Genomic DNA, 72,089 nt, shown 5'->3' on the forward strand with positions numbered 1-72,089 from the left:
AAATTTCAATCAGGAGAGATCAGTCATGTGCCCTACATTCTACATGGGAACATAATAGCCTGCATAGGAATCACCCTGCCTGGGTATAATGTATATTGGTGCAGATAACTCCTCTGCCACCAGGGGGCCAAAACCGTGTTTTCATGCCAAGAACCCCTACAGTCATACCACCATCTGATATGATTTTGTCCCATAACTCCATAACTGTCTACACTGTAGGTGGAGAGACAACAGTGGACAGAGTCGATCAGAATAGTCATCCTTACACATTCTCGCATTGGCCTAAATTCTAGTGAATTAAATAATAGTGACATTTAACTATTCATAATCTTTCTGGGAGCACCCCAGGAACCCCCCCCCCACCCGGCAGACACACCTGTACAGTACCGTGTGTCGGTGTGATTCTCCAGGGAACAGCTCTGGACAATGAGGACGCCAGTGTATTATGTTCTATGTTCCATGTAGGACTTAGGAAAACACACTTAAAGGGTATCTGCTTAATGGAAGCGTCATGTCCCCTTACGGAGCGCTCGTCGTAGGTCTCTCGGCTGAGTTAACCCACAGATGGTTTTCAAGCATTCCCGGTTTCAGCAGGTGACGTCCTGGACAGACTCGCCCGTTCTTCTCCGGACGCCCCGGACGAACGAGACTGAAACGAGCCGAGAAGGTTTTTCTTAAGGCCACGTTGTTTCCGTCGCCTGTTTAACAGGCTCTGTGTGTAAAAGACCACTCTTTCATTCTCTCTCTCTCTCCCCCTCTCCTCCCCATATCATCACCGTTCAACCACTTCACCCTCGTTAGGAGCCATAAGGCCGTTAGTCTGGAGGTGATGGTGCCGATGTTGATATGACGACCCAGGAGTTTTAGCTTTTTCTCACATTCATTCCTTCCTTCCTTCCTCCATTCATCCCTACCTTCCTCCCTTCCTGTTCTGGTCCACTTGAGTTTTTTGTTTTTCCTTTGGTCTTCATCTGGGGTTGGGGGGGGGGGGTTATGGTGGTTCAGACTCCCGTCCCGGTCGAGCAGCAGTCGGTCAAGTCAATTAGTCTCTTCCTACTTCCCGTTTCCTCTCCGGACAGGAAGAGGCGCGGCTGCGTGGGGGGGGGGGGGGGGGGGGGGGAGGCGGCGCTAACGGTGGAGCAGGTAGACCACCAGCTCGTAGGTGGCCATCATAATGGCGGTGTTGGGGATCTGGCGCACCAGGTGCGTGGTGAGGCCACGGTACAGCGCCCGGTAGCCCTCCTCCCGGGGAACCATCAGCAGGGTCTGGAAGAAGGAGCGGTAGCGAGTGCCTTCCTCTCGTAGCCGCGTACGGATCACCTCTGGAACCGCGGGGAGGGGGAGGGGAGAGAGAGAGAGAGAGACGACACCGTTTGGATAAATACTACAGACTGCGTTTTTTTATCCCGTATTTTAAGTAAATTTCAAGATATTTTAAGTCAAATTATTTGTATTTAACCCTCACCGTGTGGGTAGGCTATGGAGGTGGCGCAGGTCTTGGAGGTGGCTGCCGCCAGCATCATCCCCACGAAGTCCGAGGCGTCTTTGACCGCCTCCTCCTCGTCGTCCATGGCGGCGCGGGCCTTGGACTCCTGCAGGCGCCGCTTGATGGTCTCGTAAATCACAAAGTGGATGACGGTCTCCGAGATGCCGGCGTAGGAGGCCGACATGCCGCGGTAGAACCCTCGCAGGCCGTCCGCCTGGTAGATGTTCCTCCAGCAGTCCAGCGCACTCAGGCGACGCTCCCCGCGATTCCTGATGGGGGGGGGGGGGGGGGGGGGGTGGAGAGAGAGATGTCTTAACACAACATATACAAACTAGGACCTGGAAAAAATATAGAAAAACATCCAATCATTTAATTTGAATCAAATTCTTAAAATATTTTGATCAATCTTTAAATCTATGCTTTTTTCAATGGATGTGTGAAGATTTTCCCCTAAACATTATTTCTAGTTTGCCTCCTGTCCTGCAGACGTCTCTAGTCCCATCCTGCAGGCGTCTTTAGTGCCGTCCTGCACACATCTCTAGTTTGCCTCCCGTCCTGCAGTCGTCTCTAGTTTGCCTCCCGTCCTGCAGACATCTCTAGTTTGCCTCCCGTCCTGCAGTCGTCTCTAGTTTGCCTCCCGTCCTGCAGTCGTCTCTAGTTTGCCTCCCGTCCTGCAGACATCTCTAGTTTGCATCCAGTCCTGCAGACGTCTCTAGTTTGCATCCAGTCCTGCAGACGTCTCTACTGTAGTTTGCATCCAGTCCTGCAGACGTCTCTACTGTAGTTTGCATCCAGTCCTGCAGACGTCTCTAGTTTGCCTCCCGTCCTGCAGACGTCTCTAGTTTGCATCCCGTCCTGCAGACGTCTCTACTTTGTCTCCCGTCCTGCAGGCGTCTCTAGTCCCGTCCTGCACACGTCTAGTTTTCATCCCGTCCTGCACACGTCTAGTTTGCATCCCGTCCTGCAGGCGTCTCTAGTTTGCCTTCTGTCCTGCAGACGTCTCTAGTTTGTCTCCTGTCCTGCAGATGTCTCTAGTCCCTGTCCTGCACGTCTCTAGTTTGTCTCCCGTCCTGCAGACGTCTCTAGTTTGTCTCCCATCCTGCAGACATCTCTAGTTTGCCTCCTGTCCTGCAGACGTCTCTAGTTTGCCTCCCGTCCTGCAGACGTCTCTAGTTTGCCTCCCGTCCTGCAGACGTCTCTAGTTTGTCTCCAGTCCTGCAGACGTCTCTAGTTTGTCTCCTGTCCTGCAGACGTCTCTAGTTTGCCTCCCGTCCTGCAGACGTCTCTAGTTTGCCTCCCGTCCTGCAGACGTCTCTACTTTGTCTCCCGTCCTGCAGACGTTTCTAGTTTGCATCCCGTCCTGCAGACGTCTCTACTTTGTCTCCCGTCCTGCACACGTCTCTAGTTTGCCTCCCGTCCTGCACACGTCTCTAGTTTGCATCCCGTCCTGCAGGCCTCTCTAGTTTGTCTCCCGTCCTGCAGACGTCTCTACTTTGTCTCCCGTCCTGCACACGTCTCTAGTTTGCCTCCCGTCCTGCACATGTCTCTAGTTTGCATCCCGTCCTGCAGGCCTCTCTAGTTTGTCTCCCGTCCTGCAGGCGTCTCTAGTTTGCCTCCCGTCCTGCAGCAGTCTCTAGTTTACCTCCCGTCTGAACTACTATGGAAACTAATTTCACCATTTGACAACAATGGCGGGTGCTGGCCACCTGAAACCAGCATAATCAAGCTACTGAATCTAAATCAAATCAGGACCTTGTGAAAGGAATCGATTGGGGTAATCCGATTCTCAGCCCCAATACGTGGTATATCCAAAATCTCTTCAATTCATACAAACACAATGAAGGTCATCTCTTCAATTCATACAAACACAATGAAGGTCATCTCTTCAATTCATACAAACACAATGAAGGTCATCTCTTCAATTCATACAAACACAATGAAGGTCATCTCTTCAATTCATACAAACACAATGAAGGTCATCTCTTACCTGGCGTCCAGCTGGAGGCGGGTCTTAATCAGCCAGATGGGATTGGTGGCCGTGATGGCTGTGAACCCTGGGAAATGAAGTTCAGAGGTTCAGACATCGACACATGGACACAATGTTAAACACAGTTTAGTGAACTACTCTCTACGCTGGACTAACAGAGCAGGGCAGCACTTCACAAAGCAGGATCAACAGGTTAGCCATGGATTCAGATACATATGGGGCTTGGAATTACTGCCAATTTAGTCAATTTTGGCTGTGGCCGGTATTTAGGTCAATCTACCAGTCATCTACTCTTAGAACTACTTTTGAATAAAACTGCTAAAAATGTTTTATTCCTGAATCCACTCGCCATAGGAGCAAATTGTAGAAAAAGACTTTCATTCCCTGTGCGCTTTACATAAATCAATTACATTTCTAAACTGTTACGCATAATGTTCTTGATGAATTCATTTTGGACTTCCAACTTCCCCTGATCAGATGAAAGACTGATGTAGTGAAAACTAAAATCAACAGATTCCTTGGCTTCTTCTCCTCCTCTGTCTATGAATAATGAATCTAAACTGACCTCAGTCTGTGAACGTACTGTTGGCTTCTGGAAGCTTTTGTTCACGGCCATCTTTAGTTTGTGTTTATGAACTATTCATGAGGTGTTTATGAGGCAGGGGCATAAAGAATGTTCCCTTAGCGTGGGCGAGAGGAACACAGCGCTGAACACAAGATCAAACCATGAAGCTGAAGGTTCTTCCTTCTTTTGCTGCATTTAAAAGTATGATCTCTGACCACTGTGTGTCGACTTGTAACTGTCTTGGCTGATTTTGTATTGTTTATTCTTATTTATTGTGTCTATCTGTATGACCTAATGCACTCATTTAGTTATTAGCTAGTTACTTATTGCACTATAATTCATTAATTATAATTATTTATATTATTCTAGGAGACATAATAACTCCTAGCTTATTTACAAAAGAGCTAGACATTGGGTCTGATAATGTATGTACCATTTATATATATTTTGCTAGCTTTTTACTTTAAATAACTACCGGTAACTCTTTTGAACAGACTGATCTCTGAACAGACTGATCTCTGAATGAGAGCTTGCTCTTATTGTTTGAACAGGCTGATCTCTGAACAGGGGTATCTCTGAACAAGAGCTTACTCTTCCCGTTTGTACTCCTATATAAATAAAGGTTTTCATTGAATTGAATAAACCTTTGCGGAGAGCTTCGTGAAAACCAAATGGCTTCTGGGTGACATTACTTAATTAATTCAGGAAGGATAACGTGATGCTGCTGAGGTGGAATTCAATACAGGCTAGGCTAGCAGGCACGGCTAGCAGGTTAGGCTAGCAGGTTAGGCTAGCAGGTTAGGCTAGCAAGTTAGGCTAGCAGGTTAGGCTAGCAAGTTAGGCTAGCAGGTTAGGCTAGCAGGCACGGCTAGCCGGTTAGGCTAGCAAGTTTGCCTAGCAGGTTTGGCTGGCAGGTTAGGCTATGAGGTTAAGCTAGCAGGTTAGGCTAGCAGGTTAGGCTAAGGGAAGGCTAGCAGGTTAGGCTAACAAGTTAGGCTATGGGGAAGCTAGCAGGTTAGGCTAACAGGTTAGGCTAAGGCAAGGCTAGCGAGTTAGGCTAGCAGGCAAGGCTAGCAAGTTAGGCTATGGGGAGGCTATCAGGTTAGGCTAAGGCAAGGCTAGCAGGTTAGGCTAGCAGGCAAGGCTAACACGTTAGGCTAGCAGGCAAGGCTAGCAGGCTAGGCTACCAGGATAGGCTAGCAGGATAGACCAGCATGCAATGCTAGCAGGTTAGGCTAGCAGAATAGGCTAGCAGAATAGGCTAGCAGGATTGGCCAGCAGGCAAGGCTAGCAGTCAAGGCTAAAAGGTTAGCCTAACAGGGTAGGCTAGCAAGTTAGGGTAGCAGGCATGGCTAGCAGGTTAGGCTAGCAGGCAAGGCTAGCAGGTTAGGCTACCAGGTCAGGCTAGCAGAATAGGCTAGCAGGCGAGGCTAGCAGGCAATGCTAGCAGGTTAGGCTAGCAGGTCAGGCTAGCAGGTTCTCAGACAAGGCTAACAGGTTAGCCTAACAGGTTAGCCTAACAGGGTAGGATAAGAGGTTAAACTAGCAGGCAAGGCTATGCTGCCAAGATGTGTGCATCTGTATTTTACAGCAGTAGGGTTACTGGGTAGTTTTAGGTTCAGGCAGGAAATGTTGTCTTAAATCTTAAACTTAAATCTCCACGATGTAGTTTTCTTTTGCCATTACAAATTGACATGCATATTAATCTCTGCCAAAACAAACAATCTATAATTGAATCCCAGGGAACGCATTAACAATGCTAGTATTTGTGTATGTAAGACATTAGATTTAACAGTTGATATGACGTATAGATTTAGTGTGTACCTGTGTGAGCCAACAGTAGGAGGAAGGGTGTGATATGAGATGAAAGTGAAGGCATGTAAGTTGGCTGCTCTCTGTATCGTAGCAAACGACGAGAGGATAAACCCTCGCTTTTCACACTTCCTGCATGGTGCAGAAATAAAACACGGCCATTTGGAGGGAATAAAAGGGGCCTAAATCCAGCGCACGTCTTCCAACAAACTGTATCAGAAGTCCTACAGTATAAAAGGCAACTGGCTGAAGAGGAAGAGGATGACAAGTCTGTCGAAGAGAAGAGTGAAAAGAGGAGGAGGAAGGAGGAGGAAGAAGGAAGTAGTAGAAGGAAGGAAGTAGCGTCTATGGCGTGTACTCACGAGGGAGGGGCATAGCTCCTCCTCCTCCTCCCCTGCAGCTAGTAGCCTGCAGATATGGGGGGCTCAGGTGGCGGGGGGTCTCCCACCCACTCACGCAGGGGTTGTGAGTGCTTTAACAGTAAAGCCCCTAAAATAGACAGAGGCTTTTCTGTACCAACGGATCACACACACAAGCAGCAATCTCAACCAACCAACCCCTTCGCAAACCCTCCAGAACCGGGTCAAATACGATTCACAAATAGTGGTATTAAAGTCCAAATAGACAGTGGTATTAAAGAATTCTCAACAACATCGTTAGCTAACCGTCATTTAAGTAGTCAATTCATCCAACGACTGTTTTATCGATCCATCTGTGCATCTAAGCGATTGACTTTCATAGGGGGGAAAAAAGATAATTGAAAATGTCCATTTAAGTTTACTTGTTTTCTTTTTTTGTAACAACTTTTCAGCACTTTCTTTTAACAATCTTAGTGTTTCTGATTTAAATTATTCTTGTTCTTTTGTATGTTCATTAGACATTAGACTATTAATACATTTTTAAGTGATTATTCTTGCCACGCTGCGCCGGCCTGCCACCATGGGGCTGCTATATGTGTCAAATTGCGGTCACTCACTCAAACGTGGACGTTTTACGAGCAACGTTTTGTAGGACGCAGTAGGGATAAGCACGAGTAAGGTCTTCCCAGATCCAGAACTTTCATGAATTACTCGAGTAGAGCAGTTGTTTAGGGAAATACATTTTCATTTTTAGACCACATCTTAACGAGATATTGCACAGAGTCACACATATGTTACCGATTATATTATGTCGCTCTCCACGGACATAACAGTGCACAGCAATATACCTGATGCTTAATGCGTATTTAGCCAAAACAGTCAGTTACCATTTGTAATAATTACATTACCTCCACTCTGTCTGCGGCAGGTCTCTCTGCTCATGGAACGGCATGTCCGTATCAATAGTGAACGCTACGTAAAGTGGGTGACGTGTGTTGGCACAATTTGGAAATGCGCAAAAACGAATCGCTGTTTTTATCTTTTAAATAACGCTAAGCTAACCAACTTTTCGTGGTAAGGTTAAGTGGACTATCCATGCTCCACAGCTTCGAGCTTCCTGCAACAACTCACGCCTCGGATTTCAGAGCGAGATATCAAAGTGCCCATGTTACGCTTCCTCGCTGTCGCAAATCTGCGTGTGGCTAGCTGAATTTGAGATCGCACTCGCATTGCATTGTGGGGTAGACTATGAGGCCTGGACGACATGATATGAGAGTCGAGAAACAAGACATCTTTAATACCATCGTTGATCGTTAGCATTCATCTTGTTCTTGACCTGCATGTAGTGCCAGGCTGGTGGGGTTTCACTGTATCAGATGGTGTCAGTAAGTGTTATCAATCACAATCAAAGACTTTCAATTAATTTACTGCAATGTCTTAACTTTGAGCCTGTATTGTGGTTAAGTGTGGATATCCACCCACCTGGCAACAACAGCAGGTTAAAACAAATCACAGAATGTATTTGCAAATACTATTTGTCCCAGAGCTGCTCATTACTCACCCCCTCTGCCCAAATCCATTTCACTTGATCAATATTTGGGTAGGAAGGAGAAGAGAGATGCATTAAAGTCCCAACGCCCCCACCCACTCCTCCATCCCTCCCTCTCCTCCCACCTCAGGTATCTCTGTTCAACAGGTGAGATGATCAGGGGAAATCATTCCATCTCACCCACAGCACCCGCCCCCCCCCCCCATGTTCATCAACTGGAAAGCAGTCAATTGAATAGAAAATGAGAAAGAATTACTAGAAACTAACCCATTCAAAAACAAAACAACAATAATGAAGTCCACCCCTAGCCTGATAATTCGTGTATCGAAGTGCTCTATAATGTTGTTGTCGATTTTTGTTTGTTCATATTCACGGTTATCATACGTCATAACAGGGACTTGAACTAGAACGATACACAAACAGGGATGTAGGTAACACATCAGCATAGGGAACAAAGTAAGTCATTGTTTCTGGCTCATGATTAGTAGCTTATTAGTAGTTTTTAAGATCTCTATGAAGGCAAGTAATGAGACCTTTGAGGGAGAATACGGTCATGGATGGTTTTCAATGTAAGAATAACAGGCAAGGCTACAGAATACGTCTCATGTAGAGGAGACCTTTGGCAGACGATCCCTTGTTGAGGTCTGAAGACTCAAGAGGATCCCTTGTTGAGGTCTGAAGACTCAGAGGATCCCTTGTTGAGGTCTGAAGACTCAGAGGATCCCTTGTTGAGGTCTGAAGACTCATAGAGGATCCCTTGTTGAGGTCTGAAGACTCAGAGGATCCCTTGTTGAGGTCTGAAGACTCAGAGGATCCCTTGTTGAGGTCTGAAGACTCAGAGGATCCCTTGTTGAGGTCTGAAGACTCATAGAGGATCCCTTGTTGAGGTCTGAAGACTCAGAGGATCCCTTGTTGAGGTCTGAAGACTCAGAGGATCCCTTGTTGAGGTCTGAAGACTCAGAGGATCCCTTGTTGAGGTCTGAAGACTCATAGAGGATCCCTTGTTGAGGTCTGAAGACTCAGAGGATCCCTTGTTGAGGTCTGAAGACTCAGAGGATCCCTTGTTGAGGTCTGAAGACTCATATAGAGATGTTTGGCAGACAAGCCATTATTGAGGTCTGAAGACTCAGACGAGCCCTTGTTGAGGTCTGAAGACTCATATAGAGATGTTTGGCAGACAAGCCATTATTGAGGTCTGAAGACTCAGACGAGCCCTTGTTGAGATCTGAAGACTCAGAGGAGCCCTTGTTGAGATCTGAAGACTCAGAGGAGCCCTTGTTGAGATCTGAAGACATGAATGAATGTAAAAGTATGAAGGGTCAAACAGGAAATGAGAAAGTTACCCAATCCTTGTGAAAGTGAAGTAGCTTCAACACATCACAACACGTTTAGAACCATGAGAATCTGACAATGAATGTCCCATAATGTCATTATATACAGTAGGCCTGAATGTAATGAAAACCTGTGACCTACTAGAAGGCTTCAAAGTAAGTCATGTGTTTTGATTACATTCAGGCCTATTTATAATAAAACACTAGCACAGGTATCTTGTGTTTATTATTAATAAGCCTAAAGGTAAACTTTTACTGTTATTAACACAACTGTCTCCTGTAAGAACCTGCTGCAGCCCAAACAGACAGGCCTCTAAACAGACAGGCCTCTAAACAGACAGGTCCTCTAAACAGACATGCCATCCATTTAAACAGACGGGCCTCTAAACAGACATGCCATCCATTTAAACAGACAGGCCTCTAAACAGACAGGTCATCCATCTAAACAGACAGGCCATCCATCTAAACAGACAGGTCATCTAAACAGACAGGTCATCCATCTAAACAGACAGGTCATCTAAACAGACAGGTCATCCATCTAAACAGACAGGTCATCTAAACAGACAGGTCATCCATCTAAACAGACAGGTCATCTAAACAGACAGGTCATCCATCTAAACAGACAGGCCTCTAAACAGACTGGCCTCTAAACAGACAGGCCTCTAAACAGACAGGTCCTCTAAACAGACTGGCCTCTAAACAGACTGGCCTCTAAACAGACAGGCCTCTAAACAGACAGGCCTCTAAACAGACAGGTCCTCTAAACAGACTGGCCTCTAAACAGACTGGCCTCTAAACAGACTGGCCTCTAAACAGACTGGCCTCTAAACAGACAGGCCTCTAAACAGACAGGCCATCCATCTAAACAGACAGGCCTCTAAACAGACAGGCCATCCATCTAAACAGACTGGCCTCTAAACAGACAGGCCATCCATCTAAACAGACTGGCCTCTAAACAGACAGGTCATCCCTCTAAACAGACTGGCCTCTAAACAGACTGGCCTCTAAACAGACAGGTCATCCATCTAAACAGACAGGCCTCTAAACAGACAGGTCATCCATCTAAACAGACTGGCCTCTAAACAGACTGGCCTCTAAACAGACTGGCCTCTAAACAGACTGGCCTCTAAACAGACTGGCCTCTAAACAGACTGGCCTCTAAACAGACAGGTCCTCTAAACAGACAGGTCCTCTAAACAGATTGGCCTCTAAACAGACAGGTCATCCCTCTAAACAGACTGGCCTCTAAACAGACAGGTCATCCCTCTAAACAGACAGGCCTCTAAACAGACTGGCCTCTAAACAGACAGGTCCTCTAAACAGACAGGCCTCTAAACAGACAGGCCATCCATCTAAACAGACAGGCCCTCTAAACAGAGAGGCCCTCTAAACAGACAGGCCTCTAAACAGACAAGCCCTCTAAACAGACAGCCCTCTAAACTGCTCTCTAAACAGACAAGCCCTCTAAACAGACAGCCCTCTAAACTGCTCTCTCAACAGAGGCCCTCTAAAATGCTCTCTAAACAGACAGCCCTCTAAAATGCTCTCTAAACAGACAGCCCTCTAAACTGCTCTCTCAACAGAGGCCCTCTAAAATGCTCTCTAAACAAACAGCCCTCTAAAATGCTCTCTAAACAGACAGCCCTCTAAACAGAGAGGCCCTCTAAAATGCTCTCTAAACAGACAGCCCTCTAAAATGCTCTCTAAACAGACAGCCCTCTAAAATGCTCTCTAAACAGACAGCCCTCTAAACTGCTCTCTCAACAGAGGCCCTCTAAAATGCTCTCTAAACAGACAGCCCTCTAAAATGCTCTCTAAACAGACAGCCCTCTAAACAGAAAGCCCTCTAAAATGCTCTCTAAACAGACAGCCCTCTAAACTGCTCTCTAAACAGACAGCCCTCTAAAATGTTCTCTAAACAGACAGCCCTCTAAACTGCTCTCTAAACAAACAGCCCTCTAAACTTCTCTCTAAACACATACCATGTAGGTGTGACCCTTCATGTAAAGCTTCTATATACCTACTTATACACCTGCATTATAACCAATATAACTCTGTATGATAGCATGTACAATAATGCTCTATATACCGTATATATATATATATATATTTATTCTTACCATATATATATCCGTCTGTTAGAGGTGGGGGGGGAAATGGATACGTAGTGGTATCGCGATACTTTGAGTCGCGGCGATACTGTATCGATACAGGGACGCCAAATATCGTTTTTTTTTTGTAGTATTATTTTTTTGTATAAGGAAGTTGCATTGTTCATTTCAATACCTGTAATAGTACAGTAGTCCACACATGCACACATGTGCATTCAGTTAAGTTGGAATGTGACTAATACAAACAGTTCAGTTTGTCAGGTACATGCAACACAGATTACAGTGTTTACATCCGTCTGCTTGAGAAAATACCATGTTCTGCAATACAAATGATTGAAGTGAGATGAACAGACTGAACTTTATTTGATTGGATAAACATGTTGAAAAAAGGTAATAAATCGCAATATATCGCAATATTAATATCGAAATACTCAGCATATGGCAATATATTTAGTATCGCAATACTATCGTATCGTGATAGTATCGTATCGTGAGGCCTCTGGTGATTCCCACCCCTACTGTCTGTACATACCTGCATATAATCCTTTTTACATATCTGTAGATACTATATCTATACATATCCATTACCTACTCTTACTAGTTACACTGCTGGCCAGTATGACTAGCTAGTATTCTTAGCTATTTCACATAGTTTGATTATTGTATATTGGAGCTTGTCTTGTGTGTGTGTGTGTACTAGTCCAAGTCTCTAGTCCTTTGTCAAGAATAGCTACTGCAACGCTGTAGCTAATTGGGGATCCTAATAATCTAATCTAGTCTAAAGTTAGGCATGGCCTCAACAACCCCCAGCCTAAGGCCCCTTGATGAAGACACAATACCGTTCCCGCTAACATGATCTTTTACACGTCTATTGTGTCGCTACTAGGAGCTCTCAGCCGGGCCTTATAGACACATACAGGCTTCCTGGGCCGCTGGCCAAACCCGCGGGCTAGCCGTGCAGAGTGCCCCGCCCCCCACGCCGCTTCATAAAAGAGCCTCTGTGTGCCGACTCATTCATCCTGGGGACCGAGGGCTCCTCCACAGGAGTCCGACCTACATTCAGGAGGAGGCGGAGCGCGCTTTACATTCACAGCCTCACATTTCAGTCTATTCTTTCAAAATGCTTCTGGATTTAAAAAGGATCAATAGGCGGCCACAGATTTTTGGCAACATTTGAGATTATTATATCTTATCTTGTATCGACAGTAGGGATGCCCCGATCGATCGGCCACCGATCGTTATCGGCCGATAATCAGTATAAATATGCGATCGGGGAATTCCGATAATGAGTCATATTCGCCGATCGCGGAAACTGATCAAAGTGGATATCTCACTCGCTTGTCTCAGACGCACAGGACCTGCAAACTGCTCCTCCTCCCTAGCCCCGCCCGTACCCGTGTAGAGTTTGTAAACACAGAGGAGGCGGACCTCCTCTGCTGAGTCTAGATAGTGCATTCGACCTGAGCTAACGTTAGCTACCTAGCTATCGTTACTGTTTAAACAAAATTACCCAGTCAACTATTCACTTTTAGTAGGCATTGTCTAACGGTATTTAGCCGGCTAGCTACTGATAGCTCCGGATATCAACAAATGCCCCAGGAAGTCTAGTAGTCCATGTTGATATCTCCGTTAGCTTGCGTTAGCTTGCGTTAGCTGACGTTAGTTCACAGTTCAAAACTAAATGTCCGATTGAACTAAATAGTTGTCTTAACGTCATCTAGCCGGCTAGCAGTAGCTACAGATAGCTCCTGATATCAATGTCTTATAACATTGATTGAATGCGTATTCGAGCTGAGGGCTTGCTGAATGTGACAGTAGTAACGTTATACCAATAGGGCCCAGCTGCAGCGCCGGAGAATCCTTTTTGGAGCTGGAGGCTACTAGAGTACACAGACAGTGGCGCGGTTTGCAGATAGCGAGCATTTTGACTTGTTGCGTTGTGGCGATGTCTCGCAGATAATACAAGTACAAGTCTAATTATATAATATATATATTTTATATAAAAAAAAATGATAAAATAATTTTTAATTTCTTTTTAATCAAAAACGATCGGTATCGGATCGGTATCGGCCGATATGGCTCACGACGATCGGTGATCGGTATCGGTGGCAAAAAACGTGATCGGGGCATCCCTAATTGACAGTAATGATTCGATAGTGCTAAAAAAGAGCAAGACGTTTGACACAGACATATTTTTTTAAATCCATCGTTCCGGTAAGGGGCAGGAGCTAAAAACAACAACAACCAATCAAACGAACAACCAAGTCAAACGATTGGAACGAGCAAGCGGTCTATCAAACCCTCTAGTGACACACGCGTGTTATGCGTATTAACAGTTGTACACGTACACAAAGGCCCGTCGCTAACACATAGCTGCCTGCTAGCTACCTAGCGGGACATGGCTTGGAGGCATCCTGATGCGTTCTGACTGAAGTGTCACATTCAGGTTAAGGATTTAAGGCGAGACAGCCTAGGTGAATAGGCAAATATTTATCTTTTGGTCGATTTTGAGATTTCTTAAAATGTTGCTTCCTTAACATGTCTTAATTCAAACTAGTGGCAGTAAAATATCAAAAACACACAATTAGTTGTTTATTTTACTTAATTTTATCTGATTGTGTCCATAAATCACAATACAGAACTTTGAGGGTGTCTTCCCAAAAATGTGTTTTTATGCGTTTTTTCTTACACGTAAGAGATGAAATATCCATTTCCCTAGCACCTACACACACCATACTTTCCACATTTCTTCCTAGCTAGCTTCTTTTTACAGAGGGGTTTGTTGATATAGCCTGATTTATAGTACATTTATACCAAGAAACCTGGTGCAAATAAACGTTTCTGTAGACGGTATTTCCTGATTTATGGGATGATAAAAAGACATCCCTTCTGTAAAAAGTTCATTGTGTTATGTGTCAACATAATGAAACAAAATGTTTTAATCTGGCATTATGCAATGTTGGTGATTATTTTCCTGGCGATATATGCAAATCCGTGCATATTTAATTAGGTAATTCCCATTTTGCATATATAAACATACAATCTCAGAAAACTTGCAATATATTTTTTCTTAGTCATGTACATAAACTGGGAGTTTCATAGTGATATCTATTCAAATATTTTTTTATATATTCGATACCCAGTTTTCTTCCTAAAGTGGTTATCAATGATCACAGGCAGCCATGTTGGAAGAAGTACCAACATTCCATACGAGGCCTCGGTTCGGAAAGAGAGCTTTTTGTAAAAGACGGAGCTAGCGATCCGCGGCAGGACTTCCATGAGATGTAAACTGAGACAGTAAACTGGAAGAATACCAAAGGGTTCCTCTTATCAATGATGAAAGATGACAGATGAGAGACAACAGGATGAAATGGAACCCATCGATGGCGAGGTCAGCATTTCCTTCACGGTGCCCTGTAGGTCAGTTTACCAACCAGAAGACGACGGGTCTGAAATGTCTTCTCCCCCCCCCCCCCCCCCCCTGTTGCCACTGGGAGACGAATCACGATGCTTGAATAACATCTGTGAAGACGCCGGGGTCGTGACCTCGTCCTCTTCTCACCGGCCTAGTGTTTGAGGTGTTGTTGCTACAAGATAAACAGGCTAGTGAGGATGGGGGCGAAGGGTCGTGTGTCAAGACTGAGTCCTCCTCCATGGGTCCTCCTCCAAGAGTCTTCCTCCAAGAGTCCTCCTCCCAGTCTTCCTCCAAGAGTCCTCCTCCAAGAGTCTTCCTCCCAGCCCTCCTCCAAGAGTCCTCCTCCAAGAGTCCTCCTCCAAGAGTCCTCCTCCATGGGTCCTCCTCCAAGAGTCCTCCTCCAAGAGTCATCCTCCAAGAGTCATCCTCCAAGAGTCATCCTCCCAGTCCTCCTCCAAGAGTCCTCCTCCAAGAGTCCTCCTCCAAGAGTCCTCCTTCAAGAGTCCTCCTCCATGAGTCCTCCTCCAAGAGTCAGTCATCCTCCAAGAGTCATCCTCCATGAGTCCTCCTCCATGAGTCCTCCTCCAAGAGTCAAATAGTCATCCTCCAAGAGTCATGCTCCAAGAGTCATCCTCCAAGAGTCCTCCTCCATGAGTCCTCCTCCACGAGTCCTCCTCCAAGAGTCAAAGAGTCATCCTCCAAGAGTCATCCTCCAAGAGTCATCCTCCAAGAGTCATCCTCCAAGAGTCATCCTCCAAGAGTCCTCCTCCATGAGTCCTCCTCCAAGAGTCAAATAGTCATCCTCCAAGAGTCATCCTCCAAGAGTCCTCCTCCAAGAGTCAAAGAGTCATCCTCCAAGAGTCATCCTCCAAGAGTCCTCCTCCATGAGTCCTCCTCCAAGAGTCAAATAGTCATCCTCCAAGAGTCCTCCCAGAATCCTTCTCAGCCCCAGGATAAGAGCTAGCATGAGGCTATGTTTTTTTTAATTTTTTTTATCATATTTTATCAACCTTGCAAGGTCCAGGCTGACGTCGGACCAGCCGTGTCTGGGGGAAAGTCAGGGGCCGGTTGCACAAAACACCTTAAGATAAGATTTCCCTTCAAATCTGAGCTGAGTTTTCCTTGAATCTATGATGGGTCAGTCGAAATGACCGCTTGTGAGCCACCCTATCGACTCAACTGGTGCAGTGTTGAGTGTAGAGTTAGGTTCTAGAGTGCAGCGAGCACCAGGACAGGTGCAGGGTGAAATGGATGGGCATCGATTATAGAATACCAAAATAGTCGTTCAATTATTTTAAAAATAGAATAGTTTAACTGCTACACCACTGAACGGCATGCTGGGTACAGCTCGCTAGCTAGCCAGGTAGCATAACAGTCTGGTAACAGCTGGGAGAACAGAAAAGAAAGATGAAGAAAGAGACTGGAGATGTTACATTGTAGCAACGTTTTGTACGTTTGTCATGTTGTTTCACTAAGTTCACACATCTCAAGGATCAGAATGAATGCTTTTGTTCCCGGAAATATGCTAACCTGGTCCGCTGTTACCAATGACAGCAGTCAGCTAGCTCGCTTGTTGGATTATCCCGTGTTCGCTATTAAATAAAAATCAAACCATACGGTCACGTGGAAGCTTGATTTTCAATTAGTATTCGAATAGTTCCCAGTGACTATCGAATAGTAATTTTGCCCAAAGATACCGACGTGAGCCACGGCATCGTCATAATCAATAAACCAATCATCATCATCATCAATATACTAGTATTTATCAATAATCAATACTGTCATCATCATCATCATCATCATCATCATACGAAGGAAACAGGGTGCTACCTGACACGTCCGCCTGGGGGCCCTTGTTCGACCACTGGGGGCCATGCTCTCGCCTCTACACACACACACACACACACACACACACACACACATAACACAGGACGCGGGCCAAGCCACACTGTTTAATATCAACTGGGATGTTAAACCATTACAGGCTCCTGCGGAGAGAAGCCTCGAAAAGAGACATGGGGAGACAAAAAGAGAGGGGGGGGGGGGAGACACAACGATGACGAGGTGAGGAGGAAGACTAGGAAAGTGAGGAGGAAGACTAGGGTATGAGGAGGAAGACTAGGGTGTTAACACATTCCCGGCCAACCACGGACATGTCCGTGTTTCGGATCCAACGGTTGAGGGACAACCACGGACATGGCAAGGTTGTTTTGGCTTTTATTCCATTGTAATATCCCACTCAATGTCACCCTGCGGCACTGCAGATTTACCCTACTCTTGGAATTCGGAAAAGTGCATTACCGGCCAGATCCTCGTAGGGGCGCTGTCTCGATAATGCAATGTTCCCTGTGGCAGAACGGATGAAGTTTCTTTTCATCATGCAGTGAATTTTTCTGCTAGCCTGAAGCTATGCCTGTAGCATGTAGTTTGGAATACCTTTTGCGACGCCGAATTCAGTATGCAGTAAAAGGAATATATCATCAGCCAATGGACATATGGATCTACCAGATGGCGATCGATAACTGAGAAATCCTTTTTGCAGTCCAACCGGTCACAGGTAAGAGCGATTTGACGTCAATTTTAGCCTGGTCGGGCCTTGCTTTGATAGCCATCCACCTGGTCAGCGAATGAGGCTACTGAGGCTAATGCCGTTATTGGTAATCAATCAGAAACGACGTCCCCCGCCCCCCCGTCCCCCCCCCCCCATTCATGCATTCATGGTGGACCATGATGCCGATCAAATGCATTTTGATTTTTATCTCTAGCTGGTCTATGGCCGAAACGCCATTCGATTTAACGTTATTAGCTTAGCGCCTTGTAACTCGCCTTCCAGGAAATACCCCAGAACATTTTGCTATATAGTTCATATTCACAACGCTATAAAATGGGAACGTATTGATGAAAAAATTATTTGTATAAGGCATATTGAAGGGACGGTTTATAGTGTCAATTGACAATGGACAGATAGCAATACTATAAAGTATAGATTTAGCTCTACAAACAGCCTCACGCACAATGAAAGTTTGTTTTGATTTGCTGGCCGTATAGAGTGGGATTAGACGGATCCAAATGGCCCCAAATGTGTTAAGAGGAAGAGGAAAGCACAACCCAAACTTTAAGGACCACATCTTCCTCGTTTTGCTTGCATGTGGCCATCTGCACTATTTTATTCTTTTAGTCTATTTTATGCTAATAATATATATGTTATGATTATTGCACTGTGAATGAGCTATTCCATTGCACTGCTTTTATTCTGTCTATTTTACACTTGATTTATGTATACATTACTTTTATTTAGTCAATTATTTATGTCTATTTTATGTCTACATTACTGCTGTGAAGCACTTTGAGCTGCACTTCTTGTATGAAAGGAGCTACTGTGTAATAATAATAAGTGTATTATTATTATTATTATTATTATTATTATTATTATTATTATTATTATTATTATTATTACTATTATTATTTGTAAGATCTGGCCCAAGATGAAAACACGTTTTTTTTGGCTCACAGACAAATATTTGCGGTAACGCTGCTTCATGTGCTTCGGTTCCTGGGAAAGTAACTAATACACTCAAGTGAAGTTTGTAAAGTAACTAATACACTCAAGTGAAGTTTGTAAAGTAACTAATACACTCAAGTGAAGTTTGTAAAGACCAGAGGGCCTCCTGACCAGACCAGACTCATTTAAAATAATTTCCTATTTAACAGGATACATGGGTGTCTAGTAGAGGTGAAACGGTGTGTAGACCTAGTAATGTAGACCTAGTAGTGTAGACCTAGTAGTGTAGACCTAGTAGTGTAGACTTAGTAGTGTAGACTATAGTGTAGACCTAGTGGTGTAGCCTATAGTGTAGACCTAGTAGTGTAGCCTATAGTGTAGACCTAGTAGTGTAGACCTAGTAGTGTAGACCTAGTAGTGTAGCCTATAGTGTAGACCTAGTAGTGTAGACCTAGTGGTGTAGCCTATAGTGTAGACCTAGTAGTGTAGACCTAGTAGTGTAGCCTATAGTGTAGACCTAGTAGTGTAGCCTATAGTGTAGACCTAGTAGTGTAGACCTAGTAGTGTAGCCTATAGTGTAGACCTAGTAGTGTAGACCTAGTAGTGTAGCCTATAGTGTAGACCTAGTAGTGTATACCTAGTGTAGACCTAGTAGTGTATACATAGTAGTGTATACATAGTAGTGTAGACCTAGTAGTGTATACCTAGTGTAGACCTAGTACTGTAGACCTAGTAGTGTAGCCTATAGTGTAGACCTAGTAGTGTAGACCTAGTAGTGTAGCCTATAGTGTAGACCTAGTAGTGTAGACCTAGTAGTGTAGCCTATAGTGTAGACCTAGTAGTGTAGACCTAGTAGTGTAGACCTAGTAGTGTAGCCTATAGTGTAGACCTAGTAGTGTAGACCTAGTAGTGTAGCCTATAGTGTAGACCTAGTAGTGTAGACCTAGTAGTGTAGACCTAGTAGTGTAGCCTATAGTGTAGACCTAGTAGTGTAGACCTAGTAGTGTAGCCTATAGTGTAGACTAGTGTATACCTAGTAGTGTATACCTAGTAGTGTAGCCTATAGTGTAGACCTAGTAGTGTAGACCTAGTAGTGTAGCCTATAGTGTAGACCTAGTAGTGTAGACCTAGTAGTGTAGACCCATTAGTGTAGCCTATAGTGTAGACCTAGTAGTGTAGACCTAGTAGTGTAGCCTATAGTGTAGACCTAGTAGTGTAGACCTAGTAGTGTAGACCTAGTAGTGTAGACTAGTGTATACCTAGTAGTGTATACCTAGTAGTGTAGATCTAGTAGTGTAGATCTAGTAGTGTAGATCTAGTAGTGTAGACCTAGTAATGTAGACCTAGTAGTGTAGCCTATAGTGTAGATCTAGTAGTGTAGACCTAGTAGTGTAGCTTATAGTGTAGACATAGTAGTGTAGCCTATAGTGTGGACCTAGTAGTGTAGATCTAGTAGTGTAGACCTAGTAGTGTAGACCTAGTAGTGTAGCCTATAGTGTAGATCTAGTAGTGTAGACCTAGTAGTGTAGCTTATAGTGTAGACATAGTAGTGTAGCCTATAGTGTGGACCTAGTAGTGTAGATCTAGTAGTGTAGCCTATAGTGTGGACCTAGTACTGTAGACCCAGTAGTGTAGGCATAGTAGTGTAGACCTAGTAGTGTAGCCTATAGTGGATATGTTGGATAACTGACAATTCTGCCTCGTGTCTGTTCCAAGTTTGACAGTTGACAAGGGAAGGGAAGCAACAGTTGTGATTGGAGGATCGAGAAAAGGGGGCGGGTTTTGAGACGGGTCAGCTGGGTGTAGTTCCCCTTTAAGCAAATCTTTGCCTTAAAGGACGACTACAGGTGGTGCTGAGAGGCAGCGGTGTTGACTCCGAGGAGTGCTCTGCTTTTACAGCAGACAGGGTGGGGCCGTTATAATCACGCTGGATGTCATGTCTAGAGGCACGGATGTCTAGAGGCACAGCCTTCATTTTAACTACAGAGATGAACCCCAACCTCTCAACAACACATCTAGAGGAGGATGAAGGGAACAACTGATATAGAGGATGATGATGAAGGGAACAACGCATATAGAGGATGATGATGAAGGGAACAACTCATATAGAGGATGATGAAGGGAACAACTCATATAGAGGATGATGAAGGGAACAGATGAAGGAAGGGAAACTCGACCTCTCTAGGATGTACCCAATCAAAAACTGGAACAAAAGGAGAAAATAAAACAACAAAAACATCTATCAGGATACGAAAACAAAAACCCTAAATGTCACTAAAACAAAATGCTAAACCCACTAAAGCAGGAGACCTGCGACGACCTGCAGATATTAGACACACAAGACAGACTGGACAGAGAGAAACACTAACATTAAAGGAGACGGAGAGGTACAGAGGTACAGACAGACACAGAAGTACAGACAGACAGACAGACAGACAGACAGACAGACAGACAGACAGACAGACAGACAGACAGACAGACAGACAGACAGACAGACAGACAGACAGAGGGAGGGGGGGGGTGACAGAAGGTCCATTACCTGCCATTCCAGCTGACAGCATGTGAACCTGTGTGGAGTCTGGCTCCAGGACTCCGTTGAGCTTCTCCTTGGCTGTGGAGTAGGCAGCGAAGTAGATGGCTCTGCAGGGCCAGGAGAGAGGAGTTCAATCACATTCAAAACCCTGAGAGCAAGCAGTCACACACCACTCATGTCAGTTATATAAAAAAAAAAAAAAAAAAACGAACTAACCTTACTGTCATACACTTGTCCTAATAAACTAACCTACACTGTAGCACTCAACACTTTGATGAACATTGTTACTCAGCTGATAGAGTTGTGCCCTTCCTGATGACTTGTCGTACAGAACTTGTAAGTCGCTTTGGATAAAAGCGTCAGCTAAATGACTAAATGTAAATGTAAATCATGTCATACTCCCTAGTACTGTATGAGTCAGTCAGTGTGTATGTCATTTAGATCACATTCATAATGTATTGTCATCATACAGCACAAGTACAGTATGACCAAAATAAGTGCAAATGTAACAGTAAAGTGCATTAACAATATACAAGTGATAGTCCATAGTATATGGAGTATATATATAAATGAGTACTACCGAATAATAATGATAATAAGATGTAAGTACAGAGTTGTAGTAATAGTACAGTGATACAGGTTTAAAAACACTATGGTAGTAAGAGTATGTAAGGGATATATACATATATAGATATAGTATCTACAGGTATGTGGATTATATGCAGATATATTCAGACATATGTAGATAAATACAGTATATGTATGGGAAATTATATATATATGGAGTATTATTGTACATGGCCATCATATAGAGCAGGGGTCGGCAACCCTAGGCACGCGTGCCCGCATTGGCACGCGGGAGCATTTTCATTGGCACAGGGGGCAGCATTAAAAAAAAAAAAAAAAAAACATTGAAATATTATAGTGAAATATTTTGCACTGTTGTCGCATTTATCTTGTTGAAATCCTCCCACAGGTTCTTTTTTGTAAGTCGACTGTTTTGCACACCCCTATGACAGCTATACAGCTGTTCCCATGGTGCTCAGCTGTCAGCAGTCAGCTGGCCTCCGGCACCTGTGCCGCGGGTTGCATTCTGTATGTGCCGTCTTTCATGATGGCAACCCCCGCTAAGAAAGTTAAAGCAAAGGAAATGGGGGCATTCCAGCCCTCATGGACAGACGACTATGGGTTTGTGTGTCAGAAGGAACGTGCTGTGTGTACTTTATGTTTAGAAAATGTAGTTTGCCGAACGTCAGGTGTGAAACGCCATTTTGAGACAAAGCATCAAAAAAGTTTCAAAGATCAGGCGGATAAGGCAGAATCGATTAAACGTGCCGTGGCCAGGTATGGAAAGCAAGCCAGCACCCTCAAAGTGTTCACGACTGCTAAAAACCACGCAACTGAAGCAAGCTATCGCATTGCATTGCGAAATGTGGAAAGCCATTCACTGATGGCGAGTATATCAAGGAGGCTTTTCTCTGTAGCTCAGATGTTTTGTTTGAAGGCTTGCCAAACAAAGAGACAATCAAATCAAGGATAAAAGACATCCCCATGTCAGCTCGAAGTGTCGAGCGACGCATCAACGAAATGTCAGAAAATATCAGAGAACAGCAAACAGCTGGATTAAAAGATGCTCCGGTGTGCAGCTTAAAGTGACCAACTACAGCCCCCAGATAACAGAGCTCAGTAAAGCAAAACAGGGCCAGGGATCTGACTGACAGCGACAGGTAGGCAGCTGTTTATTTTCCTACACATGGGGCTGCATGTTAACTTGAACATCTCTCTCTCTCTCTCCTCTCTCCTCTCTCTCGCTCTCTCCTCTCTCTCGCTCTCTGGCCTTGCTCCGGTGGAGGGATTGGAGGAGGAGGGTGTGCTTTGTGTGTGTGTGTGCCATCATGTTAACGTTAGCCTCAGTTAAACCTTGCGACGACTGAGCGGTGTTCTGTGTTCTGAGCTGTGTTCTGTGTTCTAAGCTGTGTTCTGTGTTCTGAGCTGTGTTCTGGTCATGTGACACTACACATATTTAATTGAGACCCTTTATTATTTCAATTTAGCTGGAAATACATTGATACATCATTCAGTAACATTTTCAGAGCCTTATAACAAAAACATTATTACGGTCACCATTGTGACCAGTGGGATTAATCAACAAATTGTATTCTTTATTTTTCTATTTCATTTTAACATTGCACATGTTAAAAGGGAGAGGGCAACGCCATTTATTTTTACTCAAAATGTGAGTATTACCAAGTCAACTTGTGTTCTTAAAACAATGACAATAAACATAGTTTTATTAGGTTGAAATAATGTGGTTGTGTACTTATTTTTCTGTTAACTTATTATGGATTGAAAACTGAAAACCTTAATGCACAGTAACTGAACTCAATCTTTTTAAGTTCTGGTAACTTATTCGTTTTTTTTTACAGTGTAGTCTTGCGATCAATCGAAACGTCTTTACACGTTATACCTCACATTCACCCATTCATTGTGGTGTTCTCCATTAGGCCTGTAGGTGGAGCTACGACACAGCATTGATTGATTGAAAACTTTATTAACAGATTGCAGAATGGGTACAGTACAGTACAGCTCAATACATACAATTGTTAAGGGGATGCAGACCAGAGAAAGACTTTCGTCTTGTTTAACGTACAGTACAGCACACGTACAGTACACACACCGATGGTGGAGGCAGCCCACATGGCATTTTGGATGTGTCTAAAAATGAATGGGCAAATGTGAGTGAAATGGTCGCACTGTATGCAGCGGTTTGTCTGCATTGCATTTCCCCCCCCCCCCCCCCAACTCAGATTTAGGGTTGATACAACCATCATAATAATATTGTTAATAATAACAATAACAATAATGATGTAATAATGTAAAAATTATCATTAAAAATACCTGATTATGAGAAAAAAAAATTACGATGCATGGAATCTTGTTGATCTGGCACACTAGTTACAACTATATTTCAAACTGGCACTTCATGTCAAAAAGGTTGCTGACCCCTGATATAGAGTTATATGGGTAGACTATATGATGAGGTAGGTAGTTATGTTTATAGTGTAACAGCGTTACCGTTAGCCGGTAATTACCGGTATTTAACCGGCAAAATCTGTTGAAGTCCGACATATTTAATCTCTCCGGTCTTAATGTCCGGTGAAAATAATTCCCTGAGTCTAAGCACAATTTGATTATTTGAATTGTATTAAAATAGGCTAAAATTAAATAGCCTATGCGATGAACGAAACAATCATTACATTTGTTTCATCGTTGCTTCTAATAATGACAACGACGTTGTCAGCGAGAGCTTAGTGCTGGGTGTGCGAGTGCATGTGAAGCTGCAGAGCCGGAGCAGCAGCAGCACAGTGCAGCACAGTGCAGTACTCCAATTCAGCCATTGGCAATTCAGCTGTTGGGTGGGGGGCGCTGCTGTGCGGTCCCCAGATAGAGCCAGAAAAGAGCCAATAACAGCTGAATCTGCTGCTCTGCATCGACATACTCTCGCAAATAAGTCGTTGGGAGGTGGAGAGAGAGAGTCGTCACGCAAACCCACGATAATGTTGCCGTCTCTCTCTGCCAAATTTCTCAGTTCTTCGCTTGATATAATTAATACAAATGTCCAATATAACGGAATTCGTTAGCTCATAAAAATGTGATTATAACAGACTGCTGTTTATTATTGTCGGGCGACTGCCCACAGACACCTATTTGATTTAAAGTCGGCTGCAGCAGTCTCGGGACTTATTTTATTTGGAATATAATGACTTTATACGCAAAAGTAGCCTAGTTTTAAGTAAAAATATTATAAATCTACATGCCTTGATGATGTCATTCTTTTGTTTTGTTGTCATTCTTTTGCCTATCAATTGTTTTTAAGCTCAATAAACTCTGACCGGAATTTCTCTCATTTGACCGGTAGATTGAAATCTACCGGACACTGAGGCCGGCAACAATTTTTTCTAACGGAAACCCTGATAGTGTAAGACAGTTGTAGATAGGTATTAGGGGTGGAACGGTACACATTCGAACCGTACACCGTTCGGTACGACCTCCACGGTTCGGGGCATGCGTGTATTGTTCGGTTATAACATTAGACGCGAGCTAGGCTAACGTTACGTTAGCCACGAGCTAGGCTAACGTTACGTTAGCCGCGAGCTAACCGTGGAAACGCTCACAGCTAAGTGACTCCACGACACCAGTTCCATTAGTGGGGAAGGGGGGGTATATTGACGAGGCTTGACAACAGAGGTTCAAAGATAACTGTTTGTGTTCAATAACGAGCCAGGAGACTAGAGCCGTGTGTCAACTGTGCGTCTGTATTGCCAACCCATAACACAACATCATAGTTTACATCCTGGTCCCTGCTGGGACGTACCAACTCCACACACCACTGTGGGGGGGTTTATATAACATTCCCCATTCCCTTAACATCTCCTTTTTTTTTTAAGATAACAACAGTTACAACATTCCTTAGTGCAAATTATTATTAATACAAGAAACCCCATAAACATCCTTATTTAAAAACCCTAATCATCTTTTCTGTGACTTTTCCTTTTTGATAAGAACGTCTAGTGCTGGTTGAGCATTATGCATACTTTATGTTGATGGCCTTTGTCTATAATGTGGCCACAAAAATGGAAAGGTTTAATTATTTGGTTTGTTTGACTAAGTTAATACTTTGACAAATGTTGCCTATATTTTTCAGTCAATTCGGTCTTTGTGTGCCAAACATTATTTAAGGCAAACCGCTGTAAACCTTTTTTTTTACCAAATAAAATAAATGAGAAGCATGTTTAAATCGGCAATGCCTCCCCTCTTGCTGTACCAAAATCTCTCCTAGCTCTAACCCGGTCACTGTCAAGTTTTTGCATGACTACGTCCTTGAGAATAACTGAAACGTTGGATTAATTTTAGGCTATATATCTTATGCTGATGGTATATATATATATATATATATATATATATTTTTTTTTTTTTTTTATCTTTTCCCCCCTCCTTTTTCCTCCGATTTTCTCCCATCCCAATGTTAGTCGTTATGCCAATTCCCAATCCCCTTCCTGGTTGCTGCGCACTTAGCCTCCACTCTCCCAGACCGACTGTGGGGGGTATCACGTGCTTTCTCCGACACACGTCCAGCCAATCAACCGCTTCTTTTCACCTGGCAGCGCGGATTCTCACTGAGAGGGCGTAGCGTGTGGAAGGATCACACTATCCCACTTAGATCATATCCGCGCTTAGCAGGCGCCCCGACCGAACTGTAGGAGTCGCTGTTTACAACGACCCGGACCCACCCCGCCAGCTTCTCCCACCCTCTAATACTGCCAATTGTATTAGTGTGAACGGCCAGCCAAGCTGGTGACAACCCCGGAGCTGTGAGCTGGATTCGAACAGGCGAGTGTTACATATTTTTTAAATAAAAAACAACGTATACTGAACCGAACCGAAAACCGTGACCGTGATACGAACCGAACCGTGGATTTTGTGAACCGTTCCATCCCTAATAGGTATACATTGAATATAGTCAACAGAGTATCAAATTCTACTCAAAACCCTCCCTTCATGCAGGCTGAGGGCAAACAATCACAGCATATCGCTCATGTAATATTCACTAGTAATGTATGAGTCAGCCGTGTTTACGTGTTATGTGACCCCATGGTCTGGTTTAGCAGTTTCCACTGAACTCAAATCACAGGAGGTCTTGGCGTTTTGTTAGTAAACCAGGTTGTATCGTCAACACACAGGTTCAATGTGGCTCCAACAGATACAACATGACATCCAGGGTTTAAGGAATGAAACAATAGGTTTATTTGAAGAATCTGGGCAAAAAACATCAAAATAAAGATTCCAATACTCAGAATATATAACAGGATTCCACCTGGCATCTTAACCACTGACCATGCTCTAGGTCTCCTCTACCTGGTCATTAACCAACAGCTAGACCACACCCCCTCACCCCCACCACCACCCTGGTCTGAGCTGTCCTCTGCTGGGCCACGCCCCATCACCCCCACCACCACCACCCTGGTCTGAGCTGTCCTCTGCTGGGCCACGCCCCCTCACCCCCACCACCACCACCCTGGTCTGAGCTGTCCTCTGCTGGGCCACGCCCCCTCACAACCACCACCACCCTGGTCTGAGCTGTCCTCTGCTGGGCCACGCCCCCTCACAACCACCACCACCCTGGTCTGAGCTGTCCTTTGCTGGGCCACGCCCCCTCACCCCCACCACCACACCACCACCCTGGTCTGAGCTGTCCTCTGCTGGGCCACGCCCCCTCACCCTGGTCTGAGCTGTCCTCTGCTGGGCCACGCCCCCTCACCCCCACCCTGGTCTGAGCTGTCCTCTGCTGGGCCACGCCCCCTCACCCCTCACCCCCACCCTGGTCTGAGCTGTCCTCTGCTGGGCCACGCCCCCTCACCCTGGTCTGAGCTGTCCTCTGCTGGGCCACGCCCCCTCACCCCCACTCTGGTCTGAGCTGTCCTCTGCTGGGCCACGCCCCCTCACCACCACCCACCCTGGCCTGAGCTGTCTTCTGCTGGGCCACGCCCCTTCACCACCACCACCACCCACCCTGGTCTGAGCTGTCCTCTGCTGGGCCATGCCCCCTCACCACCACCACCACCCACCCTGGCCTGGCCTGTCTTCTGCTGGGCCACGCCCCCTCACCACCACCACCACCCACCCTGGCCTGAGCTATCTTCTGCTGGGCCATGCCCCCTCACCACCACCACCCACCCTGGCCCTGGCCTGCTACTGCTACTACCGCTACTACTACTGCTACTACCCCTACTACCGCTACTGCTACTATGGCCGTCTAACTCACAGGCTGATGTACTGAGACAAAGTTGTCATGTAATAATAATGACTTGAGCAACACACTGCCAGTATATAAACCACATGAGTGGAAACTGGATTCCATTCTGGTTTTGCGGTTTAAATACAGAGAGCAGATAGAGATGCACTCTAAAAAACTGCTGGAAACATTGAAGTTGTTTTGTAAACAAGTCACTTTTCTCTATAGTTCTATATAGTGTCAAATACATCTCCTAGCTCATAACCTGTTGTTCTATAGTCTACAAGCTGAATACATCTGCTACCTCATATAACCTGTTGTTCTATATAGTGTACACGCTCTCCGTTTCTCATCAAAATTAAGTTTCACTTTATTTTTGGCAAAAGTGAAACTAGTTCAACCTCTTTTGATTGGCAGGTATTTAGCTTGTTAGTTTCCGAGGGAGATCGTATCGACCAATCATCTTGAAGCATGTTGACACACCTCTTGTGCGTGTGCTGGCAGACCAAGTGATACACTATTTTTTTGCTCTATGGCACTCTGAAAGACTTTACTTTGTCCCCTAGCTCTGAAAGACTTTACTTTGTCCCCTAGCTCTGAAAGACTTTACTTTGTCCCCTAGCTCTGAAAGACTTTACTTTGTCCCCTAACTCTGAAAGACATTACTTTGTCCCCTAACTCTGAAAGACTTTACTTTGTCCTCTAGCTCTGAAAGACTTTACTTTGTCCTCTAGCTCTGAAAGACTTTACTTTGTCCCCTAGCTCTGAAAGACATTACTTTGTCCCCTAACTCTGAAAGACATTACTTTGTCCCCTAGCTCTGAAAGACTTTACTTTGTCCTCTAGCTCTGAAAGACTTTACTTTGTCCTCTAGCTCTGAAAGACTTTACTTTGTCCTCTAGCTCTGAAAGACATTACTTTGTCCCCTAGCTCTGAAAGACATTACTTTATCCCCTAGCTCTGAAAGACATTACTTTGTCCCCTAGCTCTGAAAGACTTTACTTTGTCCTCTAGCTCTGAAAGACATTACTTTGTCCCCTAGCTCTGAAAGACTTTACTTTGTCCTCTAGCTCTGAAAGAAATGACATTGTCCCCTAGCTCTGAAAGACATTACTTTGTCCCCCAACTCTGAAAGACATTATTTTGTCCGATAGCTCTGAAATACATTACTTTGTCCCCTAGTTCATGGCGACAGAGGGGGACAGGACGCAAACATGACCGGAGACAGGGATACGTACCTGGAAGGAGCCACGCCCACAAGGTTGGGCCCCAGTCCCCTGAATAGCGATCGGGGTCCCTCCCTCTCTAGGATCAACCTGGAGGAGAAAGAGAGACGCTCACTTACTTACTCATTCTCAACAACACATGAAACAGAGTCCCAGGAATACATCATTTCAAACCTTTATTTAAACTCGAACGGCAACTGAGGTTTCCCTCATTCACAGTCACGTCGAGTGTACATACAGAAATAAGCAATTAAGCATAAACGCAATGAGCAAAGAGCAAGGATAACAAATCAACTAAAACATGTACAACTTGATTGACAAAGGTTGGAGATCAAGGTTTTAAACTCTGCAACAGAGGGGACTGTTGGGAGTTAATTCCACAAGCTAGAGGGGCATCATAGCATAATGCAGATTTACCCTGTTCAGAGCAAACTCAGGGACCTTAAGGACCAGCCAGTCACTAGAATGGGTTCCATAGGTTCCAAAATTCCATTCCAATAATGTAGTATAAGGAGGTAGCTTACCAATAATGTTGTAGTATAAGGAGGTAGCTTACCAATAATGATGTAGTATAATGAGGTAGCTTAGCTTACCAATAATGATGTAGTATAAGGAGGTAGCTTACCAATAATGATGTAGTATAAGGAGGTAGCTTACCAATAATGATGTAGTATAAGGAGGTAGCTTACCAATAATGTTGTAGTATAAGGAGGTAGCTTAGCTTACCAATAATGATGTAGTATAAGGAGGTAGCTTAGCTTACCAATAATGATGTAGTATAAGGAAAGGAGGTAGCTTACCAATAATGATGTAGTATAAGGAGGTAGCTTACTAATAATTATGTAGTATAAGGAGGTAGCTTACCAATAAGGGCTTTAAAAATGAACAAATACCAATACTACTAACATCAGGAGGATGTTGTTCTGCTCAACCCGATTGGCCGCTCTTATGTTGCACACTGACCACACCCTGGCATCATATGATTGGTCACTTTAAATGGTCCTGATGTCTCATCCGTCTTTGGTGTCTTCCGTCACTTTGCTACGTTGTGTTTTATCAGATCCCACTCCCTGGAAGGCCGTGACATGTGACTAGGTAATTACTGTACATACCAGACATTATGATTCACTTCGTGTGTCTTACCAAGGGACCTATAAAAGACCTGCTTGGTGTCAGTTCTATTGAAGCCTGTATTAAAATGTAAAGTATACCAGCTATCCAAGGAAATATACATCAACTAATATCAAACTTTAGCTAGTTAACAAGGCAAGAAATAGCAGATGGTTCTGACATCCGAGGTCATAACCTCTTTAAATGACAATAAATGAAAGGTCATACACGAGGAGATGGCTGATCCCATTTGTTCACGCGCTACACAGTGAGGTGATGACCTGGGAATCGATACGGGTATCCGACAGGGAACCTTTTTTCGCTACTTTCATAATAACAAACATTTTATTTCAGTTGTAAAACTAAACTAAAGTCTAAACTTCTCAATTTCAACATTGTTATCACACCCCACCACCACACAAACTAAAACCCCTCCCTACCTCCCTCTCCCAAACCGTTCCTACAACCACTTTCTTATGTTGCATGATGTATTATTATTTTTTAAGTTTAAATATAAACATTATCTGGCCATCCTCAGTAAATACTATCAAACTCCTCTGACCTCATCTGGTCTTTCCAAATACCAGCGATGGGACACACATGCGCACACACACACACACAGAAAGGGAGAATGGCTTATAGCAGACTTAATGATTTTAGAATATTTCAGCTAATGAAGTTAAATGTTTATTAGACAGCAACTATCTAGTTTGTTTTTATAGTGTAACGTTGGCCTTGTTCAACCCCCCCCCCCCCCCCCCCCCCCTTCATCACTATTGGAACTCAAAACTGAAAATGATGTCACGGAGTGTGAGCGTTTCCAGGGTTAGCTTAGTTTAGTTAGCATTAGCACTAGCAGCTAACATTAGTTAAGGTTTTTATCGCAACGTGGGAATAAAGGAATGGCGAGGATGCAAAGCATGTTAGATGCATTGGACCCGTTGCTCGCAGAGTTTTCACTGCACATAGAAACAGCGCGACTCGTGAGAGGAGTTGTCCCAAGTAGGGTTGGGCACCGAGAACCGGTTCTGTAAGGTCTGTCTGTGTCTATTATGAAATGACAATTGCGCGTCATTGAAGGTCCACGCTGGTCTGTGCCCATGATGAAATGACAATAGCTTGTCATTGGAATTCTGATTATTTTCTAAATGGGCGGGTCTTGGGTACCGAAATGTGGCACAGGTTGTTAACGTGATTGATTGATTGATTGAAAACGTTATTAACAGATTGCAGAATGGGTACAATACAGTACAGCTCAATACACACAATTGTTAAGGGGATGCAGACCAGAGAAAGACTCGTCTTGTTTACATCAGGGTCCCCCATTTTCAATTCATCAAGACATTTATGACATACATACACGACATACAGATACAGTAGTTACATCCAGACATTTACGACATACAAGATATACTAATATACAGTACTGTTTAACACTATGGCGACCGGCGGGGCTCGGCGATTTAGGCCTCAGAGGACAGCGGATTGTAAACAAACCAATGTACTTTCTAAGAGCTATAGTATTGCTATCTGTCCATTCTCATTGTCACTTGAGTGCATAAACCGTGCCTTCATAATGGCTTAAAGAAAATAAAAATCCATCGGTTGGTTGTCATTTTATAGCGTCGTGAATATAAGGTATATCGCGCTTTTAGTCTAGGCTTTTCTGCAGGAGGCTGCAAAATAGGCTAAACGTTGGCGCCGTTATATCAAACGCCATTTCTGCTGTATGTATACGAATGAAATAAAACAAACTGCGTAGCATCCGGACTATTACAGAGCATCTATGGATGAAATGGGGGCGGCGGGGAACGCCAATTACTATTATTGATCAGCAATACAGTGTGCATTCAATATAGCATTTTCATTGACCGATCACGTTACGTTATAAAACAATGTCCAATCCAGCTGTAATTTGGGGTAATATTATCCTACCGTCAGGCCATGTGATCGCCGGCAGCATTTCCTCACCAGTCATCGGATTCTGGTAGATCGATATGCACATTGGCTAATCATAAATCCCAATATTCCACGCTGAAAAAAACGCTCAGCAAGCTGATCCAAGATGGAGGATGTTCGGCTGGGATCAAGGATCTATGATCCGCCCACAGAACTGTACTTGCATTTTTTTTTAAATTCACATAATGATACTGCAGTGGAGCGATGGCGCCCCTAAGCGGGTCTGGCCGGTACTGCATGTTTCGAAAATCAAATATGTGAAAAGATGGTGGTAGTGGATCGGGTACCTAAGAAGCGTTATAAATATGGAATAAAACAATAACAACTCGTCACGTATATACTCGTGGCTCTGGTCCACAACGCTCTTTTTCGAAACACGTATATATACGTGGACGGACGCCATAGTGACAGAGTTTCTAAAAGAGAGTATACACTGTAGATTGGGGGGGGGTTGGTGAGGGGGGGTTTGGATATTTATTACAGGGGCCAGTTTCCAATTGCAGCCTCCCGTAGGTGCTCATTGAGAGAGAACGTGAATCAGTACTCAGTAGTACCGAGGTCATTCGGTCTTAAAAGTACAACATGTCGCCCACTTTGTGTAGCATTCATAGACAAGTATTGATACAGACATTCCGTTCCATGAGTGGAGAGACCAGCTGCAGACAGAGTGGAGGTAATGTAATTATTATCAATGGTAATTGGACTGTTTCGACTGAATCAAATCAGGTATATTGCTGTGCATCATTATGTCTGTGGAGCAAGACAAAATATAATCAGTAGTGTGTGTGACTTGTCCCCAAAGCCTGTTTTTGGGATTCGAACTCCGCCAGGGTTTTTCGAACGGGTATCTAAAGACCAGTATCTCATCATAGCACCGATATCTAAAGACCAGTATCTCACCATAGCACCAGTATCTAAAGACCAGTATCTCATCATAGCACCGGTATCTAAAGACCAGTATCTCACCATAGCACCGGTATCTAAAGACCAGTATCTCACCATAGCACCGGTATCTAAAGTGCAGTATCTTACCATAGCACCGGTATCTAAAGTGCAGTATCTTACCATAGCACCGGTATCTAAAGACCGGTATCTCATCATAGCACTGGTATCTAAAGACCAGTATCTCACCATAGCACCGGTATCTAAAGACCGGTATCAGTATTGTGGCGTCCCTGGTCTTAAAGGGTGGGAGAGGAGAGGCAGAGAGAAGGGAAGGCCCGACAGACTCTGCCCAGGCCCCAGATACAGAGCGTTCACTGCAGCTACCAGGCTGGTACACATAATCAAAACAAGCCCTGTAGGAGGAGCAGGGTTCCAACTCAGTGGAGCTGTGGAACCAAAATGAATTCATACCGAACACACTGTGTAGTAGAGGCTAGTGTGAGCTAAATAATAATAATAATAAACTTTATTTGTATAGCACCTTTCATACAGGGGATTGCAGTTCAAAGTGCTTTATATCAGTAATAAATAACACATCAAATATGTGTGTTATGTTATCCATCGACAAGCAGCAAGAGCAAAGCATAAAGTGGGATAAAATAATGCAGATATATTAATCAACATCATATCAGAACCTCAAGTTCCAATAGGCTTCTTGAATTTCTGTAATCTGTTACAAAACATGATAAAGGTCATAGTATGCACCCAGCGGATAGTTGGGCGTAGAAATAACAGTAAAAAACAAGTTAAATAATAGCAAGGGTAAGACGGGAATACAATTATAATATTGAGAAATGTAATTACGTCTCTAACCCTTTGTCACTTCAGCAACTTCAAACTGTCTGTTAACTGCGCTTACACTGGAAGCCCCAAGTACAACTAAAGCCCCAAGTTAAACATGTACTGTATAGTCCCATAGTAGTTACACTGCTGGCCAGTATGACTTACTACCATAGTGTCTTTTAGGGCTCACTTTCGAAGCTTTTTTTGGCAATCGAAGCTTCGGGGCCGAGCTTCGATTTTAATTCGAAGCTTAGAGAAGAAGAGAAAATTATATTTTTTTAATATATTTTTTTTATCTTATGTTGTGGGACTTGTACAGCACTTTGTTGTAAACTTTGTTGTTTTTAAATGTGCTCTATAAATAAAGTGGATTGGATAAATTAATTATGTAGTAATTATGTTACAAAAACCTTCGTCTATCAAGCAAACAATTATATAAATATTTAAGGCAGAATTCGACTTAATTAAGCACGTTTTATTAAGACATATTTTTATATGGGTCGGGACACTTTAAAAAAGCAGCACAATGAACACAAATCTGTCCGACATAGTCTTAAATAACAAACGGCATTGCTTCGCTTCTTCGTCGACATGTCTGCTGCACATGTCCTTGTTGTTTTCAACACAGATAATCTCCACATGCTTGTTGTAGAGAGGTGGAGTCGAGGCGCCGCTTACTTTCGTTTCATTGGAATGGAGGCACAAGATTTGAGGCAAAAAATAAAAAATAAAAAATGTAAATAATTTCCCTTTTTTTTTTTTTACTTCGATTTTTTTTTTTATGTTCGAAGCTTGTGCCATCGAACGAAGCTTCGAAGTATTTAAGACAGCCCTAGTGTCTTTATACCTGCATCACTGTACATATGAATATTACAACTCAGTACTAATCAGTAGTACTAATTTATATATACTCCAGGACGTGGCAGCCGGTGATGCCGCTTCAGGCTCCACCCAGTACATCACTGGTGTTTGGTGTGTTTTCACATATCAGTGCCCACATTCAGTCAACATTCAGTCAGTCAACATTAGAAACTGAACGCGTCTGGCAGCTATTCTTAGGTTTCACTTTGGGGGCACTGTCCGTTGACTTATTTTAAAATTAGAACCCAACGTCAACTCTGTCTGTCCAACAAATACTTGATACTCGCGATTGAAAATGTATTAAAAACAGACGTAGACGGACAGACACAGCACATCGATGTAGCCGCATAACGTTCAAGATAAAAGTAAGCGATCTGCGGATATCGAGCGCCATTTGGTAAAATGTTCGGCGTCACCGGTAACGCCGGTGTCGTCATGAGTTTATTAGTCATGGGAAAGACCACATCACCGCGGCAACCCTAGTGTACAACAGCGTGTTGAGGAGCAACTTGCCAGAGGCTTCATCTCATCTCTGTTACGTTATTAAACGCCTCACACCTACCGTCTGGCCCTCAGCAGGGATTAGAGCCGAGAGCGGCGTTCTAAACAGGAGCGCTTTGTGACAGCGGTGGATGAGGGGGAGGGGGGCGTGGTTACATTTGGGCTACACACAGTTCTGGCAGCGTTGCTCTCAGTGCCGACGGTGGAGATAAAGCCGTTCTAATTTGGCGACTTATGAGAGATTTGGTCCCAAATGCTTCTGTGTGAAAATAATGTCACTTTCATTTAATTTCTGACTTCTCACAAATGGTATGGTTCTGAAATGGACCTGGACTTGTTCTGTAAAGTTCTGTAAAACTGGTTCTGTAGAGTTCAGTAAGGCTGGTTCTGTAAAGTTCTGTGACACTGGTTCTGTACTGTTCAGTAAAGCTGGACCTGAAAGGTTCTGTAAAGTTATGTAAAGCTGGTTCTGTAAAGTTATGTAAAGCTGGTTCTGTAAAGTTCTGTAAAGCTGGTTCTGTAAAGCAGGTTCTGTAAAGTTCTGTAAAGCTGGTTCTGTAAAGTTCTGTAAAGCTGGTTCTGTAAAGTCAACTCTGTCTGTCCAACAGATGGATACTAATCATTGAAAATGTATAAAAAAAACGACGTAGACGGACAGACACATCAGATTCACGTGGCCTCATAACGTTAACGCTTTGAGTGCCACGGACGCGTTGTCGTTAGTTCATAACGCCAGTTGAATGCCACCAATGCTATATAGCGTTTGTTTGTTGTATTAGCGATTTGAATACATATTTCATCAATCGAGCCTCACGCTAGTGCTGCAGACTCTCTCTGAGCTCCATTGGGAAAATACAGCGCCCTATCGTCCAGGGCTCCAGACTAACTTTTTTCACCACCGTCCCAGAACCGTCCCGAAATACAGTTTTAACCGTCCCAAAGTGAATGTAAACCGTCCCATTTTTTTTTTTATATATATACCGTAATTCCTCTAATAGTAACCGGTATTCAATTAAAAACCGGGTCTCTATTAATGACCGGGTGCGCTGTTGAGCTAAGCAATTATAAGCCGGCCTCCTAATACAAGCCGGGTTTCATGTATATTAGAGGAATTACGGTATTTCCCTCAACGGATTTACCATAGGCAATATATTTTGTTATTGTTGTTATATGCTGGCCTGGCTGTGCAGTAAATACCATATAATGTTGGTTAATGTTTACCAAGAGAGTAAGCCTACCTCAGAATTGTATAAAACGAAGTTATTATTATTATACCAGTATTGTGATTGCACTATTTTACTTTATTTTACTTTTTTTGACCACCTGTAATTGCACTGTTAACTACCGTATTTCATACAGTACTTGGTTTCAATAAATGAACCCAGTACATTTTACTGGGTTCAAACTGACACAAAATGTTGATTTATTCATTATGATCTGTTTGAAAATTTGAAATATAGGCCTCTCTCTTATACATGCCTCCTCCTAATACAAGCCTGGTATCCGCTACAGTTGAAACAAATACAAGCCGGGGTTACTATTAGAGGAATTACGGTATATATAATATATCAACGTCAATTTGATCATATGGGGACATATTTTGTGCTGATAATGGCACAGAGGGTGACCTTTTGATTATTGTAAGCACAAAGATAATAAGCAGCTATAACTAGAACGTGTCGATAATATACAGTTCCAATAATAATAATAATAATAATAATATCAAATTTATATAGCACCTTTCATAGAACCCAAGGTCGCTTCACAATCAGGACAAAAAATAGGGCTAGGGAAATAGGGGGGAAAAAGGGGATGAGGGAAGGTTAGGGATAATGGATAATGGACCTAATCTAATCTAAACTAACTGATGGGGAAAAGCCTTGGTCAAGAGGTGTGTTTTTAGAGCAGTTTTGAAGGTGTCCAGGGTTGGGGCGTTGCGGATAACATTACACTTCTGTTATTTAAATGTGTCCTTACGTTAGAGTCAGGGGTTGTATTGTTGGATGCAGTTCCCTGTTGGTCAGTGTGTGTCTGTTCTCCATCTTCTTCTGCTGTGTTTATCCTCTTCAAATAGCGCAGCATAATATTTGCGGTGCTCTCTTCACTGAGAGGATGCCAGTATAGCGTTTATTTTTATAACATTCTGATATTTTCGCGGTTCTTGTATAGTGGTCTCGTGCAACTGTCAACTATAATAAATATGGGCTGTTTTAAATTGTGTGAATAGTTGTTGTGAGTGCTCGCACTATGTTTCAATATAATCCGTTTTACCATTCATTCATTATAAACACAGACGTAAGGTGTCCACCGCGCGTCCACCGTGCTTTTTTAAGCTCCGGCCAAAATGCATGGTGACGTGTTGACCAATATCGGAGGGGGATCCCAATGATATATCAATAAAAACGTACCGTCAGTTCATGTCCAAGGGATTATGTTCACGCACACAGCAAGTATCACCAGTTCCTGGCATTTTTTAACCTCTTTTCTTTTTCGATGTCGAGATCAATTTGGGGCTGCTGCAGCGCGACCTGTGGTTTGCTGATCAGAATGGTGGGCGGGAGCTTGATGCTGGATTAGCGTATATCGCTGCGTTGGGACGGCGGAGATAGTCATTGGATTCGGCAAATCACGCAACGTTTAGATTTCAGTGAACCCCACATGATAATGTTGCCGTCTCTCTGTCAACTAAGTCGGCATGAGACACGCACCGTTTGACAGCAATATGTGCACGCACTGACAGTCGGCTAATTGACATTTCCTGTGAAAAAAAAAATCCTCTTCGTCCCGTTTGTGTCAATGATTTCTGTTCGTCCCAAATCAATATTTGATCGTCCCCGGGACGACGGGACATCGTTAGTCTCGAGCCCTGCTATCGTCTCTCCCTGTCGTACTGCACCCCATTGGATTAGACTGATGGGGGGGAGGGGTCCAGTTTCCTCATTTTACTTTTCCGTCAAGCCATCTGAAGAGACCGAAGTGATCGCAGAGCCGCAAAACAACGTGGAATACATATTTACAGTACCCAGCGCTGAATCAATAATCGCGATCGATATTTGGAATGGCGATCAGGAATTGGAATAATCTTTTTGGAGAACATCTGATCTGAGGTAAGCAATTTATTTTACCTCAGTAATCGGATCTGTTTTCACCTATATATCAGCGTTTGCCCCATGTGTGTGTGTGTGCGCTGATCAGGAAATGAGAATATATTATTCAGATCGCTTCTCTAGCGTGCATAAGTACACATATACTATCGATAATCTAGCGTTTATTTGAAAACGATTCATAAATAGGCCGAAAAATTACAGTTTTTTGTGTATTCCAGAATATTTCAGTAAATGCCGTTTATCACGGAATCTATATATTTTCCTGAAACTTAAGAAAACGAGGGCTTTTCAAAATGCTATAAAACGGAAATGAACCAATTAAAAAACAATCCGTTTCGACAATGTTGACTGCAAACAAGTCATTGATAAGCGACAGGCAGATTAGACACATAATTTAAGACATAGATTATGCGTTTAGAGCGCTATCATTGAAGTGGGTGGTGGCATTCAACGATAAATAGTGCACGCCACGCTGGCAATCAAAGTGTTAAAGATCAAAGGAAGCACATGTTCAGCATCACGGTAAGACACGCGTCGCCGGAAGTCATGGCAAATTCCACATCGCAGTGGCAACCCTACATGACATAAGAGCAAAATGGCCGCCGTGTGAACACGCTCAATAGAACCCGGCACGGCTTGTCTAATCGCAACAGGTGATAAAGAAACATTGATTGTGATAACGCTCTCTCGTCACTCTCGCCCAGGCCATCCTCGTCTCGTCAGGCCGGGATGCTCCAAAGGTCAGCCGGTGTCCTCGATACGGAGACACGTCTTAAACCTCGTCTTCGACTAATCAATGTCAGAGGGGTGTTTGATGTTCCCTGCCGTGCGGGAATCTGGGCTATTGGGTCCCGTGGTTACCTAGCGGTGCCTGAAGCTAGCGGCAGCTTGTAGCCCAACACATGCCCTCTCAGGGATGTGGGCTAATGCGTTCATCAGAGTCAATGATTACATTTGAGTTGCGCTGATATTAGGATACAACCTCTTATCTAGCCAAGTCATGACTACAGAAAAACCCTAGGTTGACGGCCATTTACAATTAAAAAGATACATTCCTTAATTAACAAGTATGTGATTTGCAATACACTGTCATCAATGGAAAACCAACCACTACGTACTATATCTGTATATATCCCATAAATGGTAAAAATGGATATAACTGCTTTTATCCAAAGTGCCTTACAACATATGCCTCACACACGGAGGCGACCATGCAAGGTGCCGACCTGCTCATCGGGAGCAATAAGTGTCTTGCTCAAGGATGCTTCGACACGCTGCCCGGGAGGAGGGAATCGAACCAGAAACCTTTTGAATATCAGACGACCGCTCTACCTCCTAAGCCACTGTCGCCCCATCCCTTACCTACGACTTAGTACCATAGTTTGTTAATACCTGTATCACTGACATGTACAGATTAATACTACAACTCTGTACATACTAGGGCTGACCCCCATTAGTCGATTAGTCGACTAATCGGTCGAAAGGAGCCGTAGTCGACTGCCAACCTCTTAGTCGAATACAAAAAAAATTAAATTATAAAAAATTTAAATATATTTTTTTATCATTCTTTCCAAAAGAAAAGAGGCCTAGAAGCATGGCGAACGCTAATGGCACGCATACCAGAGGTTAACTGCCTAAGAAAACAGGCACAGAAAGAGGATTTCACCCATCTAATGAACACACTAGACTAGTCACTAGACAAATATCAAGATGTATCCATCAGTGGACCAATTGCATGCTTTTGCAGAGGACAAGAAGCCTTCAGTCGACTCCTTCAGACATTAAGCACCCCCACAGCCCAAATGGAATGATATATATATTTTTGTATATATATATATATATACAAAAATATATATATCATTCCATTTGGGCTGTGGGGGTGCTTAATGTCTGAAGGAGATATATATATATTTTTTTTTGTCCACTAATAGTCGACTAACGGCAAATTTTGGCCAATCATAGTCGACTATCCAAATCCTTAGTCGGGGACAGCCCTAGTACATACATCTGATTAGCACTATTACTCAGTAGTACTAATTTATATATGTTAGACCCAGCTTAATCACCTGTTCATTGTATATTACTATTGCACTTTACTGTTACATTTGCACTCTGGTTGTACTTGTGCTGCATAATGACAATAAATTAGAATCTAATGTAATCTAATGTAATCTATCAATGGAAAACCACCCATTCGTCCTTCCTGCAGCGTTGCCACGTGCTTCGACCCAAGCCCTGTAACAGCCGTTATCTTTATGTAATTATCTAGTCATATTCCCAAGCCCTGTAACAGCCATCATCTTTAGGTAATTATCTAGTCATATTCCAAGCCCTGTAACAGCCGTTATCTTTATGTAATTATCTAGTCATATTCCCAAGCCCTGTAACAGCCATCATCTTTAGGTAATTATCTAGTCATATTCCAAGCCCTGTAACAGCAGTTATCTTTATGTAATTATCTAGTCATATTCCAAGCCCTGTAACAGCCATCATATTTATGTAATTATCTAGTCATATTCCAAGCCCTGTAACAGCAGTTATCTTTATGTAATTATCTAGTCATATTCCAAGCCCTGTAACAGCCATCATCTTTAGGTAATTATCTAGTCATATCCCAAGCCCTGTAACAGCAGTTATCTTTATGTAATTATCTAGTCATATCCCAAGCCCTGTAACAGCCATCATCTTTATGTAATTATCTAGTCATATCCCAAGCCCTGTAACAGCCATCATCTTTAGGTAATTATCTAGTCATATCCCAAGCCCTGTAACAGCCATCATCTTTATGTAATTATCTAGTCATATCCCAAGCCCTGTAACAGCCATCATCTTTAGGTAATTATCTAGTCATATTCCAAGCCCTGTTACAGCCATCAGCTTTATGTAATTATCTAGTCATATTCCAAGCCCTGTAACAGCAGTTATCTTTATGTAATTATCTAGTCATATCCCAAGCCCTGTAACAGCCATCATCTTTATGTAATTATCTAGTCATATCCCAAGCCCTGTAATAGCCAATTCTTTATGTAATTATCTAGTCTTATTTGCTTGGTTAAATGTTCAGTGTCACCATTGATTTGCTTGGTTAAATGTTCAGTGTCACCATTGATTCCATACACCATGGTTAAAGAAGACGTACTTGAGACAGTGCAGGGGTCCAGGCGGGGCCATGCGGGCCATACTGGCCCCGTTGACGGTGCTCAGCTGCACCTCAGAGATGTAGAAGGTGACGGAGGAAGACTGGAGCCTCGTCTTCACCACCTCCAGAGGACACGTCAGGATAGCTCCAACCGTACCCCCACATCTAGAGAGAGAGACAAACAGAGAGAGGGAGAGGAAGAAACAGAGTGAGAGAGACAGAGAGAGTGAGAGAGAGAGAGAGAGAGAGACAGTGAGAGAAACAGAGAGAGAGAGACAAACAGAGAGACAAACAGAGAGAGAGGCAGAGAAACAGAGAGAGAAAGAAACGGAGAGCGAGAGAGACAGAGACAGAGACAGAGAGTGAGAGAAAGAGTGTCAGTTAGGGATGGGTACCTTTCACATTTGAACCGATACCGGTACCTGTGAATCGATACCGGTACCCAACGGTACCTTTTTTCGGTACTTTAGTCTCAAGAAATTTAATTTACCTACCTCAGTCGTAAAAAAAAATCCAAACTTCAAATAACTACAATTTCGACAGTTTTCGGCTTGACATTGCTCCGACTGCTTTGTTGTTGAATCAAGTCAAATCCTAGGTAAGCATATATTGTGCGTGTGAACGTTGACATGAAAAGTAAAAAGTAAAAAAAAAAAAAAAAAAAAAGGTTAAAAAAAATAATAATAAAAAGTTTTTTTTTTTTTTTTTTTTTTTTTCTCACTTGATTCGATACTCGGTAGTACCGACGTGTTTCGGTTCGGTACCTCAAAAGTACAGAATTCGGTACCCATCCCTAGTGTCAGTGATGAAGATAAAACCAGACTAGGCTAGTTAAGCAGGCTGTACAGGGAGACATGCATGTTGACATGCTACAGAAGAATAGGGGCTAGATCCACAAAGAATGGATTGCACAGAGCAAGTTGCACCCTTACTTACAATTCATTATGAATTGAAAATGGGGGACCCTGATGTAAACAAGATGAAAGTCTTTCTCTGGTCTGCATCCCCTTAACAATTGTGTGTATTGAGCTGTACTGTCCCCATTCTGCAACCAATCTGTTAATAAAACTTTCATTCAATCAATCAATCTGCACGGTGATTGATTGAATGAAAATGTTATTAACAGATTGCAGAATGGGTACAATAATACAGTACGGCTCAATACATACAATTGTTAAGGGGATGCAGACCAGAGAAAGACTTTAGTCTTGTTTACATCAGGGTCCACCATTTTCAATTCATAATGAATTGTAAGTAAGGTTGCAACTTGCTCCGTGCAAACCATTCTTTGTAGATCTAGCCCTAGGTCTGTGAACAGAAATCTTGCTCTGAAATCCCATGAGACCTGAGTTGTTGCAGGAAGACGACACTGGTAGCTGTGCCTGTGGAGCTTGAGAGAGCACTGCGAAAAGGTTTGTTGTGTTGGAATAAGAGTTGGAATAAACAGATGTTTGTGTCCGACTGTCCATGCATTTCCAAATTGTGCCAACAACATGTCACCACTACATTGTCGTCTTTTATACAGTTGTTATGTTCCTGCAGTTTACATTATGGCCAAAAAATTTTCTTGTTGAGGTTTGATTTTGGTGTGTCCCGTCTGCAACATTCATGTCCTTTACCGGTTTAAGTGATGAACTGCACTACTTGTTGTTTCTAGAGATTTTAGCGACGCTTTATACTTATGCTACAAGTTACCGGCCTGTGCTACAAAACTAGCAACCTCTGTAGCAGTGGCACCAGTCCAGCCCTGATGAGCCAGCCTCACTCACAGATACACATTAACAAGGAGCCAGTCAGCCAACCAGTCAGTCAGTCAGTCAGGGACATTCGCTACTGTAATAATAAACTGTATTTGTAATAGCACCTTTCATACAAGAATTGCAGCCCAAAGTGCTTCACAGCAGTAGGATAGGCACACAATGAGCAGATAATTGACCAAATGAAAGCAATGCATACAGACATAAAATGTGTATAGAATAGACAGAATAACATAGTGTGGATGTAATCTAATGGATGCCGTCCAAGTGGCAGTGTGTTTGTTAAAAGGCTATGGTAGTCACTTTTGAAAATATTTAGTGATCTAGCCTCCCTAAAGTCCATAGGTAGTGTGTTCCATAGCTTTATCTAGCCTCCCTAATGTCCATAGGCAGGGTGTTCAATAGATTTATCTAGCCTCTAGCCTCCCTAATGTCCATAGGTAGAGTGTTCCATAGCTTTATCTAGCCTCCATAATGTCCATTAGGTAGTGCGTTCCATAGCTTTATCTAGCCTCCATAATGTCCATAGGTAGAGTGTTCCATAGATTTATCTAGCCTCCCTAATGTCCATTAGGTAGAGTGTTCCATAGCTTTATCTAGCCTCTCTAATGTCCATAGGTAGAGTGTTCCATAGATTTATCTAGCCTCCCTAATGTCCATTAGGTAGAGTGTTCCATAGCTTTATCTAGCCTCTCTAATGTCCATAGGTAGAGTGTTCCATAGCTTTATCTAGCCTCTCTAATGTCCATAGGTAGAGTGTTCCATAGCTTTATCTAGCCTCTCTAATGTCCATAGGTAGTGTTCCATAGCATTATCTAGCCTCCCTAATGTCCATAGGAAGTGTTCCATAGCTTTGGTGCGTAATTCTCAAAGGCTGTATCCCCGATTTTCTTTTGGCTGTAGCTGGGAACCGTCAACAAACGGGTAGTCGATGATCGAAATGTTGATACATAGTTGACAAGAGAATTGGCAACGTAGCTCGGTCCTGTTCCTCAGTGTCCCTCAGCTTAGAGAATAATGGGGCTACTAGTCGTATTCACATATTTCCCATCACCGTGCCAAGTACTGATGCCCTCGAGGAGAGAGACCAGCGGAAAACACCCTGTAACACCATCTGATGTAATACTACCAGTAGTACCACACTGTTAGGGTGCATCAGTGCCCATACTGTTAGGGTGCACTAGTACAATAGTTACTGTATTGTTTATTCTTATTTATCGTGCCTATATGTATGAAATTGATGATAAATTGTGTCTTTGTCTTGTAAGCTCGACGTCGCTGTAAATGAGGGTAACCTCGGTGTCCTACGAGTTTAAATAAAGGTTTGAAGTGAAATGAAAACAACACCACGAGGACCGGATGAACCCAGGGACCCGGTTTATCAACCGGAGACTTTGGACGAGTGGACATCAACAGTGACAGACTGTCAACATGGAGGGCGGAAGAGCCATATCTCCTCTGAGCGGTTTGATTCAGGGCCAACGGAACCCAGATGACACGAGCCACACGGCTTATCGCTGTTCATACGACGGATGATTGCTGCCTCCGCCCCCAGATGGATGATTGCTGCACTATCCCCCCCCCCCCCCCCCCCCCCTCCCCCCAGATGGTTTCTGGGGAAAGTACGGCGTGCGTTACGGCAAATCTCCGATATGATGTTGAGCTACTGTTACTAGTACTACCGGGCTATCCTTTTATTCCTGTGTGACGCAATGTCACGAAGCCAAAGGTGGCCGAGGGCCTGCCAACATCACGTCCCAGATCACCAGGGCTGCCCTACAGACAGACCTACAAATCTACAGACAAACCTACAGACAGACCTACAGACACACCTGCTACAGACAGACATACCTGCCATGCATATAATCCTGGTTACATATCTGTAGATACTATATCTATATCTACATAACGCTTACCTACAGTACTCTTACTAGTTACACATCTTTCTGTACATACGTGCATATAATCCTTGTTACTGCTACTGCACTGCTACCTCTCTAAGAGAGATCACACACGGCCATTGGCCTTTTATTGAGGGTCATCGATATAATTTTCACCTTAGAAGTTGTTTTATAAACCTACAGTATCCCTTACCTTAATCCTAACCACGTTCACCAACTACAAATTAAAAGGTAAAAGTAGAAATGTCCTTCTGGGTTGTGGGATCTAGCATCTACACACAGCCAGTGTAGTGGATGCTCATTCTGTCTGCATAGGAGCCCACTGTTGAATGCCAGGCTGCATGCAAGCATTCCAGGAATTCAGGAATTGTTCTATGTTTGACGTAGGATAGAGAACACAGGGAAGTTCGGCACGTGGATCTCATTGACAATGAGAGCGAGCATGGAGGGGGTGGGGGGGTTCTAACTGTCAGACCCTCTAGCTGCAGACCCTCTAACTGTCAGACCATCTAGCTGTCAGACCATCTAGCCGCAGACCATCTAACTGTCAGACCATCTAACTGCAGACCCTCTAACTGCAGACCCTCTAGCCGCAGACCCTCTAGCCGCAGACCCTCTAGCCGCAGACCCTATAGCCGCAGACCCTCTAGCTGCAGAACCTCTAGCTGCAGATCCTCTAGCTGCAGATCCTCTAGCCGCAGACCCTCTAGCCGCAGACCCTCTAACTGCAGACCCTCTAGCCGCAGACCCTCTAACTGCAGACCCTCTAGCCGCAGATACTCTAGCCGCAGATCCTCTAGCCGCAGACCCTCTAGCCGCAGACCCTCTAGCCGCAGACCCTCTAGCTGCAGATCCTCTATAGCTTAACTCTCTAGTGTGGCAGTCCCCAAAAACTGTGTCAAAGGTCGTTGCTGCCACTCTGCTTCCTTCTGGGTCACAGTGCAACTACCGTAACCAGAGCAACACCAATGCTCTGCAGGTGGAGTTTAGAAGATGGCAGGCTGCATAAATCCCAGGCCGCATGCAAGCATTCCTCTAGCTTTCTCTTTTGAGCCGTTCCAGCTAAAATTACAGTTGCCTTTTAACATTACTGACCCAGATAAAGGCAGAGAGGCAGAGAGGCAGCAGCGACCTTTAGCCCAGTTTCTATGGGCTGCCGCCAGCTGCTGTGTGTGTGTGTGATATATAAGTGACTGCTTGGAGGCCTTGAGCTCGGGGAGGATTTGTCATCACTACGCTTAGCGCAGTAATACGTCTCGACTTGTTTCCCCTTTCATATACCACCGACAAACAATAAGACACGACATGACCTGCAGCAGTTTGAATGTCAAGGCCGGCAGATATGGTAACAGTGTCGTTGTTATACGAAACACAGATCAAGAGGCAAATCCAACAGCGCTGAAACTGGATCCAACCTAATTATTCCTGCCGGATGGAGCAGAGAGAGACGTCACATCCCGAGGAGGGGAGACGGAACACAACACTTCCCCGCTGCCTGCGACCACAAACAGGCCTTACTGTTTTAGGAAAATCACATTGTCATTTAGCTGACACTTTTATCCAAAGCGACTTACACGTTCTGTACGACAAGTCATCAGGAAGGGCACAACTCAAATTAGCTGAATAACAATGTTCATCAAAGTGTTGTTGAGTGCTACAGTGTAGGTTAGTATATTAGGACAAGTGCATGACAGTAAGGTTAGTTAGGGTTAGATCAGGGAGGGGCAACTGGTGGCCCGCGGACCGCATGCGGCCCTCACCGACGCTCCATGCGGCCCCAGGCCAATATTTTATTTTTAAATTTTTTTTAATTATAATATATATATATATATATTTTTTGCATTCGACTAAGAGGTTGGCAGTCGACTACGGCTCCTTTCGATCGATTAGTCGACTATTCGACTAATAGGGGTCAGCCCTAGTGTGGACATATTCAACGCTGTTGAGTTTGGGTTTGATAAACTGTCCGCTGTTGTTACCGATGGAGCACTTGCAATGAAAGGAAAACACACAGGATTCGCCGGGCTTCTAAGGCAGAGTGGCGTTGAGTGTCCAATGCTGCACTGCATTATACATCAGGTAGGTTCGCTAACATAATTTCCATCTATTGTGGGTCACTAATAATCAGGGGTGCAGTGGTCATGCCACGCGGTACCACGCCGTCCCAGCACTTTTCTGAGCAGAAGTATGCACACAAAAATGAAACATTATTTCATCTGATGCAGATCACATGCACAAACATTGAAGTTGACATTCCTTCTATTGTGCGCCAACAGGAGAGACCACAAGTGTCTCATTAAAGACAGAACCATTATTGACCCACTGTGTGGGAGGGTGAATGTCATGCCAGTTTGATAAAGGGTCAATGGGAGGCATGTAGAATTGCACAAAAAGGAATTCATTATTCTGATGAGTATTGCACTTGTTTACTTTTGTAGTGTTCAGATAACACTGAAATGCATGTTATGGATATGAAGCACTCCGGAATGTTTTGTTTAGTAGCAGGATACAAGTTTATACATTTAACAAAATCATTTATTATTGCACTTTTGATTTACTGTTGTAGTGAAATGCAGCAGGAATGCTGCTTTGTGTTTGTTGAGCAGTGGGCTTTAAGTTCATACATTTATTTTAATAGAAGCCTTAATTATAATTTGTCATTTTTGTATATATTTGGGTTACACAGCAATACTTTCAAATTCAGCTGTATTTATAAATTCATAAAGTTGAAATTAAGCATTACTAAATGCGTTTGAAATGGAATAAAAACAAAGTTACAACAAATTATAATTGTTTATGCCTTATTTATCACATCTGTGACTATTCTGGGCTATTTGAGTGATGGGGTACTGCCGATAAACAATGCGGCCCCCCCAGATTGAGTGTGGAAATTTAGTGGCTCTCACCATATACAAAGTTGCCCACCCCTGGGTTAGATATATATATATATATATTTTTGGACTCTGTTGATCACGTCTCGACAGCCGTGTCAAATCTAAAAATAAGCCAATAGAAAACGTGACGGACCAGCGGTGGGCGTGTTCAACTGGCTTTTCATCACGTTTCAAAGCAGCCATGGACTGGAGACGGAGACAAAAGCTTGTGTGTCACGGTGTCGTTATGATTTCATTCATAAAACGTACCGACCAAATCACACACCACCACCACCACCAGCTAGCAGCCTCTGTGTCAGACCCCTCTGGTCGCACCACCCTCTCCAGCTAACAGCCTCTGTCAGACCCCTCTGGTTGCACCACCCTCTGTGTCAGACCCCTCTGGTTGCACCACCCTCTGTGTCAGACCCCTCTGGTTGCACCACCCTGTGTCAGACCCCTCTGGTTGCACCACCCTGTGTCAGACCCCTCTGGTTGCACCACCCTCGGTGTCAGACCCCTCTGGTTGCACCACCCTCGGTGTCAGACCCCTCTGGTTGCACCACCCTCGGTGTCAGACCCCTCTGGTTGCACCACCCTGTGTCAGACCCCTCTGGTTGCACCACCCTGTGTCAGACCCCTCTGGTTGCACCACCCTCGGTGTCAGACCCCTCTGGTTGCACCACCCTCGGTGTCAGACCCCTCTGGTTGCACCACCCTCTGTGTCAGACCCCTCTGGTTGCACCACCCTCTGTCAGACCCCTCTGGTTGCACCACCCTCTGTCAGACCCCTCTGGTTGCACCACTCTGTGTGTCAGACCCCTCTGGTTGCACCACCCTCTGTCAGACCCCTCTGGTTGCACCACCCTCTGTCAGACCCCTCTGGTTGCACCACTCTGTGTGTCAGACCCCTCTGGTTGCACCACCCTCTGTCAGACCCCTCTGGTTGCACCACTCTGTGTGTCAGACCCCTCTGGTTGCACCACCCTGTGTCAGACCCCTCTGGTCGCACCACTCTCTGTGTCAAACCCCTCTGGTTGCACCACCCTGTGTCAGACCCCTCTGGTTGCACCACCCTCTGTGTCAAACCCCTCTGGTTGCACCACTCTGTGTCAAACCCCTCTGGTTGCACCACCCTGTGTCAGACCCCTCTGGTTGCACCACCCTGTGTCAGACCCCTCTGGTTGCACCACCCTGTGTCAGACCCCTCTGGTTGCACCACCCTGTGTCAGACCCCTCTGGTTGCACCACCCTCGGTGTCAGACCCCTCTGGTTGCACCACCCTCTGTGTCAGACCCCTCTGGTTGCACCACCCTGTGTCAGACCCCTCTGGTTGCACCACCCTGTGTCAGACCCCTCTGGTTGCACCACCCTCGGTGTCAGACCCCTCTGGTTGCACCACCCTCGGTGTTAGACCCCTCTGGTTGCACCACCCTGTGTCAGACCCCTCTGGTTGCACCACCCTCGGTGTCAGACCCCTCTGGTTGCACCACCCTCGGTGTCAGACCCCTCTGGTTGCACCACCCTCGGTGTCAGACCCCTCTGGTTGCTAACAGGCTGCATCTCAGGCCTACCGGCGTTTGCAGCAGACAGAGATATGAATCCATCAGCTGCTGCAGCTAAAACTGAACGGCATCACGGCGCAGCTGTGTGACCTTGTATTTGTACATGGGCTCATATGCAATACACTGTACACTTGTGACTGAACGATAATTGTAATGAACATTTACATTACAAATAAAACATTTATATATATATATAATAATAACAACTGTGACCTACATGGATAGGCAGCGAGAAGAAAACCATCCACGCAGCTGAGAAACCTCTGGATCAAAGATGCGCGTTTAAGAATAAGGATGAGTCGTGTTTGTATAGACAGTATGGTAATTATGGTCATTAGTGATGAAGAAATAAACAGGCTACTCACCCTCCAGCAAACAAATGAACCAAGGTCTCCCTTTGGCTCATTATGGCATATTCTCTGCAGAAACAGGCGCAGACGACGAGGAGGCGCGACTTGTGGCCCCTTTTGGTTTTTCTGCTTCCCAATCAAAATAAAACAAGATGCAAAACCTCGACAAACGATGAATAAATCAAGATTCAGGCGAGTCAGCCTGTCTGTCTGTCTGTCTGTCGAGTTCAGTCAGAAAAATATCAAGAGGCCGAACGCTCTGCGTTTAGCCCCCCTCTCTCTCTCTCTCTCTCCCTCTCCCTCTCTCTCTCCCTCTCTCTCTCTTTCACCGAGGTTTTCTTCGTCCAAAACACCGGGATACGTCAAGTCGTGTCGGTCGGTTGATGCATATAATCCCCGATTCCGGTTCTGAACGTTATTAAATAGTCTATAAGACTGCTGGTTCCGGTTCTGTATGTTATTATAATAGTCTATACCGCTGCTAGTTCTGATGTGACGCTCCTCTCTCTCTAGTCGCTGCAGTGACGGAGAAGGGGGCGTGGTCAGATTATTTACTGTACCACCATAGGCCTGGGAAACGGACGCCGCCATTGGTCGGTCGGTTCCCTTGGCGTCACGCTGTCCCCGCCCCCGATCACGCACCGTTCACATGTTCATCAAAGCGGCAGGAGGAGGAGCTACGTGACCCTCACCTACAAAAACAAACCTTTATTACCAATTACGCGTTGATTAGATACGATTTATTGTCTTTTAGATACAGTGGAGAGTGACAAGGATATGAGAGAGATACTATATTAAAAAGTGGGTAAACTGTAAACTTCCATGGATGATTACAGTGGGTAGGTCAGGTGGGTAAACTAAGTTTAGATGAGAGGGTCATGAGGAACAGCCCAGAACATCAGCGGATGTGAGTTTCCCTCCATCCAGTATATACAATGGAAGGTGTATAATAATCAGGATTATTAGATTAGATTAGAGTGCAAATGTAACAGTAAAGTGCAATAGTAAACAATATACATTACTATATATTGTAGTATTAATATGTACAGTGATACAGGTATAAATACACTATGGTAGTAAGTCATACTGGCCAGCAGCGCAACTAGTAAGAGTGAGGTAAGGGATATGTACAGATATATAGATATAGTATCTACAGATTTATATGCAGGTATGTACAGACATGTGGATATATATATGGTAAGAAGAACAAATATATATATATATAAAGACCCCAACCAAAAACTGTTTCAGCTGATGTCGTCCAGCAAATGGTACTGCAGACTCAATGCCTGGACCAGCAGACTCCAGACCAGCAGACTCAAGGCCTGGACCAGCAGACTCCAGACCAGCAGACTCAAGGCCTGTACCAGCAGACTCCAGACCAGCAGACTCAAGGCCTGGACCAGCAGACTCCAGACCAGCAGACTCAAGGCCTGGACCAGCAGACTCCAGACCAGCAGACTCAAGGCCTGTACCAGCAGACTCCAGACCAGCAGACTCAAGGCCTGGACCAGCAGACTCCTGACCAGCAGACTCAAGGCCTGGACCAGCAGACTCCTGACCAGCAGACTCAAGGCCTGGACCAGCAGACTCCAGACCAGCAGACTCAAGGCCTGGACCAGCAGACTCCTGACCAGCAGACTCAAGGCCTGGACCAGCAGACTCCTGACCAGCAGACTCAAGGCCTGGACCAGCAGACTCCAGACCAGCAGACTCAAGGCCTGGACCAGCAGACTCCTGACCAGCAGACTCAAGGCCTGGACCACGAGACCCCAGACCAGCAGACTCAATGCCTGGACCAGCAGGACAGTTCTCCCCCAGTCAGACTCATCGGCATATTTAGACCACTTTCACTGGGGCACGTGCCCCAGTATCGATCAGCTGTGCCCCAGTGATCAATGTCCCCAGAAAAATTATAATAATAATAATTATTATTTTTTTTACTTCGCTTTGAAATATCATAGTGAAATATTTTGCACTGTTGTCGCATTTATCTTGTTGAAATCCTCCAACAGGCTCTTTTTTGTAAGTTGACTGGTTTGCACACCCCTATGACAGCTAATACATGGTACATCCCATGGTGCTCAGCTGTCAGCAGTCAGCTGCCCTCGCACAGTTCACAGGTATCACACAGTGCTGCGGTTGCATTCTGTATGATGGCAACCCCCGCTAAGAAAGTTAAAGCAAAGGAAATTCGGGCATTCCAGACCTTGTGGACAGACGACTACGCGTTTGTGTGTCAGAAGGACCGTGCTGTGTGTACTTATGTTTAGAAAATGTAGTTTGCCGAACGTCAGGTGTGAAACGCAATTTTGAGACGAAGCATCAAAAAAGTTTCAAAGATCAGGCGGATCAGGCAGAATCTATTAAACGTGCCGTGGCCAGGTATGGGAAGCAAGCCAGCACCCTCAAAGTGTTCACGACTGCTAAAAACCACGCAACTGAAGCAAGCTATCGCATTGCTCATTGCATTGCGAAATGTGGAAAGCCATTCACTGAGTATATCAAGGAGGCTTTTATCTGTAGCTCAGATGTTTTGTTTGAAGGCTTGCCAAACAAAGAGACAATCAAATCAAGGATAAAATATATCCCCATGTCAGCTCGAAGTGTCGAGCGACGCATCAATGAAATTTCCGAAAATATCAGAACAGCAAACAGCTGGATTAAAAGATGCTCCGGTGTGTGCAGCTTAAAGGGACCAACCAACCAGCCCCCAGATAACGGAGCTCAGTAAAGCAAAACAGTGCCAGGGATGTCACTGGAAGCGACATGCAGCCTACACATGGCTTCATGTTAACTTGAACGTCTCTCTCTCTCTCTCTCTCTCTCTCTCTCTCTCTCTCTCTCTCTCTCTCTCTCTCTCTCTCTCTCTCTCTCTCTCTCTCTCCTCTCCTCTCCCTCTCTCTCTCTCTCTCTTCCTCTCCTCTCCTCTCCTCTCCTCTCCTCTCCTCTCCTCTCCTCTCCTCTCCTCTCTCTCTCTCTCTCTCTCTCTGGCCTTGCTCCGGTGGAGGGATTGGAGGAGGGTGTGCCATCATGTTAACGTTAGCCTCAGTTAAACCTTGCGACGACTGAGCTGTGTTCTGGTCATGTGAAACTACACATATTTAATTGAGTCCCTTTATTTCAATTTAGCTGGAAATACATTGATACATCATTCAGTAACATTTTCAGAGCCTTATAACAAAAACATTATTACGGTCACCATTGTGACCAGTGGGATTCTTTTTACTCAAAATGTGAGTATTACCAAGTCACCTTGTGTTCTTAAAATAATGACAATAAACATAGTTTTATTAGGTTGAAATAATGTGGTTGTGTACTTATTTTTTCTGTTAACTTATTATGGATTGAAAACTGAAAACCAAACAAAATGTGCTATATATAGCCTACCGTCTGCGTCGAATATGAAATAAAGGCATCTAAATGATAAATTTTTTCTTAAAAAAAAACAAGCTCAATCAAAAGATTCTACATGATTCCAAAATAGTGAAGAAAATGACTTTAGGAAGAACAAAGGCAGAGGCTCTGTTCAAAGACATCCTTGCTCCAAAGGCAGTGGGTGATGTTCTCAAGGCCTTAACATCAGACAAACCCCTCCCATTCACCATACAGATGGATGCATCTAACCTAACCCTAAAACCGAAATAAAGTTAAAAATAAAATAGTTACAAAATCTGCCCATTTTCGCCCAAAAACCGGGCAAAATCGGCACAATTTTTTTTTCACATCCCTAGGTGCCCCCCTGTGCCCCAGTACAGTGCTTGGTCTAGATACGCCCCTGGTCAGACTCATGAACAAACACTACTAGCGGCCGGCTACCAGCCTGTGACTGTGGTAATCAAATCTCACTGTAATTATTACATTATGATTATTGTATTGTAAACTAGTACTATTTTTATCATTGGTTATGCTGCTATTTCTTTTTACACTATTTAAATGTCTCCTTCGTTTCTAATTTATGTTGATGCTGCTGCGAGCCAGAGGAGCCAAGGACAAAATAATTGTTTTTATCCAGGGGGGTTGACTGAGAACACGTATGCCTTGTCTCCACTAGCCAGGGTTTTGCTGTGCTGTGGCCTGTCTGGCACACAGTGAGTGTCTCCATTGTCTTTAGAACCTGGTTAAACCTGGCTGGACCTCGGCTGAGTCCGACACCTTTCACAACCTGGCCAGACCTCAGCCAAAGCAGGCTGGGACTGTTGTATCATCATGGTTTAGCAACTTATGTACCATAGTTGGTGGTGTGAATTTTGAAAAGTTGCCTAGCAACCGGAGAGTTTACAAGAAACGCAATGGAGACGCAAACCAAACCACACCGTACCGTACCATGGCTAGCCCCAGCCAGGCTGAACATAGCTAATGGAGACACAAACCCAACCATACCGTACCACGCTAGACCATGGCTAGCCCCAGCCAGGCTGAACATAGCTAATGGAGACATAAACCCAACCATACCGTACCACGCTAGACCATAGCTAGACCATGACACTATTACTACTTCTATTACTACCACTTCTACTAATACTACTACTACTAATACTGCTACTTATAAAGGATCCAATGTTGACAGTGATCTCCCTTTCCTCAACAGCCTCCACCTCTTGAGCAAGGCACCCTCAGATGCCCCAGAGCTGCTGAGTGACCTGTGGCTTTAGTGCTGCTGCTATAAAAAAATAAAACAAAAGGTTGTGTTCCCAAACAGCATCAGACATTATGTCTAACGAGGATAGATTCCTCTCTCTCTCTCTCTCTCTCTCTCTCTCTCTCTCTCTCTCTCTCTCTCTCTCTCTCTCTCTCTCTCTCTCTCTCTCTCTCTGTGAACTTCAAGCCCACGTGACTGAACTCAGACTGGAAAGAAACAGACTAAGAAACGACATAAACTCCATGATCAAAACTGCAAAAAAGAATTTCATCAATGACAAAACTGAGGAAAACAAAAACAAACCACGTGGACTTTGGAAATTACTCAATAATTAACTAGGCTGCAGTAAAAAACTTAAAACCAGATTCTCAAACATGAACATAAAGACGGACAACACGCTCATCACAGACAAGCTGGATGTAGCCAATTACTTAAACATTTTCTTCACAAACATAGCCACAACACTGGTAAACACATAATAGCTTACTACAAAAACATAGGGGTCCGCAAAGACGACTTCAAGCTGGAAATGGTAACAACAGATGAGGTACTCAAAAAACTGAGCGCCCTCCAGGTTGAAAAAGCCCTCAGCTCAGAACTAGGCAAAATCTGCACATGGCTCGCTGATAACAAACTATCATTACACCTGGGTAAAACAGAGTCCATTCTCTTCGCATCAAATAACAAACTCAGCAAGACCGACGGCTTCTCAGTTACAGTGGGTGACAATATTGTCACAAGGAAAGATGAAATTACATACCTAGGTTCCATCCTAGAGGCAAATCTTTCCTGTGACAAAATGGCATCCAAGGTAATAAAAAAAAGTCAACCAACGAACTAGATTCTTGTACCGGATCTCCTCTCTAGTAAACAAGAATACCCTGAAGAGGGTACTACGACTATGCTTGCACCTCATGGTACCAAAGCATCTCAAAGGCGCTAAAAACAAGATTACAAACATCACAAAACAAACTGGTCAGACTACTACTTGACCTTACTCCTAGAACCCACCTCACCCCTGCCCACTTTGATGGCTTTTAGAGTAGATGACAGAGTACAGCAACTTGCAATAGGCCTGGTCTACAAGATACACTATACGACTAAGGTACCCATGTATGTACATGTCAAAATACTTCCCAAAGGTCAGTGAATACCACGACCACAACACCAGAGGAAGCTCAACAAATCATGTTAAACCCAGATTCGGCTCAAACAAGGGACTAAACACGTTTCGCAATTATGCCACAACAATGTGGAATGCCCTACCCAAAGCTGTAAAGGAATGTGAATCCCTACCCACATTCAAAACCGCTCTTAAAGAACACCTACAGGAGGCTGCAATTCGAAACTGGCCACCGTAAATGTCCAAACCCCCCCACCCCCACCTAATAGACAGTCCCCTCCCCACCGTATGTATATATTCTCTCCCCACCGTATGTATATTTCTCTCCCACCCACCCACCCCCTCCTAATCAGGGCCGCCTCAGGGGGTGTGCGAGCAGTGCGGTTGCACAGGGCCTCGCAGGAAGGGGGGCCTCGCAAAAAAAAATAAAAATAATAAAAAAAAATTTCTTTTTTCTTTTTTCTTTTTTTCTTTTTTTCTTTTTTTCTTTTTTTCTTTTTTTCTTTTTTTTGCGAGGCCCCCCTTCCCGCGAGGCCCTTTTTCATCACAGACCTAAAATCTAGTTTTGCTTATATGCTTATATATTTCACATTAGACACGTTTGTAGAATGTGTCTGACTTGTTCCTGGCTCTGCGGCTCTACAGATACACTATTGGAGCTCTGAGGCTCTGCAGCAGATATACTATTGGTTTCAACGAAGGGAGGGGTTACATGTGTACAGTCGGCCGGCGTGCGTCAGCTGCGTCTGACTATTTCGCGCGTGCAGCATTGGAGGTTATGCCAGCCAAGACGAAGAGGACGGTCGTTCGGCAGATGGACTGAAGATGAAAGTTGTTGCATGTTAGAAAGTTCAGTCAGGCTAGCCATGTCGGCTTAGCTAAAGGCAGGGACAGCTAGTTAGCTTTAGCTACGTTATAATATCGAGTGCTAACGTGTGGTTCAGTCGGGATAGCCATGTCGGCTAGTAGCTTAGCTAAAGGCTAACTAGCGTTAGCTAACGCTAGCTATCGAGTGCTAACGTGTGGTTCAGTCGGGCTAGCCATGTCAGCTAGTAGCTTAGCTAAAGGCTAACTAGCGTTAGCTACGTTAGCGAGTGCTAACGTGTGGTTCAGTCGGGCTAGCCATGTTGGCTAGTAGCTTAGCTAAAGGCTAACTAGCGTTAGCTAACGCTAGCTATCGAGTGCTAACGTGTGGTTCAGTCGGGCTAGCCATGTCGGCTAGTAGCTTAGCTAAAGGCTAACTAGCGTTAGCTAACGCTAGCTAACTAGGCATGGCAACAACCAGGACCACCTGAAGCTTTTTAAGAAGGAGGTGATGAACTACAGACAGACGAGGCACGAGAACATGGTCCTCTTCATGGCGGCCTGCATGGCTCCACCCCACCTGACCATCATCACCAGGTGAGAGAGGGGAAAACAAACGCACGTCACAAATGATGGATTCAGTTCACCTCCAATACCTGTTATTATCCTTGTCACATTTTCACCTCTCTCTCTTTCTTTTTCTCCCTCGCCCTCTCTCTCTCTCTCTCTCTCTCTCTCTCTCTCTCTCTCTCTCTCTCTCTCAATTCAATTAAAATGGGCTTTATTGACATGGGAAACATACGTTTACATTGCCAAAGCCAAACAAAACAAAACAATCAAACAGATAAAACAAAAGAAATCAGTACATTACAGAAGGAATTTCTTGTACAGTCTTTATGGTGGTTGTATTCCGTTGGATGTCCTTTTCTTGTCACAGCAGCTCACAAATCTGGCTGCTGTGTTTGCACATTCTTGTATTTCTCCCAGTAGGTATGGGAGTTTTGAGTTATTGTCCATGTTTTCAAAGTCTCTTTGGGTGTTTGCAATTTGTGGGAAGTATATGTCTCTGATGTCTTGGTATAGTGGGCAGGTTGTTAAGAAGTGGAGCTCGGTTTCCACCTCATCTTGTGTGCAGTGGGTGCATAGTCTGTCTTCGCTTGGGAGCCAGGTCTGCCTATGGCGGCCTTTCTCGATGGCTAGGCTGTGCTCGCTGAGTCTGTACCTAGTCCTGTGTTCTGAGCTGTGTGCTGAGCTGTGTTCTGCATGTGTTCTCTGTTCTGAGCTGTGTTCTGAGATGTGTTCTGAGCTGTGTTCTGTGTTCTGAGCTGTGTGCTGAGCTGTGTTCTGTGTTCTGAGCTGTGTTCTGAGCTGTGTGCTGAGCTGTGTTCTGCATGTGTTCTGTGTTCTGAGGTGTCCTGTGTTCTGAGCTGTGTTCTGAGCTGTGTGCTGAGCTGTGTTCTGTGCTGTGTTCTGCATGTGTTCTGTGTTCTGAGCTGTGTTCTGAGATGTGTTCTGAGCTGTGTTCTGTGCTGTGTTCTGAGATGTGTTCTGTGTTCTGAGCTGTGTTCTGAGCTGTGTTCTGTGATGTGTTCTGAGATGTGTTCTGTGTTCTGAGCTGTGTTCTAAGCTGTGTTGTGTTCTGAGCTGTGTTCTGAGCTTATATAGTGCTTTTACTAACTATATTATATTTCTCTCTCCTCTGGTCAGGGGCATTGCCGGGTCTGTGAAGCGATAACACTGTATATTGATTGTAGAACGGGAGCTCTCTCTCGCTCGCTCTCTCGCTCTCTCTCTCTCTCTCTCTCTCTTGCTATTTGTTGACTGTATCATGCCCAGCCTCGGGCAGCGCTATTATTTAAGAATATGTTGACTGTATAAAAAATAAAAATAAAATAATAATAATAATAATAATATAATTTTTTTTTACCTTTAGGGGGGGGGGGGGGGGTCTGCATCCCCTTAACAATTGTATGTATTGAGCCGTACTGTATTGTACCCATTCTGCAATCTGTTAAATACAATTTTCATTCATTCATTCATTCACTCTCTCTCTCTCTCTCTCTCTCTCTCTCTCTCTCTCTCTCTCTCTCTCTCTCTCTCTATCTCTCTCTCTGTCTCTTCTTAGAATCACACACCAGAAGCTCAGCTGATCATGTCCAGTGTGCTGCTGATTCAATAGAAAGAGCTGAGCGGATGCATGCGGTTTTGTAATTTGGAACATAGTCTGAGGAGCTGAGGTCATGTGCACGGTTCCTTTATCATGACGGGCGGCTCAGACCTAAACGAGCACGCTCAGTATTAGGGAGACTATGCAGCTCTCGTGATCCACAGACCTTGATTCTTAAAGGATGACTCTGCTTATTTTCAACCCAGAACCCATTTCTCGATCACTTAGCATCAAACCCGCTCAATTGCAACCATGACCTTGTCGACAGGAGCATTGAGCTGAGTGAGTTGTGTTCCCTGGGAACACGACTTGGCTGCAGCTCTCACAGCTGCTACCGCCAGCAATCTGACGAAAAATCCTACCACACACACATATATATATTGTGACGAACCTGGTGGTTTTCAGGCTCGCCACGGTTCAAATACAAACACATTCGAATGTCCACACAAGAGCAATATCAATAAATACAAGTATATTTATTGAATTTAGGACAGAATCCAGAGGGGAAAAGCAAAAGAATGGTCATGATTCAGTCCGAGGGTCAAAAACACAAAACAGGCTCGCTGACAGAAAAAGGGATTGTTCACAATTCAGGGTAGTCGTCCAGTCCAGGGTCAGTACACAAGAGGGTATCTCAGCCAGTCCAGGGTCCAGTACACAAAGAACACCTACTCACCTTTACCTCTCCTCTTACTACCTCTCACCTTCACAACTCCGAATATAACAATCTCTCTCAATACAACAACTCCAACCTCACCTCCGCTCAACTTACTCCTCTCTAACTAGTGGTTATGTAGTGTGTGGGACTGGGTGTGTGCACGTGATATGTGGGTGGACTAATGATGCGCAGGTGTGTTCTATCAGTACTAATCAGCTACCTAATTGACTACTCCTTCCGTGGCAAAAGTATCTCCCATCCTTCACATATATATATATATATATATATATATATATATATATATATATATATATATATATATATATATATATATATATATATATATATATATATATATATATATATATATATGATGCAAAGTAATATCTCTATGACCGGAGCACTGCTGTCTCTTGAGCTGAAGCCAGGGAAAATGAAGCCAGAGGAGATGAAGCCATGAGAGATGAAGCCATGAGAGATGAAGCCATGAGAGATGAAGCCTGAGGACATGAAGCCAAGAGAGATGAAGCCATGAGAGATGAAGCCTGATGAGATGAAGCCATGAGAGATGAAGCCTGATGAGATGAAGCCATGAGAGATGAAGCCATGAGAGATGAACCCTGAGAAGATGAAGCCATGAGAGATGAAGCCATGAGAGATGAAGCCATGAGAGATGAAGCCTGATGACATGAAGCCAAGAGAGATGAAGCCATGAGAGATGAAGCCATGAGAGATAAAGCCATTAGAGATGAAGCCTGATGAGATGAAGCCATAAGAGATGAAGCCTGAGAAGATGAAGCCATGAGAGATGAAGCCTGAGAAGATGAAGCCATGAGAGATGAAGCCATGAGAGATGAAGCCATGAGAGATGAAGCCTGAGAAGATGAAGCCATGAGAGATGAAGCCATGAGAGATGAAGCCTGAGAAGATGAAGCCTGAGGAGATGAAGCCTTGAGAGATGAAGCCATGAGCGATGAAGCCTGAGGAGATGAAGACATGAGAGATGAAGCCTGAGGAAATGAAGACATGAGAGATGACGCCATGAGAGATGAAGCCATGAGAGATGAAGCCATGAGAGATGAAGCCTGAGGAGATGAAGCCATGAGAGATGAAGCCTGATGAGATGAAGCCATAGGATATGAAGCCATGAGAGATGAAGCCATGAGAGATGAAGCCTGATGAGATGAAGCCTGAGGATATGAAGCCATGAGAGATGAAGCCTGATGAGATGAAGCCATGAGAGATGAAGCCATGAGAGATGAAGCCATGAGTGATGAAGCCATGAGAGATAAAGCCATGAGAGATGAAGCCATGAGAGATGAAGCCATGAGAGATGAAGCCATGAGAGATGAAGCCTGAGGAGATGAAGCCTGATGAGATGAAGCCATAAGAGATGAAGCCTGAGGAGATGAAGCCATGAGAGATGAAGCCTAAGAAGATGAAGCCATGAGAGATGAAGCCTGAGGAGATTAAGCCATGAGAGATGAAGCCATGAGATATGAAGCCATGAGAGATGAAGCCATGAGAGATGAAGCCATGAGAGATGAAGCCATGAGAGATGAAGCCATGAGATATGAAGCCATGAGAGATGAAGCCATGAGAGATGAAGCCATGAGAGATGAACCCTGAGGAGATGTGATTCCAAGTGTCCCATTTGTATAATAGAGAATATATAATAATTAATAATATAAAATAGAGAAGGTCTGGGTGCAAACAAATATACTGTATAATTACCAGCCTACCATCTGTTACATGAGAGCAAACTAGAGTGATAAAGAGCCTGTTGGGTTGAAAGGTCACTTTTTAAATGGACTGCATTTATATATTTATTTATTTATTATATCTCTTTTATCCAAAGCACTCGCATCACTAGGACTAGCCTCCAGAGCACATGTGGGCAAACAACACTTCCAGTTGGGGCCCTCATTTATCAACGTTGCGTACGCAAAGATATGTGCGTAACCCGTGCGTACGATCATTTCTAAGCAAAGTGTGGGACTTATCAATTTGAACGTGTGCTTGACTTTGTGCATATATCTACGCTCAGCTCTGACCGTGCGTACCTGGCGCCCAGCGGTAGAATGGATACTGCAGACGGACGGCATATGCTTTCATCAGTTTCATGCATTAGTTTCAACGCGGAAATAAGCTTTCGTTCATTAGTTTGACTGACGTGTTCTGTATGACCCCCGTAATTCATTATAGTTAATTGTAAAATAGCGACAGTAGTGTAATTATGGTCAAAACCCTATAAATAGCATTTGGAATAATAGGTCTTTCTTTCTGAATGAATGCAGCATGGTTTATATATAGCGTTATCGGAATATACGGGGTGTACTGACTGCGCTCCGCGTAACTCAACTCGTTATTATTTTGCACATAGATTGCAGAAATACGGGAACGTTTTGATTATATTTAAAAGGCTTTGCCATTGTTAAACGAAATAAGTGGAATTTCGAAGCTGTAAGCAGAATACAAGTCATATGAACACCCACGATATAGTGTTCTTCCCCCTTCCTACTGTATAAGAAAGAATAAAAAACGCATTGCAACGAGAACAGAGGTTATTTGTTGAGTTTATGTGTATTACAAAACCCTTGCAATAAATGTGTCTTAAATGAATGAAAAGCATACATGCTCTGGATACAGGTAGCATGTATCGTGTGGGTGATATGACTTGTATTCTGCATACATAACTTCGAAATTCCACTTATTTCGTTTTACAATGTCAAAGCCTTTTAAATATAAATCAAAACGTTCCCGTATTTCTGCAATCTATGCGCAAAATAATAACGAGTTGAGTTCTAACAAAGAACGTATTACATGCTGGGTAGGCTGATAGAGTAAACTGTAAATAAAATAGCCTATAACATTATAAAGGATAGGCTATAATAGCAGGGTCTTCCCAACCTTTATTCCCCAGATCCCCACGATTTCTGGGAGACATATAGGAATATGATATGATATAAGGTATACTGGTCCATCAGCGAGGAGATAGCCCACAGCGGATAGCCATTAAATGCCATTTGAGAATATAGGCTATTAATGCAAAACGACGGCCTATAGCCTATACATATTATTTAATGTTTTCATAAGCGTAAAGATACAACAGCTAGATTAACGATCAAGTTAGTTTACTGTGCAGGCTTCGCAGGGCTGTGCCATGTGATATTATATATGCGCAAGTTACTGTTGCATAATGTAGGCTATGGCTGCTATTATATGTAATTCATATAGGCTACCTAATACCGACAACAAAATAGATTGTATGCCTCTACAAATCATATTATACCCGGTAGCCAATCGAACGAAACTAATAAAGGCATTCATATTCCAGCATGGTTATAATGACACACCAACGCCAAACAGTGGTTAACGGTCTTTATTAGTATTTTGAGCTGTCCAGGCAGAATTGCAGCAATGGTCTTAGGGAGTCGTTGATATTTGACATCACCGTGTACAAGTCCGCCAGCCTGTCGCATATTTATCCCATAACACGGGTTGTGTCTTCTTGGTTCGACAGCGTCTCCGTGAACAATCTCGCTTGTGGAGTTTCTCAGAGTTCGCTCGGGTTAGTCCATTATTGCACATCCCATGTTTCATTACCATATATGGATAATCATGCACAAGCATTGACGGTAAGAACAAATGGTATTTATCAATACGGAGTGTGCGTAGGATCCGTGTACGCACGGTTGATAAATCCCGATATTTCTGTGCGTACACACATTCTAAATTTCGTGCATAGGAACGGAAATAGAACACTTTCTACGTGTAGCAGCCTGAATATTCTACAAAGTATTCAGTAGTGCTAACTAACTGTTATTTTCCCTGTGTGTGTATAACGTGTGATTTACAGTGTTCCTTTGGATAGACTGACAGTGTTCCTTTGGATAGACTAACAGTGTTTCTTTGGATAGCTCGCCCAGTCTAACGACGAAGTGAGGTGCTACTCTTCTCCAGATGCAGTATGGATTACTAGCAATAAAATTTAGCCTTTGTTTCCCTTTCTGGAGCGGTCTTTGCGTGGGACCGGTGGAGGTTGCCAGCAGGGGGCGGAGTGCAGTGGTGGCAGGTGGAGCAGTGGAGAGAAGCAAGCAACGAGGAAGAGGTGAATCACCTGGAGGTGAGGGGAACAGGAAGTTCTCTTCGGCGTTGGATGTAGCCGTGAACGGTCGCAGCTACAACGGGAGGTGCTTTGGAATAGCCCCGTTGAAGAAGTGAAGCCAGAGAGCCCCGCCGGAGCGAGCGACGGGTGATGAGACATACTTGCTAGTGACGGGTTATCCTAGAAGTATCCGTGATAGTGTGTGAGTAAGAGAAACCGAACCCAAGGACTAACGTCTAAGCTAACGAGACTAACGTCTAACGTTATCGGGTTATAGTAGTTACTGTGTGCGGTATATTAGCATGCCGCTAACGGCTCCGTCTGACTTGAGTAGACTACCGGGCGTGAGGCGCTGAAGAGACCGGTGGTGTAGCCAGCCACGTTGCGTTAACAGTATAACCGAATAGCAGGAGGGTGCGCCGAGACCCAAAGCTTAGCTGTGTTTAAGGTAGCACCAAGTATTAGAGCGCGCGACGGAAGCAAGTCAGCAACAGCAGCGGTGGACGGTTCCCAGACGGTACAGAGGACGCCTATTCCCACCAGCAGAGGACGCCATACAGCACGCTCTGCCCGCTAACCACTGCCTGCTGTTCGCCCAACCTGCTGGCTGTGCTCGCGGATTGCCGACGCCATCTTGTCATCCGGACTAGCGGTGACAAGAGTGGGTCCGCCATCTTGGCTAAGTACTAACAGTACCACGTGTGTATCAACAGCAACGTCCATTGAAGTGAACGCTAATCACCAGTGTCTAAGGGGTACCCCAAACAATTTAAGCCGGCTTAGGTTAGGTTTTCTTTGATAACGTGGGCCCACATTTATTGGTTATTTTAGTTATTGATTTATTTGATTCTGAGACTCCCAAAGTGTTTACGTTCTATGCTTGGGTTCCCCCAGTACAAGCGGGGTGGTTTAATGTATTGAGCACTCGGTGCCTATGGTGGGAAGAGCTTCCCCTACATTGGTTACAAGAGCACCCGGTGCCATATGAGTAGACATTCACTTTGTAATGTATAATCTGCCCAGGCTTCACTAAACATAGTTTTAATTGGGATCATTGTGTGTGTCTCTTTCTTTGAGTTCCATTTGCTATTTTATTCTCTGGGTAAATATTGTGACGGCATAATTATTTAACCCTTACACCCCATTTACAGAATAGCATTTGAAGGGTCTATACAGGTGGTCAAGGAAGGGTACTGCTTAAAGGGAAGCCCAATAATACTATTGAACTGACAGTCACTGGGTGTGGGAGGGCTGTCGGAGGTACTGAGGGAGTGAGGGTGTGTGGGGAGCTACTGCTGACCGCCTTGGAAGGCGAGGGAGACCAGAGTACCAGTCCCCAGGTTAGTAATTCCTGGGCCTCATCCACTCCAGCTGCAAGCCCTCCAGTACGACGTTCCGGGCCAAAGACGGGGGTACTTATAGGTCCAATACTATAGTATCCTACTACCCAGTGTCTGTGTACTACTACTCCCACAAGCAGGGATAATCCACCCTTCTACATACGCATTGTTGATAAATGAGGGCGTCCGTTCAAATTCAGCTAAATATAGTTCACAACATTTATAACAATAGGGCCCCCAATTATCTCACAAATAACTTTCAGTGGAATAGCTACATGCATACCCATAACACCAGAGCCAGCATTGCCGACCTGTGTATTCAAGGTTCAAAACAAATATTGGCAAATGTTCTTTTAAATTCTGGGGAGCCACCAATTGGAATTTGCTACCTTCACAGTTAAAATGTAGGCCTATTAGTAGCCGACACAATTTCAAGAAAAAAGTTAAATCATGGCTCCTCGACAATGTTAAAAACTAGATTTTAAAATGTATGAAAATGTTGTCTATGTTACATTGTTGTCTGTGGCTACGTTTGTACTGCACTTTTTACATGTCTTACTTAATTTACATGTCTATGTAGTTTGTCATATTGTTATTTGTGGTCATGTTTTGTATTGCTTATCAAGGACCACAATGGAAATAAGTCTTGACTTTTTTGTGTTTCATCCTTGATGTTTTCTTGAATCTTGAATTATTTTAAATGTCAAATCAAATCAAACTCACATTCAACCGTTCACTCACACATACACACACCAACGGCGGAGGCAACCATGCAAGGTGCCAACCTGCTCATCGGGAGCAGTCAGGGGTTAAGTGTCTTGCTCAAGAACCTTCCGATTACCAGACGACCGCTCCAAGTATTGGGCTCTGTAGTACAGCATGTGGCCGGTCTTCTCCCTCAGTCTTCACTGAGATCACTGCTGGAAAAGAGAGGAATCATGTAATCATGTTTAGTCAGAGACTGAGTAGGCCGACAGCTGTTAGCTGCATGTCTCTGTTTACTCCTAGTATATATATTCACATTCAAATTCTTTATTGCCTATATGTATTGTAACTAGGGCTGTCAGTTTATCGCGTTAATTAGATTAATTAATTACACAGCAAATTATCGCGTTATGAAAATTAACTCAAAATTAATTACAAAAGATTTTTTATTTTTTTTGTATCTCATTCATTCCATAAGAATGTAGAATACACATTTACACTTTACAGACTTTTTTTTAATATGGTACATTTGCATGTTCTTGGTATCTGATTCTAGGGACATCTATGAATCTCAGGGAATGTATTCCCAGTGTCAGAAATACTGTTGGCTAGATCCACAAATAATGGATTGCACGGTGCAAGTTGCACCCTTACTTACAATTCATTATGAATTGAAAATGGGGGACCCTGATGTAAACAAGACGAAAGTCTTTCTCTGGTCTGCATCCCCTTAACAATTGTGTGTATTGAGCCATACTGTATTGTATTCTGCAATCTGTAAATAACATTTTCATTCAATCAATCAATCTGCACGGTGATTGATTGAATGAAAATTTTATTTTGAGTCAATTGTAATGAACCAAATGAGAATATCAATAAATTTTTTTTATCTTTGACTGTGAATAACACCATGCTCAAATTGACCAGACCTGAAAAATCTAAGCAAATTAATAGATGGAAGATGATTAAACAGAAGGTTTTGTAGATACAGTACTGAATTATGCCATCTGGACACATGCTATTTGAAATATGATTATAGAATATAGAATATCGGGCATAAAATGGTTATGCGATTAAAATGCGATTAATTGGATTAATTAATTACAAATCCTGTAATTAATTTGATTAATTTTTTTAATCGCCTGACAGCACTAATTGTAACATATAACAGATAGGGCATACAGACCCTCATCTGCACCTTTGGTTACTGTTTATTTCTCTCATATTTTTTATATTCAGAGTAAATTATATTGTTTACACTGTTTATTTTTCTCATATCTTTATATTGAGATCTAATTGTATTGCCTAAATATATCTTTCTACTATTACACTGCCCATACCTGTACCTCCCCCACACTGCTATGATGCCCAAATTACCCCATAAGGATCAATAAAGGAATATCTTATCTTATCATCTTATCTTACTTATCTATTGTTATTTTGACTTGGATCACTGCATGTGAATAACTTAATACAGTCATTAACTTTTGTAACATTGTGATCTAATCTTTGCAGTGGGCGGAAATCAATACTGTGCCATCAGAGTAGCTAATGATGGGCCGATGTAATACTCTGTCTCGAAGGGGGGGGGGGGGGGGGGGGGCAAACCTGGGTGCTTAAAATAGCCTCTCAGGCTGGATGGAAAAACAGAGGGTCCTGTTTCAACCCAGAGCGTGTTCTTACAGGACATGCATTGTAATGAAAACGGCCTTCCTGTTGACTCAAGACAGAAGCAACACTTGGGATGATGGACTGATCAAAAGCACGAAACGAAGAGTAGCTGTTTTGCTATAGTGGAATAAAGGCAGCGATACATGGCGATTAAAGAACTGTCAGATTCGATCAGTATCACGCTAGATCAGGGGTGGCCAACCTGCGGCTCGCGAGCCGCATGTGGCTCTTTGCCTGTCAATGTGTGGCTCTTCCATCCATAAAAAAAAAAAAATTTATAATATTTTTTTTATTTTTTATTTTAATTTTTTGTATGTCACTCATTCCATAAGGACGTAGAATAAACATTTACACATTTCTTTAAAAATGGTCCATTTGCATGTTCTTGTTATCTGAATCTAGGGACATCTGATCTCAGGTGTCATCATCATGTATTCCCAGTGTCATAAATAGTGTGTCTGTTACTAGGCTTGAGTAAATTGTAATGAACCAAAGGAGAATATCAATTATATTGAAAAATAAATAAATAAATTATCTTTGACGGTGAATAACACCATGCTAAAATTGACCAGACCTGAAAAATCTAAGCAAATGAATAAAGGGAAGATGATTAAACAGAAGGTTTTGTAGCTACAGTACTGAATTCTGCCATCTTTTTTATAATGTAAATTTCTCCACCAAATTTTCATCATATTGCAACACCGTTTTTTGCTAGACGTTCACAGAAAGGTAGAGAAACGAACTGCCTTCTGTTTTATGGCAATAATGTTCAGGTTTGTGGGAGATAATCCCAAAAAATAAGAGAAATAAAAAAGTAAATCCAGAAGTCAGATGATTGACAGGGGCTGGCGTGAGCTGGGTAGGGTAGTTCTTCTAAATTTGAAAGCCCTGAGTCTCTTCCTTCAAAAGACTACACTTACTTTTGGCTGCTCCACTTCCTCCTGTCAATATGCGCCGGTTTCCGACTCAATGCCCTGAGTTTCAAGTTTCTTTAATAGTTGTCATACAGAAGTACAGAATACTTTTATACAAAATGCTTCTTACTGTTACGCTCCAGAGACTGTGCAAGACAAGATAAGTATGAAATAAAATAACATAGTATAGCATGTAAATTAGAAGTAAAAAAATTAGGTCACAGTGTTCAGTATAGACATATGTACAATGTTCGATGCAGAGTAGACGTAACTGAGTTACCATATAATATACAATACTGTGTAGTGTACTAATATACAATACTATATAGTGCAAGGCAGAAATAGGATGAGGTGCAATTTAGGTACAATTTACAGTAGGTGTACGAGTTGTAGTGCAAATCCTTTATCAATAAATATAAAGTGTGTTTGTGTTTGTGTGATCTAAAGTGTGGAGAGTGGGTGCTGCAGTGTGTTGTTTGTTTAAGTGAGTGTGTGCGTGTGGGTGTGTGTGCTGTGTGCATTTGATGGTTGTTGCATAGTGTTTATTGTTCGTTTAGCAGCCTGATGGCCTGGGGATAGAAGATAGAGATTTCTATAATCTTATATTTCACTAATAACAGTTAAAATCATTGGTAAACAAACGTAATGCTGAAAATATACACTTTTACTGTATATCTCAGGCTTAAGAGGTTAACCCTGTGAGACCCAAATTAAAAAGACATTAGCAACTTCAGAGGCCAGAGAGTGGGACATATAAACACATTTACTATCAAATAGCATTGTGAGGCTGAACAACAGGACCAATTGACTATACATGTGCTTAACATTTTTTAAATAAACATTTACAGCCTTTTTTTCTTTTAATGGCTAAAAGTGATTTTGTAATTTTGCAACCGTGGGTCTCACAGGGTACTTTTAACCCTGTGAGGCCCAAATAAAAATACATTAGCAACTTCAGAGGCCAGAGGGTGAGACATATAAACACATGAAGGGTGCCGTGACTGAAAAAAAAGGTTGAGAAACGCTGGTATATGGTGTGGCTCTTTGTGGTACCACAGTAATTTTTGTGGCTCTTAGTCTCTGACTGGTTGGCCACCCCTGCGCTAGATAATAGAAGAATAGAGTCCAGGTAGCAAATGACAATTATCCGTTAGTATTAGATTTGATTAGATTCAAATGTATTGTCATCATGCAGCACAAGTACAGTACAACGATAAGAAGTTTGGCAGCCTCTGGAATTCCCTACCACAAGAAATCCGTGAAATAGATAACCTCCCCACCTTTGTTTCCCGTCTCAAAACACATATGTTCATTCTGGCATACTCACTTTCATTTTAAGTTTATTACAACTGTTCCCCTATGTAACTCTGTAATACTGTGTTTTTACTATGTGAAATTGTATTTGTTTTTAACCCTATACGGCAACCTTGGGTGCTCAGAAAGGCGCCTTTAAATAAAATGCATTATTATTATTATTATTATTATTATTATTATTATTATTATTATTATTATTATTATTATTATTATTATTATTATTATTATTATTATTATTATTATCCAACCAGAGTGCAAATGTAACAGTAATATACAATATACAGATGATTAAACTGGGTATAAATATATAAATGAGTACTACTAGTGCTAATCAGATGTATGTACAGAGTTATTATATTATGCTGTATATATATACAGTATATACAGCATTATTGTACATGCTATCATACAGAGTTGTAATGGGTTATGTGCAAGTGTATAAATATGACATGATATTGGAACAAACTCCCACTGGTTGTAAAACTATACTCTGAGTAACTGTCTGCTCAGTGCTCTGCCTTAATGCCACTTACTGTAGTGTAAGATAGAAGTGGGTGATTCCAAGGCTCAGCCAATGGCAGCATTAAGAAGTTACTGGAACACACTGACGTGTTGACTCTCAGGCTGCTCAGTGGCCTTGCCTTGGCACAACCTACTGTACATAAAACCTGAGTTACAGAAACCGGCTGGCTTCTCACCAAAACCCACGACAGCCCAGTGACTATTTTAGATTCTCCCTAAATATACCAGAGCGGCTCTCAGTGGAAGAGAGCGTGGTTCACGTGGATGTTGTTGTTGACTCTCTCTGCATGACAACAGCTAAATTAATCAAGTGTGATTACTTTAGATCATTCTCTCCCACTGCTACGTACGCGGACTCAAACTAACTGCTTAAAGGAACACGCCAACATTATGGGAAATGCGCTTACCGTCTTCTCCAGAGTCAGACAAGAAGATAAAATGTCCTCTCTGAGCATTCAGTAGCCATCAGGCTCCATGTCATGTATGTCATATATGTTATGATATATGTTATGATGAATTGAAAATGGGGGACCCTGATGTAAACAAGACTGTTAATAAAATGTCAATCAATCAATCAATCAATCAATCAATCAATCCACAACCGTGGACACAAACTGCTGCCAAATGCCGGAGAGCTAACAGCTGGAGAGCTTGAGAACTGTTAGGAATATCGTAAGGTTATGAATATAACCAAGTTCTATGAATACTGGTGACGCTCAGCGTCATCTGCACTAACCTCACTTCGTGCACATGCACTGAATAAAAATCCACAATGTACCTTTATGTAACGGGGAAGCCCGTGGGTATGTCCACAGTCACGGAAACAGGTGTGTTGACGAGTGACTGTGGCAGTGCGGGCTGGTAAATTAAACTCACTTCCCCATAACAGGGTTAACAGACGCATAGGTATGGTAGTTAGGAGTGAATTCACTTCTTAGTGCAGCGGCCTGTGTCGTCACCCGCGGACGCGGGAGCCCCCTGTTCGACTCCCCCTCGGGACATTAACATTTAACATCAAACACAACGCAGACCAATATGATCCGTCACAGTGGTGCCCAGTGACCCGGATGTCCTGAGGGGCGTGAGTTTAGGGAGGTGAGTGTAACGGGGAAGCCCGTGGGTATGTCCACAGTCACGGAAACAGGTGTGTTGACGAGTGACTGTGGCAGTGCGGGCTGGTAAATTAAACTCACTTCCCCATAACAGGGTTAACAGACGCATAGGTACGGTAGTTAGGAGTGAATTCACTTCTTAGTGCAGCGGCCTGTGTCGTCGCCCGAGGACGCGGGAGCCCCCTGTTCGACTCCCCCTCGGGACATTAACATTTAACATCAAACACATTGCAGACCCAGTATGATCCGTCACAGACCAACATTCGTCTGGCCACACCCCTATCCGCTACCTTCATAAGCAGGTGTGTGGTCACCTACTCGCCTCCTTCCCAATCTTTCACCACAAGGCGAGATCAAAGGCCGCAATGGCGTCCCGACGCTGAGCGTCACCAGTATTCATAGAACTTGGTTATATTCATAACCTTACGTTCTATATCATACTGGCTGCCGCTCAGCGTCATCTGCACTACAGGAGCTGAGCGGGAGCCTGAAGCTCGACAAATGTACTCCACTGAGGCCCCCCACAACCATCAGAACCGGGGAGGACCGAGCCCCCCCGACCCTCCCTGATGGAGGATACCCCCCCTATTGGAGGACGGGAGGGAGACGGATCCGACCGTGCAAAGAGAAACTCAAGCAACTCAACGCACAGGGTGAGCAGACCGTGGCTTGACCCCACGACTACGCACACGCACAACCCGCATGCCACCAGGGAACGAACGGAAGGAACAAACCTTGTTACCGCCCCCAAAATCACGTGGTCGAGAGCAAACTCAACCCCGTGGCAAGGCCGTAGCAGCGGAGCGCGAAGGAAGACCCAGACCCACTGAAGGGACTGGATCCCCCGGAAAAAGGGGGCCCGGAGAGGTCAATGACGCCACAGCATCAAGACCTCACCAGGCGGTCACTTAGTGACACAGCCCCCCACATCGCCAGCGTATTCGGACAGGGCCCCCCACTAGTACGCCGCCTGGCACACTGACCCTGGCAAACTCAGGCAGTCAGCATGGCCGTAACTTGAAGCACTCAAAAGGCTACACTACAGCGGAAGCAGGCAGCGCACCGGGGAGACGACCCCCGAGGGGGTCGATCCCTCAAACCAGGCTGCAGGCGTTTGACCCGAGCCTGGAGCACTGCGGACGAGACAGGCGCCAAAGGGGTCAACTGAAAACAGCACCCCGGCGGAAGGGGCGTATGCTGGCATTGTTGCGCACCATGACAAAGCCTCCACCAAAAAACCCCGACCCAGAGGGGCAGAGGCAGAGAAAGCTGACACGATTGGCAGGCGTCATGAACGTGCAGGGGCACACTCAACCGGGTAACCCGGGAGTTGACTCTGCTCCAACACACCAGGGAATCAACCACCCTCTTGGTACCACATGCGGTGGTTGTTCCTATAACCCCTCAAGAAAAAACTCCAAAACACACCTGCGGGTTGTTACGACCCTGGCTCAAGGGACGCAACCTATGTGCAAACCGACACCAAAAC

The 72,089-nt window shown here is 43.9% G+C and overlaps 1 protein-coding gene across 1 annotated transcript; it reads right to left on the reverse strand.

The window, feature by feature from the left end:
- Positions 1-1,128: 1,128 nt before the first annotated feature.
- On the reverse strand, positions 1,129-49,878 carry slc25a36a (solute carrier family 25 member 36a; the record flags this gene model as incomplete). Its single annotated transcript, XM_084326993.1, has 7 exons — positions 49,536-49,878; positions 41,075-41,239; positions 28,682-28,759; positions 20,657-20,757; positions 3,474-3,540; positions 1,466-1,755; positions 1,129-1,322 (listed from the first exon to the last, which is right to left on the reverse strand). The coding sequence occupies exons 1-7, from the start codon at positions 49,574-49,576 to the stop codon at positions 1,129-1,131; spliced, it is 936 nt and encodes a 311-aa protein (XP_084183119.1). The 5' UTR covers positions 49,577-49,878.
- Positions 49,879-72,089: the final 22,211 nt, after the last annotated feature.

The sequence above is a fragment of the Notolepis coatsorum genome (genome assembly GCF_963971535.1).
Source record: "Notolepis coatsorum genome assembly, chromosome: 13".
In the NCBI taxonomy this organism is placed as follows: Eukaryota; Metazoa; Chordata; class Actinopteri; order Aulopiformes; family Paralepididae; genus Notolepis; species Notolepis coatsorum.